This window comes from Cavia porcellus, unplaced genomic scaffold, assembly GCF_034190915.1.
Source record: "Cavia porcellus strain 051 isolate PalLab524CR breed Dunkin Hartley unplaced genomic scaffold, mCavPor4.1 scaffold_5, whole genome shotgun sequence".
In the NCBI taxonomy this organism is placed as follows: domain Eukaryota; kingdom Metazoa; phylum Chordata; class Mammalia; order Rodentia; family Caviidae; genus Cavia; species Cavia porcellus.
In genome coordinates, this window is record NW_026947488.1 from 29,579,119 (window position 1) to 29,649,101 (window position 69,983).

The 69,983-nt window shown below is 45.6% G+C and overlaps 3 protein-coding genes, 1 long non-coding RNA gene and 1 other non-coding gene across 6 annotated transcripts in view; 3 read left to right on the plus strand and 2 right to left on the minus strand.

Annotated features, from left to right (window-relative positions):
* The first annotated feature begins 12,429 nt into the window (after positions 1-12,429).
* On the plus strand, positions 12,430-24,570 carry LOC134476023 (uncharacterized). The gene is made up of 4 exons (XR_010047434.1): positions 12,430-12,538; positions 14,028-14,204; positions 18,493-18,626; positions 20,122-24,570. It is a non-coding gene; the product is annotated as an uncharacterized LOC134476023 (long non-coding RNA).
* Positions 22,232-33,357, minus strand: Rem1 (RRAD and GEM like GTPase 1). The gene is made up of 5 exons (XM_003476692.4): positions 33,236-33,357; positions 31,834-32,405; positions 30,699-30,778; positions 26,291-26,492; positions 22,232-25,167 (listed from the first exon to the last, which is right to left on the minus strand). Exons 2-5 carry the CDS (start codon positions 32,171-32,173, stop codon positions 24,896-24,898), a joined length of 894 nt encoding a protein of 297 aa, XP_003476740.1. The 5' UTR covers positions 32,174-32,405; positions 33,236-33,357; the 3' UTR covers positions 22,232-24,895.
* A 2,053-nt stretch (positions 33,358-35,410) lies between these two features.
* Positions 35,411-38,860, plus strand: Defb124 (defensin beta 124). The gene is made up of 2 exons (XM_023560238.2): positions 35,411-35,651; positions 38,657-38,860. The coding sequence occupies exons 1-2, from the start codon at positions 35,588-35,590 to the stop codon at positions 38,812-38,814; spliced, it is 222 nt and encodes a 73-aa protein (XP_023416006.1). The 5' UTR covers positions 35,411-35,587; the 3' UTR covers positions 38,815-38,860.
* A 20,794-nt stretch (positions 38,861-59,654) lies between these two features.
* LOC100734565 (sperm-associated antigen 4 protein-like) overlaps positions 59,655-69,983 on the plus strand; it is a 16,543-nt gene continuing 6,214 nt past the window's right edge. Inside the window, exons 1-12 of one of the 2 annotated variants that reach the window (XM_023560177.2) lie at positions 59,655-60,151; positions 60,588-60,695; positions 60,840-60,906; positions 61,077-61,135; positions 61,289-61,332; positions 61,598-61,623; positions 61,745-61,853; positions 61,955-62,030; positions 62,130-62,245; positions 62,585-62,752; positions 63,354-63,443; positions 63,551-69,983. The exon at positions 63,551-69,983 is cut by the window's right edge and continues 6,214 nt beyond it. In XM_023560177.2, coding sequence (XP_023415945.1) covers positions 59,842-60,151; positions 60,588-60,695; positions 60,840-60,906; positions 61,077-61,135; positions 61,289-61,332; positions 61,598-61,623; positions 61,745-61,853; positions 61,955-62,030; positions 62,130-62,245; positions 62,585-62,752; positions 63,354-63,443; positions 63,551-63,676 — 1,299 coding nt within the window. In that variant the 5' untranslated portion in view covers positions 59,655-59,841 and the 3' untranslated portion in view covers positions 63,677-69,983. Of the gene's footprint in view, positions 60,152-60,213; positions 60,696-60,839; positions 60,907-61,076; positions 61,333-61,597; positions 61,624-61,744; positions 61,854-61,954; positions 62,031-62,129; positions 62,246-62,584; positions 62,753-63,353; positions 63,444-63,550 lie in introns of those variants that run through there. The other variant, XR_010047435.1, reaches the window with a different exon arrangement.
* LOC111753455 (small nucleolar RNA SNORA2/SNORA34 family) lies at positions 65,940-66,076 on the minus strand. Its single transcript, XR_002788246.1, has one exon. It is a non-coding gene; the product is annotated as a small nucleolar RNA SNORA2/SNORA34 family (small nucleolar RNA).

The window sequence follows — 69,983 nt, forward strand, 5'->3', positions numbered from 1 at the left end:
GACCAGATGGTATAGTCTTGTATCCTTTCCTTTCCATTGCATTCTGGGAATTGAAACCTAAAGCCTCCCACATACTGAGCAAATGCTCTAACAACTGAGCTGTATCTGTTTTTCAATAATTTGGGTATGGCCCAAGGGGATGAGTGAAGGCAGTGTTTCATCCCAATAATTCAGTCCATAGAATCTGCCCAAGAGCCAGGCCTCATGGCTCAGAGTCTCCTCCTCCCAAAGTTCAGGACTGGAACCTGGAGATGCTCCTGTTTCCTGGGGGAATGAGACCTGAATCTGGCTTGGTGTAGGGCAGATCTGGCATCTCCCCTTACATTCTAGGGTAAGGAGACTGTGGAAGTAAACCAGGAATTGAGGGGTGGACCCAGATCGGAAGCTCCTGTCAAAGCTCCTATGAGGAGGGTTGGGTGTCTGTCCCGGAGCTGTGTCTTAACGTTAGAGACAGAATCAAGAGGCAGTTGGAGGAAGCATACCCTGGCGGGGGGGAGTCTTCTGTATGTAATTTCTTTCTTGGAGGAGATCAGAATGGGCCCTGTTTAGAGTCGGGGGTAATTAAATTACTCAACATTTGTTCCAAAGAAAGATGTAGCTCTCACCCCATTTTCTACTTACTCTATCACTGTGAATGGATTTCAGACCTTTTAATTTTTCTTGCATATGTTCACATACATGTACACACACATTTTCAGGCACTATTAAGTGTTTAAATAGTTCCTATGATATGAAACATGGGTCGTTAATAGATGCTAAAACCACTGGAAGGAAGCTTTTTGAGAAGCCAGATAAACAGCCTTAAGATATTGTGCTACAAGAATCAGTCAGGATGGGGTATGCCTATAATTCCAGCTTCTTGGGAGGCTGAGGCAGGAGGATCACAAGTTTGAGGCCAGTCTGAGTAACTTAGTGAGACCATGTCTTTTTTTTTTGTCTGTTTATTGGTACCGGGGATCGAACTCACGACTCTCTGCTTTCAAGGCAGGGAGACCATGTCTTTAAACAAACAAACAAAAATAAATAAATAAAAAGAGCTGTAAATAATAAATATAAATAAATAAATAAAAATTAAAAAACGTCTCCTTACAATGGAATGACTGGGTAATCACTCCCTTCACTTAAGGTTAGTATATGGATAATGGGACAAATGACATGCAGCCCTGTATTGTGGAGCAAATATCACCCACGCAGTGCCAAACACACCAAACACACTTAACCTGCATCCACTTGTGAGAAAAGATCAGGAAAACGCAGAAAAAACCCAGAGATTTTGGTATGTTATACAACAAAAGTAGCCAGAACTTTTCAAAAAACAGTACTGCCGGCCAGGCATGATGGCACACGCCAGTAGTCCCAGCACTCTGGACGCGGAGGCACGAGGATCGCTGAGAGTCTGAGGCCAGCTCGGGCCACATAGTGAGTTCAAGGCCAGCGTGAACTGCACAGCGAGACCTCATCTCAAAACGAAACAAAATTACTGTCATGAAAGATACACAAAACCCAAATCAAACAAAAAACCAGTCCCATACAAAGAAACCATGGGGATTATTCTGGATGAAAGGAGAAGGACTGAGGAGAAGTGAGAACTAAATGTAATGTAATTCTTGATTGGAGCCTGGATCAAAACAATTAAAAGTACTATAAAAAGGAGGATTAGAAGCCGGGCACGGGTGACACATGCCTGTCATTCCAGCACTTGGGAGGCTGAGGCAGGAGGATCACTACTAAGGGTTTGAGGCCAGCCTGAACCATAAAATGAAACCCTGCCTTTAAAAAGACCAAAAAAGAAATAAATACATTAAAAGAAGGATCAGACAGGCAGGGAAATGTGAGCAAGGATTTGGTACTGAATAACTTGCAGCAGTGCAGACTCTTGTGTAATAATCATATTGCAGCTCTGTAGGATCCTGTGGCTCACGGTGAAACCTCCGGCCAGCCGCACATGGGACCTGGACACACAAGCTTTCAGGCTCCCCGACACCTACTGTGTCTCCAGGTGGTGAACGTGCACCCTTGGTGTGTGAAATGCAGACGTGGGGCAGCTCCTCATTAGGAAGGCAGCGTGCTCCTGTCCGAGGGATGTTTCACATGGTTATCTCAGAAAGAGGCCTGTGGGGCCATCAAAAGTCTGACCATTAATGGCCCAGGTGACATCAAGGATATCCAATTTTATTTTATTTTATTTTGACTTTTTTTTTTTTTTTGTCTTTTTCCTTTTTATCGGTACCGGGGATTGAACTCACGACTGCTTGCTTGCAAGGCAGGCGCTTATGCCGCTGAGCTAAATCTCCAGCCTCTTATTTTGACTTCTCCACACAGGGTCTCGCTATGGAGTTCAGGCTGGCCTTGAGCTCACTGTGTAGCTCACGCTGGCCTTGAATTTCCAGGGCTCTTCCTGCTTCAGCCTTGTGAGGGCCAAGATTACAAGTGTGTGCCATCACACCCAGCAACATCATGTTCTATCTTTGAGAGAGAATGGCTGGAACGCAGTAAAGCGCTGTCTGTACACTCATTATTCTTACTTGCTAAGGCCACAGCCTTTAAACATATTCACTCCACAAATATTTGTATGCAAGCGGGTGAGCGTACTGCTTCTTCCACCAAACATTCTTTTCACCCCACAGCCTTGGTGTCTCCATTTCTAGCAGGCTGGAGCCTATATGTTATAGGAGTTTTAGAAAGGAGACAGAGATCAAACTTCCTCTGCCCCCGTAACACAAGGATTTAAGCGGCTTGGAGTCTCATCTTGTTGGAACCCAACTTGGCCATGCGGAGATATGCCTAGTGTGTTGTTTCCAGCCCCCAGTCATAAAGAAATTCTCACACAGCTCTATGGGCAGTGTGTCCAAGGTTTTCCTGTGGTGTCTGCCTGAGCGTGTGTGCCAGTGTGACAGCGGGAAGTCAGACTAACCCCAGCTGTGTGTCACTGGGGAATGATAAACAAAACGTGTTGGGTGTTCACTGGGGGTACCAGGCAGCAACAAGAAGCCGGGACTCAAACACATGCCAGGTAGGGTGACCCTTTGTCTTGGTTTGTCCTAGTCTGATTGTTAACAGAGCCCCCTTCACTCTCAAAAGTGTATCAGCTTTTTTTTCTTTCTTTTTATTTTGGCTTTCTGAGACATGGTCTCACTATGCAGTTCATGCTGGTCTCTACCTCTCAGCAATTCTCCTGCCTCAGCCTTCTGGGTGCTGAGATTACAGGCATGTGCTACCATGCCCAGCTTGAATTAGCGTATCACTTAGGGTACTGGGTCTGGTTGCTAGGTTAGGTTTTTAGAAGCACAGCCTAAGATGGAGATTGCTGAGTGAGTTTGGAGGAAGGGAATGTTCTTAGGAGGAAGAGAATGAGGGAAGGCAGGAGTTGGAAGGCGAGCAGGGATAGGTGTCAGCTGAGATGCACTTACCAAGGGAAGCTCTGGAGGCCAAAATGAGCCAGACTTATTTCCACCTGGGCTGAGGAATCCAGCCCCCCGGGCCCTGACCTGTCAGTTACTGGCCAGTCTTGGTTAGCTATCTCGGGCCGCTGGGTCAAGGGTAATTCTCCAGAGACGGGGGCAGCCGAGTGGTTTTCAGCCAATACCCACAACAGCCAGAGGAGGGCGCACTGTACCCTACTAACGGACAGCGGAGTGAGGCGATCCCTTCCCTCGACAATATGCATAGACATTGTAATATGTAAAGTCGAGTATCAAGAGAAGGAAAAGCACAGTATACAGAACTAATATATACAGTGCTATGTGAATAAGTGAATAGCAAGAAGAAGAAGATTGTTAAGGTCATTCTCGGTTCCTTGCAATTCTACCTGACTTTTAGAATTACTTTGTCATGTTGTAAAAAGAAATCAGCTAAGGTTCTGGTAGAAATCATGTTAAATCTGAAGGTGAATCTGAGCGGCCTGCCCCCTTCACAGCGTCGAGTCTTCCTCATCTGTGGCCGTGGGATGTCTTCCCATTTAGATCTTCGGTTTCTTTCAATAATGTTCTATAATTTTCAGTTTTGCACATACATTCTGCACATTCTTTTTATCAAGTGTATTCACGAGTATTAAAAATCCACGTCGAGTAGATGAGAACGATTGCCTCAGAGGGGTGGAAATGCTAGCGTGCACGGATGATCCAGGTGAAAAGCTGTGGGCAGCGGGGTCCAGGCGAGAGTCTGCCTCCGAGTACCGGGTGTCAGGACTCCATCCCGCTGCTCCTGACCTTCAGAAAAGAGGGTCAAGAATCTTGGATCTCCGTCATCTTCACTCTTCGGATTTGCTTTGCTCTGTGTTGGGGGCGGCAGAGGGACTGGGTTTACTAAACGCTGTGGGCTGCCAGGACCGACAGGGAATGTGGAGGCCCTGCAGGCACCGGAGGGAAGGTGCTGGCTCCCAAACAAACGCCAAGAAGGAGGCAAAGAAAAGCAAGAGGCAGCGGAGCGGGGCCTCGGTGCAGCGCAGGCGGGAGGGCCCATGGCCAGGATCGCCTCCCTGCGTCTGGCCTCTGCTCTTCCCGATGCACCACCTTATCTTTATTCTGTCTCATCACAGTCCTGTGTCCACGTGTGGGCGTGGCAGGACAAGTAAACAGGTGCTTTGCCTCAAGAATCCAGCAGCTCCTGTGGTCAGGAGCCACCCGGCTCAGGTTGGTCAGAGCAGCTTCCAGGGTGCAGTGTGAGGCCCCTGGGGTGAGCAGGCTTCCCTACAGATCTGTCCCGGGCTGAGAGGACCTCTATGGTCGCAGGCTGAGCCCTGAGGGGTTGGGATGACGGCAGCTTGTCATAGACAGTGAGCCTCATGTGTGCCTGGAGGTCATGGTTCTGTCCTGGCACTGATATTTTTCTAGGCCCGGGCTGTGCTTACCTATAGGGGAAGATGGATACCTTGACAATCCGCTTGGGGAGAATGTGAGGTTCTGTGTTTCCTGGCTGGCAGGGCTGAACTGGCAAATCTGCTGTCCATCAGAAGGGAGCAGGAGTTGGAGGAGGAGACGGCACAGAAGGGGAATATGTGGGAAGGCAGGAGCAGTTAGATGGCATGAGGCCGAGACTCCGTGTGAGAGGCGGGAATATGCCCAGCAGCAGGGAGCTGAGTCCCCAGTCTGCGAGGCTCTGACGTGAACACCGTGCAGTCCCCGTGCATCTTCAGGATAGTTTTCCATGTGCACAGAGCTGGGTGCACACGAGAGACTGCCCTCCTTTTCAACACTCAAAGAAAAAAAAGCTGTAAGCCAAGGAGAAAGGATTTTGGATTCAGGGGATGCTACGTCTAACTCTGGCAGCCAAGGGGGAAACAGACTGATGAGAAGGACAACAGTGAGTAAAGAGAAGAAAGAAGGATAGGTGGGGGCTTCAGCTTGGATGGGGAACAATGCAGGCAGAGGTGGAGACAGACATGATCAAGAAATGGTTCGGAATTTTCTGAGTTCGAATTCTATTTAGGAGATAGAATGAAAAAGACTCCTTAATCAGGCACGGGAGAGGAGGTATGAAGGCAGAGTCCCTTTGTTTTCCTCCCTCCCTCCCTCCTCCCTCCCTCCCTTCCTTCCTTCCTTCCTTCCTTCCTTCCTGAGATAGGATGTTGACCAAGGTGGCCTTGATTTGTGATCCTCCTGCTCAGTCTCCTAAGTGCTGGAATTACAGGTATGCACCACCATGTCCATCTCTGGAGCCCTGGATTTTGGAAAGGAGCTACAGGATGATGAGATGGAAAACACAGGTAGGAGCTGAGTGGTGATGTGTGTTTCCTAGTCTTTCTCTGTTCTTTTGGAGTTTTGGGTCTGGAGGCTGCAGTTCCCTGTGCGCTAGTGCCCTCGTCTGCCAGCAGAGGGCAGCCTCGGCTAGCTAACACATCCAGCCTGTGCCTGTGTCCAGGATGGGCAAAGTAACCCCAGTTATGGGAAAGCCATGACCTGGCCCGCTCTGAGACTCAAACCCAGCCTTTGACTCTGAGGCTGACTCTAGACGGAGAAATCTGGGCTTGTCCGTGTCGGAGGCCGCTGGCCAAGCTGAGCCACATCATCCTGCTCCAGCAGCTTCCTGAGTCTTCCTAGAGCTCCTTGCACATCACGAGTGTTTGCTGGAAACCTTTCAGTGACTGCCCTGCACCTGCAGGATGATTTCCTGCTCCTCACCTTGGCCTGCATGTGCTGCCCCTGCCTACTTACCTAGCAGTTTCAGAATAAAAGTTTGAATATTTGGATGTTCTTGAACATTTAGAAGATTGGGCACTCTCAGGCGCTGTTACTGAAAATGTACTAATGTCAGGCACTGTGCTAAGTTCTTTTTCACATAAAGCTGTACCTACTGGAACAAATGTTATGTTTCATGGTTAAGGCAACAGGTACAGAGAGGTTGCGTGACTTGCCTGAGGAAACACAGACAGCAAACAACAGAACTAGAATATGAACTCAGGTAGCATTGGCTCTAGAATGCAGGCTCCTAACTGCCGGGCATCACTGCCTGGTGGCCTCTGGAGACTCTGAACTTGCAAAGGCTTGGTGTAGGGATAGTGCTCATTGCTTCAGGGTAAGGACAGGGCAACAGAAGGGGGCTCTCAGAGGCTGCAGAGGGAAGGAAGGTTGGTGGTGTCAAGCCAGGGAACACGCCGCCCCAGGAGGTTGCCAGCTGTGGAGATGGACAGATGTGGGCTTGAGAAGGCTGGGCTGAGCCCAGGGATCCCAGCCTCCAGCAAGATGCTCAGATCCCTTGCTTGGCTTGGAAGCAGGAGATGCTGGACTTCAGGGGCTGTTGAGGGCTGGAACATTGTGACTAGAGGTCTCCATGGTCCAGCACAAGTGGGAGCCCCCAGCTTTCCTCCTTGACCCCCCTGGCACAGTGCAATGACCAGTAAGGATGGAGACTGAATTTCCTTCTACCTTGGAAGAATGGGGGTTGGAGAAGAATTCAATTTTATTTTTGAGAAAATAAAGAATTTCTTGTATACCCGAGTTTGGTGGTTTAGATTTACATGTATCACAATGATTTTGTAATTATTTTTACTTTTATGAAATTTTCTTCTTTGGTTTGTGTCTCTGACTAGACTGTGACCTCCTTGAGGGCAGGAATTATGTAAGTTGCGTTTGCATTGTGTGCCCACTGTCTAGAGGGTCACATGTACAGCCCACGCTCAGTGATCACTGCGGTAATTATAGTGCACAGTCATGGGGTATTGATTCCTTTCATGCATTGTGCTTCCCATTTACATGACTTACTCGAGTCTCACATAATCTTATGGGGCAGGAATCTTGATTGTTTTTGTTTTTATACATAGGATGAGGTCTAGGGAGGCTAAGTAATTCGCCCAAGGTCACATAGTTTGGCTTCGGTATCATAAACACTCACTGAATGAATGTATCAGTGAAGGACCTCCCGGAGGGCACCTAGGTCTTTTTGCCCCCAAGTGCCCTTCATCCTACAGAACTGTGTCCCACAGTGAGTCCTGAGGCCCACGGGGCAATGTCCTTACCCCTGGGACTAGTAAGTGATCTTTTTCAGCTGCCCTGGCTTCTCCGTCTGGGCTACTCTCCATCTTCTCACTGCTCCACACACTGACTATTCGTAGGTCCCCTAGGTTCTTTACGAGTGTCCTGTTCTTTCCCTAAGCCTTCCCTGAGTGTGGAGTACCTTTCCAGCTCTGACTTGCCACTCTTCTAGGAGATTCAGAAGGTTTAGTTCTTTAAGCCACGGCCACCTCTTGTTTGGAAATCCTAACGTACTTGATGGCCTCTGGTCTCAGCAGCCTTACGCTGGAATTGGGGAAGAACAAACTCTCAGGTTGTCTCTCCAGCGGAGGATATAGAATCCTGGAGGGGAGGAGGGAGGTGATAAAAGTCAAGAAGGGGACCCATCTCAGAGGGGTTGGGGTCCAGGTCGCTGGTGTCCCCAGTCCAGCGACCCCTCCCACCAGGGCAGCAGCTCTGCCTGGCAGGGCACTGTGTGCAGGGCCTGATCTCCCCCAACACCCCCTCAGTTCTAAGCGTGGTGCCTGAAGTTCCACCACTGCAGAATGCTTCCTGTGGAAGGCAAAGGGCTCTCTGGTCTTCAGGGAGCCCCAGCTAACGCTGAAACCCCTGTGATGAGTCCTCCGATAAGCGTAAGTCAGCGGTTCCCAGGAGGATGAGCTGTAGACAGGCCGCCAAGGGTGAGAGGCCGTGGGAAGGCGATCCCGACTGAGGCCTGGAGGAATGTGGGAAGCACCAAGCAGGCAGGAAAATGGGGGTGTCGGTGTGAAAAGGGCCGGCAGCGGGAGAGCCTTGGGCTGGGCAATCGGGGAGCTTGCAGTCACCACCGACTTGTTGGGAGAGCTGAGACAGTCTCTTTGCTCCTTGGAGCTCTGATCTATGTCTGTGCTGTGGAGTGGATTTGCTTCTGGGTTTATCTTGAGGTGCTTGCACGTCAGGAAGTCGATGCCTGGGTGGTGATTGCCACAGCAACTATCTCTGTGGAGATAGTGGCCAAAGAGACTGTTGTCATGACGATGATGGCAGGTACAAGAGATAGGTGATTGGCTATCAGTTCTGCCTTGAGACAGATTCCTTCCCTTTCTCACCGCTGTCATCCGCTAAAGTTCAGTGTTTGTGAGGCCAGATACACTGGTGCCCAGGGAACGTGTCAGGTGCCAGGGACCTGTGTCCCAATGCCTTTTCTTATACGGACAGGCTGTGTGGACGTGGGCAAGTCTCTGCTTCCCTTTGGGCCTCCGTTTCCTCACTGGAAAATGTAGAGATCACAGAAGGCTCTTTTTGTTCTAAATTTCTACCATTTGCTTTTAAACAGGAAATGAGTTTAAGCCAAAGTGTTGTTTCCAGAAGGAGGTGTAAGTGCCAGCAATGATTTTGATTGTCACCCACTGAGGATGATCCGGATGCTCACAGCCCCAAACCCGCCTGCTGTAACCTCTTCAGTGGCTGTGAGGGGTTGGGGGTGGGGTCCGAGGAAACTCTGAGTGTCCTTTATGCTTAGAGGGGAGGGCACTGGGGTGGGGCTTCCTAATGACCATCAGGACTGTATCTCAGTATTTGACAACTGGAATGGCGGGTGCATCTGAACAGCAGGCCTTGCTTGCACCTACGGTGGCGGACTTCAGGGCTCAGTGTGAAGCACGGGGTGATTTTTCAGGGCAGAGGGGCCACACCGATGTCATTGAGGTTGGGCTTCATCCGGGTGGCCCATGGCTCTCCAGTCCAGCCCTGAAGATCTCTGAGAGGAGGGTCAGTCCTTCTTCCTGGTCACTGCACCCTCCCTGAGTCAGCAGAGTTCATCCCCAGAGTGTGGGGCCTGCCAGCCTCTGGGCTCCACCAATGGCTGATGCCCAGACCAGTGGGCGGGGCACAACGGGAGCTGGCAGCGGGGGTGGGGGAACCCACAGAGGAAGCAGGGAGCTCAGACGCCTGCTCTGCTCCCGGGAGGCCCAGCCCTGGGCGCCAGCCACATGCTCTGCCTCCCGGTTCCGCCCCCTCCCCGGCCTCTCCCCGCAGGACTGTGCAAACAGTTTCTCCGGATGGACGGGCTGCGCCTCCTCCCCGCACACTTTCCATTCCCAGCCTGAGCTGCAGGCAGAGCTCCTCAGGAAAGTTGGCTGAAGGAGACATTTTCCATGCCCTTGACTCCTCTGCTGGGTGGCTGTCCTCACTCTTTGTCTCTAGCTCTTCCCCAGCTACACACCCAGACCCCTGAAGAGGGGGACTATTGAGGTAACTGGCTGCTGCTCACCCACCATCTAATTTTATGTATCATTTAATTTCCTTGGGCCTCAGTTTGCTAATCTGTGAAATGAGCCGGCTACTCCAGGAACAGGTTTAATTAGGAGTCAGGCACTTTTTTTTTGAGACAAGGTTTCGGTATGTAGTACAGGGTGGCCTCGAATTCACGGTGAACTTCTTGCTGCAGACTCCCGAGTGCTAGGATTACAAGCGTGCACCACCATGCCCGGCTCAGGCACTTCTGATTTTATCCTGAACTATGCTGGTTACTATGTGACTGTGGACAGGGTATGGAACGTTTCAGAGTCTCAGTTTTCCTCATATCTAAAATGGTCGCATCTCTTACTGCTGTGAACATTAATGAAACAACCTGAGAAAACATCTTGTCTGGGTGCTTTGCACCTAGGAATTCCTATTTAAAAAGTGGTAATTGTCAGTGCTCACTAGGCACTGAGAGCTGCTGGGGTGCTTCACACACCTAGCTCTCACAGTGCTCATGCAAGTGCTTGTCTTTGTAAAACGTCCTGAAGTTTCTGAGAGGCCAGGAAATCTGCCGTAGGTCACACAGCTGCCTGTGGCCGAGCAGGCAGGATTCAAACCCGGATCTGAATGATCTCAGATTTCCTATTGTGAACATGGTGCTGGTGACTGGAAATAAGAACATTTCTCTCTGAGGCTGAGGATAAGAGTGGAATAGTCCAGACTAAAAGTTTAACAGAAGTTGTAATTTCAAAGCTCCATTTAGGTTTTGGTTAGTTAAGAGGCACAGCCACTGAACGGAATTTGCTTGACTTTATGACAATTAAGGAATGCCAAGAAAGGATTGTTAACTTTCTCTCGTCCTGTCCCCACAGAATGTCAAAAATGAAAAGACTGATAATATCCAGTGTCAACTGTAGTGTTAACAATTGGGCATGAAGCATCTGAAAAAAAAATACCAGTATATCCCAGCCATTTGGAGCAATTTGGCACTATCTGTCAAAATGTAAGATGTACTTCCCCTTTGACTGGAAAATTTGAATCTGGTGATCCTTTCTACGTGTGTAAAAGTGCTCACTACCATGTTGTTAGTAAAGAAAAAAGAACTATACTATCTATAAGGTGTTCTAATGGGTGATATATGTATTGGTATATCCTCCCCGCACACTTTCCATTCCCAGCCTGAGCTGCAGGCAGAGCTCCTCAGGAAAGTTGGCTGAAAGAGACAATGATTTCATATTTTTTTCCAAAAAAAAAAAAAAGGAATATTTTACAGCCATGAAAAAAGAACAAGGTAAAGAAAAAATTAACAAAGTGAAAAAGAGAAATAGACATATTGTGTTGGTTACTTTTCTCTCGCTGCTGAGACAACATACTTGATGCCCAAAATGAAAGAAGGAAAGGTTTATTTAGCTTACAGTTTGTGGAGGTTTCAATCCATACTCAGCTGGCTCCAAGGCAGGGTGGCATGGCTAAAGGTGAACCATTCATGGCAGCAAGTGACAAGGGCAAAAGGGCAAAAGGGCAAAGCCAGCCTCCTCTCTCCCTTGTATCGCATGCCAGCTACCGCCCCTGGGTGGGTATAGCACTCACACTGCCAGTCCTGGCACTGAGCAACAAACCAATCACAAATGCTATGAGGCTTTGGGGGGACATTTTTGTTTGTCTTTTTGAGACAGGGTCTCTCTATGCAATTCAGGCTGGCCTTGAGCGCACTTTGTAGCTCAGGCTGGTCTTGAACTTGCAACAATCTTCCTGCCTCAGCTTCCCAAGTGCTGGGATTACAGTATGAGCCACTGTGCCCGGCTTGGGGGGGATATTTAAACACAAAGCATAACACATACTCATATTTATAGGTATAGATCTCAGCATTTCTTTCTTAGTACTGCTAAAACAAGTGGGTATATATCACATATGGGAGATATTTTTTAGATATGGAAAAGTTGAAAAGGGTTATTAACCAATTTGATCCAGATGACATTTTATAACACTTCACCCAATAGCAGCGGAATACTTACTACTTGCAAGTGTCCATGAAACATGCTCTAAGGTAGATCATACACTGAATTATAAAGTAAGTCTCAAATTTTCAGGGGAGCTAAATTGGAAATCAGTAATGAAAAACGATGTAGAGAGCTGGGTGTGGTGGTGTCTGCTTTTAATTTCCACACTCTGGGAGGCTGAGGCTGGAAGATCGCAAGTTCAAGTCCAGCCTGCGCAGCTCAGTAACTTGGAATCCTGTTTCAAAGTAGAAAATAAAAAGAGGGTGGGGAATGTAGCTTAGTGCAAAGGCTCTGGGTTCAATCTCCAGTACTGCAGAGGGTAAAAAACATGTACCTGTATGGAAAACCCTCAAAAAATGCCAGGGGTGGTGGCGTGCTCCTGTAACCCCAGCATTTGGGAGGCCGAGGCAGGAGAATCGTCTGCAAGTTTGAGACCAGCCTGGGCTACAAAATGAGCCCCAGGCCAGCCGGAACTGCATAGCAAGACCTTGTCTCAAAAAAAAAAAAAGAAAACCCTCAAATACTTGGAAATCAAACAACGCTCTTCTGAAAAACCTATGGGAAAATGAAGGAATCACAGGGGAAATCAGAGTATTTTGAGCCAAATGATAATGAGAAACACAATGTACCAAAATTCATGAGATACATTTAAAGCAGTGGTTAGAGAGCAATTTAGCTTTAAATGCTTGTCTTAGAAAAGAAGCAAAGTCTCAAATAAATGATCTATGTCCCTGTCTTTTCTTTCTTTGTCTCTTTGAGACAGGGTTACACTATGTAATTCAGGCTGAACTTGAACTCACTTTGTGACCCAGTCGGGCCTTGGATTGCCATATTTCTGCCTCAGCCTCCCGAGTGTTGGGATTACAGGTGTGTATCACATGCTTGGCCTTGTGTCTATCTTAAGTAGCTAGAAAAAAAAGAACAAAATACCTCTCAAAATAATATGGTGGAAAGGATATGGTGAATTTATGGGTTCTGATAAGAATAGGAAGCTAGGTTGCACTGACTAAAAAAAGCAAATGATAGCCAGTACACACAGGATTGAACACAGGTTGTGTGCTGCCCACCGATGTCTGTTTTGAGCCGGCACGTGGCTGTTTAGAAGAAAACACATTTCCTAGACTCAGAAAGCCAGTGGTGTAGACAGAGGTAATCTATGAGTTTCCAGAAAGGCTGACCCTTTGTTGCTCCTTCCGCTTCCTGCTGGCTGAACTGTGGATTTGATGGCTGCAGCCGGAGCAGCAGGTTGTATTAAAGGCTGTGGGACTCAGTGTAGAAGGAGCTGGGACCCAGCCCTGCAGAATGTCCTGCCCGCCCTGGACTGCCCGCCTCTGCATTTCTGCAGAAATATGCTTCTGTCTTGTTCCTATCATTGCTATTTTGGGTTTCATTCTTTGCAAATGAGTTAAATTCTAATGAATATGACTGTAACTACATTTTGGAGAAAAGAAGCAAACAACCAACAGACGAGCGACTTTTGACGTGAACACAGGAAACGACAAGATAACTTGCTTAAACACTGAAACAAATTATTTTACCTAACAAAAGCCCAGAGGCAGCTTGGCCTCCGGGTTGGTTAGGTCAGTGGCTTGACTCCCCTGTCCGGGGCTCAGCTACTGCTGTCCTGTACTTTGCCATCCTGTGATCAGATGCTGTCCGAACTGCAAGAAGGTGGCTGCAGTTCCAGGCACCACACCTGTACCTTCCGGTCACCGCTGAAGGAAGAGGACCGTGCCTTCCAGCTGCCGCCTTTTGTTTTTAATTGTCAACCATTTTTTAAGAGCAAAGAAGCTTGTCTTAGAATCCTCCAGCCAATCTTCCTTCACACTTCTTTGGCCAGAGCTGGCTTGTGGGTTCCTCGTTCAAATCAGTCTCTGGCTTAAAGCAGTCAGGGTTTATTCTTGATTCCCCAGACAAGAGAACAACAAAATTGTAGTTCTGATAATTTGGTAGAAATGAAAATAAAGAAAGAAAAAAGAAAAGAAAAACTCTGCTACAGCGTATAGGGAGGTGGGTTGAAAACATCCAGAAGGATAAACCCCGAAGTGCTTGGGGTGGGTGTGGCCGGGAGTGGAGCAGGATGGGGTGGGGGCCAGGGTGGGATGCGGCAGCGGTGAACACTGCGGGTGCCCATACGCTGACCCTCACCCTGGGCCCTGCTCATAGCAGCATCCAGCTTGGGGCACGGAAGGGCTGAATCATAACCGGCATAACCAAGGCGGGAGGGGCAGTACTCTGTGCTAACAGCTGCGTTTTCAGTGGCCCTTGTAGCTAGAAGGGAAATTTATTAGCAAATGATTTCCACCTTGACAAACACCGTCTGATGTTTCCCTTTTCTTCTTTGCTTGGGAGACAGTCTAAGAATGTGGCAGTCATTCCAGCCACGAAGAAAATGCCTGGAGAATGCTGGAGATGCAGACCCAAAGTCCTGACACGGGAGGGGTGATGAACCAACCCTAAATTGCCTACCTCTAGACATCTTGTTAGAGAATGTTCTTATAAGGACTCCTATCATGTGAAGCTTCACAGATAAGTACGTTATATATATTCTTTTACCGTGTATTTGCTCTTGTTTTGACTTATTTGTATAATGGGAATATATTACTACAAGTCCAAGTTCAATTTAAAAAATATGCTACCTGGCATTGGGCATCCTTGGAGTCCCAAATGTCTGGAAGAGGCACTCCTTTTAGAAAGAGGGCCAGAGAATAGCTGAAGAAAGGAACAAGCTGTTCTTTATAATTATGCGCTAACTATGTGGTGCGAGGGGCAGTCTTGAAGACCGGGGACTGACGAAGAATGCATTTCTCTATCACTCTTTGGATGTGGGCCAGAAGTTATAAAATGTCAACCTCTGGTCAGAATTTGGATATGTTTTGCGGGTGGCTGGTGGATATACCATCCCACAGTTTTAAAAATTGGAATTAGTGCCCAGGCAGGGTGGTGCATGCTTATAATTTCAGCACTTTTGGAGGCTGAGGCAGGCGATCACAAATTCAAGTCCTGTTTAGGCAACTTAGTGAGGTCCTGTCCCAAAATAAAACATGAAAATGGGCGAGAGATGTAGCTCAGTGTGAAGATATTAGGTTCCATCCCCAGTGCTGCTGTGGGCTATGAGAGGAATTAGCAAGAATTATTTAAGAACTGAGCCATATGTGGTGGTGCATGCTTGTAATCCCAGCGCGTGGGAGGCTGAGGCAGGAGGATTCCTACAAGGGCACCCTTGAGGTCAGCCTCACCCACATAATGAGTCCCAATTCAGGAAGACTTTATCCCAAAAGAAAAAAAATTCACAGAAAAATTTGGCTATCTTTTTTTTTCTTTTTTCTTTTTGTCTTTTTGAGACAAGAGTCTCACTATGCAGTTCAGGCTGGCCTTGAGCTCACCTTGTAGCCACGATCCTCCTGCCTCAGCCTCCCGAGTGCTTGGATTATAGGCCTGTACCGCCATGCTTGGCTCTGGCTATCATTTTTTAAAAAGGAAAACTGAGTGAACTATGTGGCAGTACTGCGTTCACACTTAACAGTGGTGACAGGCGGCTTAGTTTTCTTTTCCCTTTGGGAAAGGCAGCTACTTCAGTTCTCCATAAATCTTAATGCCTCCTAACACGTCCTTTACCCAGCCTCCAGGATACTTCACTGTTGCATATCACCTGTCTGATTCTATGAGCATTGAGCTAGTGATTTCTAGTTTTGGCTTCAGAATAAATTTGTGTGTGTGCGTGTGCACGTGTGTAAGGTTCAACAGTTGTTACATGAAAAGGCATTCATCATCATTCAGTGAGGGGGCAGGTCTTGAAGAGGATTGGACTTGGGGAGGTCACACTCACTCTGGACGGCAGGGAAGACTGAAGAGCTAAGAGCAGAGGGCCCCCTTCACTGTCCTGCTGGGGTGCCGGGGTGTTAACCACCCCAGGAACTGACGCTCCTGAAGTCACATTGCTGGGGAGGGCGCTAATTCTGACGCAAAGCCTGTATCTGTGAGCAGGGAGTAGGGTTTCCCGCAGGCAGAGATTTGTGCAGTAGAGGTTTGAAGAAGCTGGTGTACCTGGAGAACAGCACGGGCTAGAGGAAGGAGGCAAGATCAGACTCTGGGGACAGTGTCCCAGCACTCTGCCATCAGGCTGCAGGGAGACTCTTTAATTAGGCCCTTCTCTAGGTAGTCATTAGAGCGAGATGGGGGAGGGGCAAGGACGGAAACCCAGTCCCTAGCTTCCTGCATCCCCTTCTTTATCCAACTCCGGCAGGCAGGAAAACAGCTCCCTCAAAAGACCAGATCCTTGGACAGTTTTGACAGTCTTTCTCATGTAGCTCTCCTAGGAGTATTTTGTTTATTTCTTTCTTTGGTGCTGGTGATCAAACTCATAACCTAGCGCTTGGCAGGCAGGCACTTAGGCCACTGAGCTAAATCCCCAGCTCCTTCTTGGACAGTTTTGAGTGGGTTATGGAACTGTATGTTACGTTACATGGCAAAGGGCAGTTAGGTTACAGATGGAAAGAAGGTTGCTAGTCAGCTGACGCTGAAGCAGAAAGATGATTCTGGATTGTCTAGGTGGGCCCAGGGCAGTCACAGGGTAGAAGAGAGAAGCAGAAGAGGAGAACCCGGGAGATGGTGGACAGGGACGGACTAGGCCAGGTGTTACTCACTTTACAGGTAGAAGGAGGAGCCTTGACTCAAGGACAGCAGTTGACACCTGGAAACGGAAAAGGCCAGGGAGACAGGTTCTCTCCTGGAGCCTCTGGAAAGGAATGCAGACCTGCTCACACCCTGAAGTTAGTCTCAGCAGGTCTTGGACTGCCATCCCAGAGAACTATAAATTAACATATTTGTGTTCTTTTAAGTCACCAAAGGTTTTTAAGTTCTTTTAAGTCACCAAAGGTAATTTGTTATAGGAGCAAGGGGAACAAATAGTCTTAAGCCAACAGAGGGGCCACATACAGTTGAGATCTAGCTCACTGCCTGTATCTAGCTCATGACCGGTAAGGTGCTTTCAGAGGACTTCAGTCTCGACTACTCAGTCACCCCAGCCTGAGATTCTTAGCTGAGACCTTGGAGACAAGCTGGACTCACTCCGCTCCCAATTTCCTGACTTATATAAGTCTGTAAGAAATGATTGTTTTTATGCCACTGAGCTTTGGGGTTGTTTATTATACAGTATGGTAACTAGAACAGTGATCTAACGTACAGTCTCCTCCATATTTTGTTGTAGTTTTTTTTCTTGGATAGCTTTTGCTTACTAATGCACCATGTTGGATGATCAGGGATCAATTCTGATTAATCTAAGCCAATAACTGGCTTGAAGATAATCATGTGATCCAGTTCTGACCAGTGAGCAAAAAGCAAAGAAGCAAAAATTGATGGAGGATTCTGAGACAGATAGATAGAGAGGGAGAGAGAGAGAGAGAGAGAGAGAGAGAGAGAGAGAGAGAGAGAGACACCTTGGTGATGAAAGGGAGAAGCTCAGGAAGAAGGGGGTCTTCTTGCTTCCACTAGACCTTGTCATGATTGCATTTGATACATGGAGCTGGTCCATATTTGGACCCTAAAGATAGTTGGCCCAGGGCAAACTGAAATTCAGAAGATGACAGAGTGGATAGATGAAGAGAGAAACTTACACGTGTGCTCAAAGAGGCATATATAATGTTCACATCAGTACTGTATATAATAGCAAAAAAAAAAAAGCCTAACGGGAAAAAAAGATAACTAATTCTATATTTATACAATGGAATACTGTACAGTGATAAAAAATAAAATATGAATATGGATAGCAATAAAATAAACCTTATAATGTTGAATTTGAAAACTAAGGTTGAATAATACGTAGAATATACTTGAGTAAAGCTTAACCACAAGCAACATTATGCTTCAGAGAGTACATATGTAGGAAAAAGAATAAAGGAACGCATAGAATTGCATGGATAGGTATAATTTATGGAATACATGCCGTGTGCAAAGCATCATGCTAATAAATGACACTGTGGTTGAATTTTTACACTAGTATATAGAGAGGAAGAGTAGGGTTATTAATGTCCTCACTGTCCAGATGAGAAAATTGAGGCCTAGAAAAGTATGCTATTTAGGTGGCATATTCCTAAATATTATAGTACATTCCTAAAAATGTACCCGGTGTCCAGATATACACAGGGCATTCCCAAATATTCAAAGACTTTTTTTTTCTTTAATCAGTACCAGGGATTGATTGAACTCATGACTGCCTGCTTCCAAGGCAGGTGCTTATGCCGCTGAGCTAAATCCCCAGCCCCTATGCAAAGACTTTTAATCTTTGGGATAGGAACTGTCACTTCCAATATCAAGGAGAAAAAGAAACTGAATGGCGTTGTAGGTCTCACAGAAACCAAATGCCTGAGATGGGATCGAACGTGGGTGTTTTATAGTTCCAAAGCTCGTGCTTTTCCACTAACATCTTGTCACATTCATGAAGCTTGGGAACGTAAACACACACACACACACACACACACACCCTAGCCTTGAACCTGAACCAGATGGAACTGGGGGAAACTGCACCCACTGCTGAACTCAAAGCTCCCACCCTGTCATTAGTATTTTTAACTGAACCCTGAACTGAAGAAGGGAACAGTGCTTGAACTGAAACCGAACTTGTATATTTTCTCAAGCTGCTGAACTAAAATATTCAAATATTCTTGAGACAAAGACAATCACATGGCGAATTCTATCTTAGTCTCGCCGCTCTGTATATTTTGATTTGTCTAAGGCCACATGCCTATGACAGAACCGAGAGACTCTTAATCTCTCTAAAGCAGTGGTAGGAGAGTTTTCTTACCCCTCCTCTTCCCTTCCAGTCCCTTCCCCGCAGGGGCTTGGAAGTCCCCGTGTCTGCCAGCTGTGACCTCTGTGCTCTGCGCCTGGTTTCGCAGCACGCATCCCAGTTGCTGTTTGCAGAACAAAGGAAGGAGTGAGCCGGACCCTGTGAGAGGTATATTTCCTGCCACCCAACGACAAGGGTCTCCAGCTTGAAACTGATTCCTTGGGGGTCTCTAGGCAGAAGCTTCGAGCTCCTGGCTGAGCAATCAAACCTTTCCATTGAGGACAACGATCCTCAGTACTGTGAGCTGCCGGCTGGGGAAGCTCAGAAGCCAGGTGGCCTTCATCTCATCAGATAGGCCAGCAGTTTGTGACCCTCCCTCATTGCAGGAGGGGGGACTCCGTGGAGACTTGGGGGCCTCTGGGGAGATATTCATCTTTCCAGAGCTTTATCATTTTTTCCATAACACTCTCCTCCCTTTAAGGTGGAAAGTCCCAGCTGTGGCCAAGCACTCTTAACGTGCTGTCTGTGTGTGTGTGTGTGTGTGTGTATTAGGAATTGAACTCACAGCTTTTGCACTGAGCTACATTTCCAGGCCTTTTAAAAAAGTGTTTTATTTGAAGCAGTATCTTACTAAGTCACCAAGTTGCCCAGGCTGGTCTTGGATTTGTGATCCTTCTGCCTCAACCTCATGGAGTTCTGGGATTGCAGGTGTGCACCACGGTGGACCCAGCCTCTCTTAATGTACTTTTGTTCTGTGCTCTGTCCCCAGTCCTGCCAGGAGGGCACCGGGCAAAGACTCCTCTCCTTTCATGCTGCTCTGTCAGGGCCTGCTGCACCAATAAATGGTACAGTATAGGTGAACCTTTAACACCATAGGGCCAGACATCCTTGTGTGAATTCTGGCCCCATCGCTTGCTCCCTGTGCAACCTTGGCAGGAAACTAAACCTTTCTGTGTCACTGTTTCTCCATCTGAGAACTGGCCTGGGATCATATGCCAGTTTTGACGATTTAGCAAATTAATTCCTAATAGCACTTCACACATAGTAAAAGTTATATAACCGCCTGCTGTTATTATTACGTGACCTTGGGTTTGTACAGCGCATCTCCTTTTTATTCTTTAGCCTCTCCAGTCCTGCAGTTAAGACAGTAGTTTCTGCTTGCCTCATGACAACACATCTGATTTGAACAGACTAACCTTTCTTGCTGTGTGCAATTTCTCAGGTCCTCAATTCAGTGTGCTTGCTCACCTATTAAGTGATATTAAGTAGATGATTAGGACAGGAAGTGAAAAAACGCATACCTGGCCTGTAGTATGGAGCTCAATGCTGACACATAGAAAAGTTAAAACAGCTACTTTCATTTATTTGTTTTTATGGACGAGAAAAAACTTTTAAACTCTGATGGGCTGTGACCCTGGGAAAGGTAATGCAGTTTTCTCACAAGCTTTCCCAGCCATACCTTCTAACTCACTCAACAGGTAGTTACCGAGCACCTGTGCGTGCAGCTAGGGACAGTGCAGCACTTAGGAGCTTCCCGTCCTGTGGGGGAGACGGACGGTAAACATGTGTCTACATGAACATAGAATAGACGTTCAGATTCAACCCCTTTACTATGCAGCTGGGGAAACTGAGGCTCAGGAGGGATTTTCTTATGGTCCTCTAGTGTCATCGCTGAACAGAGGCTCTCAAGCAAGTCCTCACAGCCTTGGAATGAATGCCTCACCCTTAAGAAACGCCCGTCCCCCACAGTCTTAGGACCTGATGGCAGCAGCCGATCTCTCCTGAATCTTCTCGGACGCCAGAGCTGTGCTGAGCACTTTATACGGCTTAAGCCATTTCATCCTTACTTCAACTCTGGGGGAAGGAATTATCAGGAATCCTATTTTACATGTGGGGAAACTGAGGCACTGGGAGGGCAGCAAGGATTGAACACAGCTGCTGGGCCACGCCCCTGCCCTCCAGCTGGGCTCAGTTATTTCTTCCACATCCTGAGTGGCCTGGGGGTAAGGCCTCTTCCTCTCTGGCCTTAGTTTTCCCATCTGAGGGGGACTAGATTGGGTTATCTTCAGCGGCTTCGCTGACCATCCTGATTTTTAGCCCGTATCATTTGGAAATTACTTTATTCACTTATTTATTGTCTAGTCTGCTTTCCCCACCAGGCTGTGGCGAGCTCCGGGGAAGTTGTCCTCCGCTCTTCCCCACACTTCTCAGAGCCTGGCACTGTACCTGGCACTGAGTAGACCCTCAGTAAATACTTGAGGATGAAGAAAGGGGTGACTGTGACCGCCTTCGTTTCTAAAGCCGACTCTGGCCCTTCATCCGGCCTGCATTTTTCCGGGTTTGATATCATTTTTTCCACTCTCCGGTCTGCTGCCGGCTGCCTCTGCCAACTTTCCACAGCTAGAGCCCTCCCCCACTCCGGGACCGCAGCAGCCGGCGACAGCTTGGGGTGGGGGAAACCCTGCTCCCTTCTCTTTCTTGGGCTGGTGTTGAGGTGGGGGCGTAGGTGCTATCTACACCCGCTGGCAAGCCCTGAGGGAGCGGGTCGGAGGGAAGGGGTGTGGCTCGCTGGCTGGCTCTCCTTGGGGGCGGGGCAGCTGGGACTTTGGGGTGCCTGTTCGGGACTCAGGCCACTGCAGGCAGGAATCGGGTTGGGGGCAGGGGTGTCAGGCATCAGAAACACGATGGTTCAAACATCTGCATGTTGTTCTCTTCTCAAAGCAGTGACACCCGGCCCTCTCCCGGCTGGAAACTCCTGACCTACGCCCAGCCCTGTGCCAGCCAGGCTGGACACCTCACTATCTTTTCCCTCCTCACAGCCAGCAGGAGGTCCCAGGGTCACCCTCACTAGCTGAATGACTTTGGAGTGTATGCTCACTTCCCCCAATTGGGTTTCAGTTTTCACATTTGGAAAATGAGTGGATTGGACTAAATCGGGGTCTATGCTGGGGGATTAATGGATAGGGTTTCATGGAATTCATGGCTCATTAGCCCTTAAGTTAAATTGTATTTGAAAGTTTGTCCTCCTCAAATGCTATAGGGATTTACTACATTCTTTTTTTTTTTTTTAATTCTCCTTTTTTAAATTTTGGTTTGTTTTTTGTGTTTTACTTTTGACACAGGGTCTATGTAGTGTAGGCTGGCCTGGAACTCACAGTGATCCTCCTGTCTCAGTCTCTCTCCTGAGTGCTGGGATTAGAGGCCTGGCTGCCCTTTATTTTTTTCTTCCTTCCTTCTTTCCTCTTTTTCTTGTTCTTTTTTTAAATTTTTTTTCATAGTTGTGGATGGAGCTTGGGCTTCATACATGTTAGTTAAGTGCTCTATTGCTTAATGAATTAGAGGTAGGGTCTTGCTAAGTTGTACAGGCAAGCCTCAGACTCCCAAGTACCCTGTTAGCTTCCTGAAGACTACACTGTGGATAAGTTGGGCATAGATGCTAGTGGAAGAAGTCTGGCACACATTCTCCTCCCAGGTGAAGATTAATTCATCGTCATGACAGCTTGGGACAGAACTCCCACATATGCTAGCTATTATATTACCAGGATGAGAGCTAAGATTGCTTCTGAACAATATTTTTTGAATCTATATTCCAGAAAATGAATTAAAGAGAAAATAGTGGGTCACACTGAGCTGTGATTAGTAGTGATCCTGAATGTGTCTCAAAGACAGATATTACACCCAATGGATGGGAGAGGGCCTAAGGGCACAACTAGCCTGTGATTTTATTGATTTGCCTGGATACATGGCCAGGAAGGTAAACCAGTCCACAGCACTGTAATGGGAAGCCAGGAGGATGAAATGTCTGGAGAGCCCAACGAGGAATCTGGGCATTCAGACTGGACATCCTGCTGGATTAGTTTATTGTGGGGGTTTCTGAGAGTAGGTGAGTGTTGGGAGCCGTGGCACTGTCAAGTCATCAGACGCGGTGATTGCGAGGCCTGTGGGAAAGTACAAAAGCCTGGGCTAGATTACCCCTCTCATCGAGCCCGCCTGTGTGGCACCTGTTTCTTATCACCCCACTAAGTTCCCGCCTCACAGGGTAGTCTGCCTAGCTATTAATCCTATATATAGCCAGTGCCTCCACCCCCGAGAGAGAGAGAGAGAGAGAGAGAGAGACTGAAGCACAAAAGGAGCCGCGGGGAGCGGACCGGTAGAGGCTTCGAGAGAGACTGAAGCACGGAAGGAGCCGCGGGGAGCGGACCGGTAGAGGCTTCGGGGCAGACTGAAGCACGGAAGGAGCCGCGGAGAGCGGACCGGTAGAGGCTTCGGGGCAGGCTGTACGGAGAAGGAAAATAAAAGAAAAGCCTGACCACCGCCAGACCTTGTCGTGTGTCTTTCCTGCCGGCCGGGAGCGGACACCGACATTTGGAGGCCCGCCCGGGGATTGATCAACCCCGAGACGCGGTGGTGGACTGCATTCTCCTACACAGTGCTGCAGCTGCAGGACAGGTGAGTAGAGGATAAGCCTGGGCCCTGGGTGGCGCGCACCTACAGGGTTTGTAGACTCCTCTCAACCTCACGCGTAAGTGGCGGGTTTCTTGGGCCTCACGCGGTGAGTATGAAACATAACACCAGAACTTAAGGTAATAAAAGAGTGTAAAACATAAACATAGAAGTAAAAATAACAGAAGATATATTAAAAATGGGAAACATGCCAAGTAAAGATACACAGCCTTGGTGTTGGTCCTTCGGAGACTCCTAAAGTCCAAGGACCTCAAGGTGGGGCGTAAGACTTTAGAAAATTTCCTTGCAGAGATTGACAGCTTTGCTCCCTGGTTTCTGCCTACAGGGCATGTAAACCTGCCCTCCTGGGAAAAGTTGGGCAGAGACCTTTCCCTAGCAGAGCGGGAGGGTAGAGCTTCAGTCTCTGCTCGTCCATTGTGGGAAATGATACACACGTGCCTAAAGAGTGAGGGTAGTTACGGGGGGAGCTCTCAAGAACTTGTAGAAGTACGCGAGGTGTTTGAACAGGCACAGTCAGGAAGCTCCCGAGAAGGGTCCGTCAAGGAGGGCAGAGATACAAAAGAGGAAGCCGAGGCGCGGTTTGTGTCTTTCCGCAGGAATCGGGACGAGAACCAGTGTGGGTCCCAGAGAGGTTGACGCGACAAGTCCCTCGACTGAAGATCAGGCCTGTTCCACCAGAGGCCAACCGCAGACCCAACAACAAGATGAGCCCTAAAAGAACTGCAGGACAATCCCTTTTTGGGGGCCTGGAACGGCTTGCTCCCCTATGTGCTACCCTTGTATACGCATGGCTCGCTCGCATGGCCTACGACCGCGTTTAAAAGTGACAGGCTTCCCACATTCTCCTCCCTAGACAACAACATGTAGCAGGGTGGGTGAGTCAATGACGGGTAAGAGCGTGCCTCCCCAGCACGACTCAACCTAAGCCAGGCCCTACCCCGTTCCGCTCGAAAGCCGCTGGATTGTTAGATAAATTTCTCTCCGAGGGGATTCGTGGAGAGAAATGAGTGCATGCCTATGTGCAACCAGGTTCCGTCCGGTTCATTCCTGGCCCTAGAAAAAAGGACGAGGGCCTCAGGGCCTTGGTGGACCCTGGGACGGCCGACCAGGGTCTACGCTAAGGGCCTACGGTGGGCCTCAGTTCGGGGCATAGGCCTCTGCACTCTATCCAGGACGGGCTGCGATGCGCGTAGCCATCATTTAAAATAAAATAGGGGGAGATGTTGGGAGCCGTGGCACTGTCAAGTCATCAGACGCGGTGATTGCGAGGCCTGTGGGAAAGTACAAAAGCCTGGGCTAGATTACCCCTCTCATCGAGCCCGCCTGTGTGGCACCTGTTTCTTATCACCCCACTAAGTTCCCGCCTCACAGGGTAGTCTGCCTAGCTATTAATCCTATATATAGCCAGTGCCTCCACCCCCGAGAGAGAGAGAGAGAGAGAGAGAGAGACTGAAGCACAAAAGGAGCCGCGGGGAGCGGACCGGTAGAGGCTTCGAGAGAGACTGAAGCACGGAAGGAGCCGCGGGGAGCGGACCGGTAGAGGCTTCGGGGCAGACTGAAGCACGGAAGGAGCCGCGGAGAGCGGACCGGTAGAGGCTTCGGGGCAGACTGTATAAGGAGAGAATAAAGAAAAGCCTGACCACCGCCAGACCTTGTCGTGTGTCTTTCCTGCCGGCCGGGAGCGGACATCGACAGGTGAGATCTTGGAGACAAGATAGATTCTTATAAAAAGGCACCCACCACATTATAAACACCCTACTTGCATCCGTCTTGAGGCTTTGGCCCATGGTCTGTCCACTACTTCCCAGGCCGAGTGGTCCTCGAAGCTCTGGCTAATGCTCAGATCATCAAGACAGCCGGCAGGTAAAGCCCAAGGCGTGGATTACAGGCCACGCGGCTCTTGCTCCTCGGTAGCTTCGGCAAAGCTCGGACAGCATCCTAATGTCCCACTACCTCCAGAAAGGCAGGCGGCTTTAGAGCACGGCCAGGTTGTGGCACGATTTGGAGCGGGCTTTGAGTGCCCGGCGGCGGGCGCTGCGGGCCGTCAGGCGAGCCAGGAAGCGACGAGCGCGCTGGCCGAGGCTGGCCCGCCGTCGCGGGGCTGAGGGCTCCTCAGCCGCCCTGTCCCGGCGGCGCAGGCGTAGCTGGCGCACCACGCCCTCGAAGAGCTCCGCCACGTTGTGTTGCAGGGTGGCGGACGTCTCGATGAATTTGCAGTCGAACACCACGGCGCAGGCGCGGCCCTCTGGGAGGCGTGGCCAGTGGGCGGGGCGGGGCCATAACCAGAAAGCCAGGGAAGATAGAAAGAGGCAAGTTTGGTCTCTATTGCAAATAATTTCCCTGATCCCTTAGCGGTGCAGGTGTCAGTGAAATCAGAGATAAATCACAGTGGGCATGGGGAGTTAGTTTCACACGCTAGTGACTAGTGCCATTGACTGGGATGTCTGGAAAATCGGACAAAGGACTAACCAGTTTGAAAGCCAGAGTCCTGGAATTCCCTGGAGGGGTTTGCTAAAATACAAATTCTTGGGCCTACCTTCAGGAATTCAGATTCCTTAGATTTGGGATGAGGTCTTGGAACCTGTGTTTTAACAAAATCTAAGGATTCTGTGGCAGCTTTTCCGGATGTGTGTCCTCAGGGCATCTGGCTTTCTCATCCCCAGGATGCCAGCGGGCAGGGCCCGAGACCTTGAGAACCTGGCTTTTCCTGTCGGGTCTCAGCTTCCATATTTTGTAGATTTACTTCACAAGTAGGGCCATTTTAAGGTCTTTATTGGCCCCACAAGAAACATGAAATATTAAAATATTCCCCATCCCAATGTAAATATTCATATATAGCTTAAAAAGTTTTGGTTCACAATTGCTAGCTGCCACAGTATTTTTTTTTTTTTTTTGACAAAGGTTTATGAAATTTGAATTTCTCATTTTATGTTGGAGCCACTAACGGTCTTTTAAAATTCTTAAGTGCAAGTACTTGAAAAGCTGGTAGGCACTGGGGCTATCATGTCTGGTAGATAAAGTGTCTCTGGCTAAGGGCATGTGGAGCCATGGGGGTATTTTTAAGCAGAGAAAAGACAAGGTCAGCTCTGGCTCAGGAAAACTGCAGCTGGTGAGGAGGGCAGATTGAGTGAGGCCAGAGAAGCACAGGGGCCGACCCAGGACAAAATGGAGATCCCAGGACGGGGCAAAAGCTGTTGATCAGGAGGCAGGAGGTGTGGGCCTAAGGGAGGTGGGCTTGCTTGGACGCGACTGCTGTGGGGGACGTGCGGTTCTTAGCTGGCAGGCTCAGCCAATGGGCTGTGGGATGGCAATGGGTGGCTGTGTCTGGAGATAGAGCAGTGGGGCTTGCGGTGGGGTTGAGAGCTCACCTTCTACCGAGACTTCACGGCAGCGGGCCAGGTCTGCCTTGTTGCCGACGAGGATGATGGGCACGTGGTCTGCGCGGTGCGCGCGCCGCAGCTGGATGCGGAGCTCCGAGGCGCTCTCGAAGCTGCCGCGGTCTGCGATGGAGTACACGATGACGTAGGCGCTGCCCATCTGCAGGCAGGCCTCCCGGCTCCAGCTCTCGTCCTGCGGGGGAGAGAGCCCGGCCATCTCCTTAGCCGGTGCCTAGGCCCTGGCTGGGAAGGAGGCTGGCCTGGTTTAACGGGTGGAACAGGTTTGAGGGTATACCTCGGACAGGTTTGGGGGAACAAATACTGTCATAGTTTTCTGAGTCACTTTGAAAAATCACCCATCCTCTCGGAGCCTCAGTTTCTCTGCTTGAAAAACTGAGCGGACATTCCCTTACTTCATGGTTTCATTCCCTGATTATTTCTGTAGGCTGGCACTGGTGGCAAAGATTTCTGTGGTTCCCCTACTTGGTAAGGAGGGTTTTGGCTTTGTCTGTTCAGCTCTTTTGCCTGGTTTTTAAGGACAATTTGGCTTTGCTGTACAGTTTATTAGGAACGTCTGCAACGTCTGAAAAGGAGGAGAGAGAAGCGTCGACAGAAAGACTGTCTTTAGGTAGGGGCTTTGTCAGGACAGTTTTGAAGAGAGAGGTGAAGGAACAGTTGTGGAGTGTATAAGAGGGGATCAAAATATACAGCGAATGTTAAATAAAAAATTACCATAGTAAAAGTGTCATAGTGTCATTAATCTCCCTCTTAATCCACCATTCTTGTCACTTTCTGAAGCAGTTCTGGAGGACTTCTTTTGTGAGTATCTTTATGAGATGTGATTAAAAATATGGGGAATACTGCTGCCAAATGTCATCCAACAGGAAAGAAGGCTTGTGGAAACATAAGATGTCTGAGGAGCTCATCCACCTTATCCATTGGACCTGGCATTGTACGACTTCTGGCTTCTCACCAGAGTCAAAATGACCATGAAGAATGAAAGTCTGGAGTGGAGTCAGGGTCCTGGGCAGCTGTGACAGGGCAAATAATGATACTCCTTTAAGGAGACTATCAGAGCTGCCTCAGAAAGTGGTAAGACTGTGGGCTAAGTGTGTTCAGAGTATTTTGAGAGGCCTACTGGCAATGTACTGCAATATGTAAAAATGTAACTTAACGTTTCTCTGATCACATCTTGTAAGTTCAAAAGGGATGGGAGTAGCAAGGGACAGGTTGTGCGGTGGAGATTGAGAAGTGGTGTTTGACCAGGGAAAGGAAAGAATTGGCTTGATCTTGATACTTCCTTTTGGTTGGTGGTCATTTGTCAAGGATGGCAAGAAGCTCTCGGTCTGAAAAAGAGGCTGTGGGAATGCAGGGTAATAACCCACTGCAGTCAGCACCATGAGAAGAGGCATCTATCGGTAAACGAAAGGGCCATGGGGTCGGGGGAGGTGGGGCAGTCAGAAAACTCAACGTGGCAGCGTGTGGAAGGGCCTCCCAGGGGTCTGGTGAGGACTGTTTGAGAGGCTGAGCAGGCCAAGCAGGAGAGGAAATTCCAGATAAAGGGAGAGAATCAGGGCGAAGGCCTAGAATAGGAGAAGCTGAATGTAGTAGGAGCACTGACAGGAAGGGAGGAGGAAGCTAAAAATATTCCCTGATAACCAAATAGGATAGACAAATAGGAAAGTGTCAGAATATCATCAATATCATTGTGAAAGGAGTAAGTTCTCAGCGACTGTGTTGATTATTCTACAGGCTAAATAACCTTTGAGTACAGCCAGACAGATATGGGTTCTCTTGACATGGATGGGTTCCTTCCTCCTTTTGGGTCTCAATTTCCCCGTCTGTAGTATGAGAGAGGGTGGGTCTTGATCGTTCATTCACTAATTGTACAAATATGTATGGATAATTTGCTGGGTCCAGATCACAAAAACCAGTTGATGCATGGATTGGTAGATAAGAACCCATTAGTAGAATGACTAAAAATAAAAATTCTAGAGCCCCACTTTTAGATGATCTTATTCATTAAGTCTGGGATGATGCTTAAGAATTAGATTATTTTGTGGTACTGAGATTGCACCCAGAGCTTTCACACTGAACTACCTTCCCAGGTCTTTCTAATTTTAGAGACAAGATCTTGCTGAGTTGCCCAGGTTGAGCCTCAAACTTGTGATCCTTTTGGATCAGTCTTGAGTGCTGGGATTACAGGCATGCACCATGACAGGCTAAGAATTTGATATTTAATACTCTACAAGTGGCCCTGATGGCTGGTCAAGTTAGGGCACTACTGGATGAGCCCAAAGCCTGCATAGTTCAGTCAAATTCTGCATCTTGGACATAAGAGTACCATCACATGCATGGACAGGACAGATGCTTAGTCCAGTAAGGATGCTACTGTTGAGCCCTCTCCAGGAACGCCTTTCCACCAGGGAAACTGGTTCAGTTTCCTCACTTTACTGGTAGGAAAAGCAAAGGCCACAGGAGAGGAGAAAACATTCTTAGGACCACACAGTGGAGGTGCGCATAACTCCTAGTTCCTGCAGGTTGGTCCGGTACCTTTCCTCACTGGTCTACAGAGTGGAACTCCACTGGTCACTCTTCTTAACCACACTGAACTCTAGCCCACAGAATTCTCAACTGCATCCAAAAAGTGGGCCTTTCCTTGCCAGCCTTGGAACTCCATGAAGCTGGGGGCCATGTCTGTTGGGTTCCTTGCTGTGTCTCCACATCCTGGCCCATGGTGGATACCAAGCAAGTGTTTTTGAATGCATGTTTGAATGGCTGAATGGTGGGTGGATGGACAAGTGAAGAAGTGAAGCCTGAACCAAAGGTTCAGAATGTGATGCTCCTGAGGGGAAAGGTTCTGGGATTTTGTAGTTCTGGGTTTGAATCCTACTTTCTCTTTCAGAGTATGAGGCACATTATTTAACCTATTTGAGCTTCAATTTCTCACCAGTAGAATGGAAGTCAGAAGACTCACATTATAGTTGTTTTGACTAAATGTCATAATACATATTCAATGCTTATATATCTGGTGGAAGAGGGTCTCCTATCCATGTCAGCTGCTGTTATAAGAATCATCATCAGGCTGGGTATAGTGGTACACTCTTGTAACCCAAGCACATGGGAGGCTGAGGCAGGAGGATCACTGCAAGTTCGAGACCAGCCTGGGCTACAAAGTGAGCTCAAGGCCAGTCTGAACTGCATAGTGAGACCCTGTCTCAAAAATGACCCCCTCCAAAAGAATCATCATCAGGACCTGGATTTCTTTTGATATTTGTTAAAAGGAATTGGCTCCTTCCTCCTTCATTTTTTCTTTGATCCCATCTGTGGAGCTGCCCCCTATTCTTGTCAGGCATCCCATTGCTGTTTTATGACCTACCCCATGGGATGGACTCCCTGAGTGTTAGGGGAGGGGTCTACCCACAAAGAGATGGGATCCCAGGTGACTTTTGTAGCCTTCTCTTTGCTTAGGTATACTTCTTCAAAGTTCTGCAATAACCATTATTACTTGTGTAGCATTAGAAAAGAAAACCCAAATAATAAAAAATTATTTAAGAGACATGTCTTTTTGTGCTGTTCATTTCTTGCTCTGGATGCACTTTGGTTTCCTTTTTTACCAGTTACCAAGTTATAACTTAAGAATTGTCACATACTATTCTCTACTCCTGTGTCGCATTTTTTTCCATGCTTTGAACTGGGTTCACTTCTGTAGGATTGCATAAGAAATAAAAACAAACAAACAAACAAACAGCTGATGATAGGCTTAGTGGTAGAGTATATGCTTAGCATGCCAGAGGCCCTAGGTTTGCTGCTCTGCACTGAAAACAGACAACCACTATCATCATCATCATCATCATCATCATCAACAAAATTAGCTAATGAGGAAGGCAGGAACGACAGACTCATTTATCAGATGAGAAAATGGAAAGTCAGAGTGCATCAGTCAGTTGCACAAGCTCTGTGACTAGTGACAAGAAGAAAGGGGAATTTCTTTTTTTTTTTTTTTTGTCTTTTTCCTTTTTATTGGTACCAGGGATCGAACTCATGACTGCCTGCTTGCAAGGCAGGTGCTTATGCTGCTGAGCTAAATCCCCAGCCCCAGAAAGGGGAATTTCAACCATAGTCATTTCTGTGCTAAATCCTGGGTTCTTTCTTCGGTACTGTGGGTGGTGGGGTGAGGGGTGGGAGGTCTGTTGGTGGGGGTACACATCCTGGGATGGCTACTGGGAGGGGATCAGTGGGGTATGAAGTTCTTCTGTGTTAGGAAAGCTGTGGGCTATGGAGAGGGGCTGCTGAGGAGGGCCCCAGCCCTGATCCCTGCTGTGTGGCCCAGGAGGGGACAGGAGTCTGATATTTGGCTCAGCATCCCTCCCCACCAATCCTGTTTTCAAAGCCATACCAGTTTCTCAGCCTCCCAGGTGTCCATGACCACCAGTGTGGTGTCTTCTCCATCTACTGTGAGTGTCCTCTCATACACATCTGCAACACAATGCAAGAGGTGGCTGTCAGGGAGAAGGGCAGGCCCACAGAGTGCGTGGTCTCCTTAGCCTCCCTTTCTGGTGAGTTATCCCCACCCCAAACCTCGAGGTGCTCACTACATTCTTTGGTACCTGTCTCTCTGATAGGTTAATAAGTTCCATGAGGGGAACCCTGCTCCCTGCAGCATAGCACTTGGCACATGTTAGGTGCTGAGAAGATTGGTTTGGTTGATTAAATGAGTTGGGTAGTGGGGTTAAAGTCAGGCCGGGAAATCTCCCACTCCAACTGTGTTCTCTGGGATGTCTTCTCCTAACCTATGAGCTCGGTGTGTGATTCAGCAGGTCATGCTAGCCTCTCTGGGCCCCAGTATCCCCATCTGGAATGCCTGTAAGTATATATATCCACATTTTTCATAATAGCTCTCACCTATAGGTAGATCAAGGCTGGAGGAACTTGGCCTCATCGTCCCCAGTCTCTCTTTGCTTTTAACCATCCTCCTCCCCACTCACCCTGTGTCCTCTCAGCCAGTCCTTCAGGGGCAGGTCTGCATTTATTCTGTCCCTGTATCTCATCATCCTGGGTGCCTGGCCCTGTTAGCTCACTGCATTTCTTGGAACCAAAGCAATAAAGGGTCCCAAACTGGAGATATGGCAGCCTCCACTGTGGGGAGATGCTACAGGTCACGGTGGCTCTGATTGGCTATCTGTGGGACTGGGAGGGTCTGAGAGTCTGGGGAACCAGGCACTGGAGGTTTCTGAGTTTCAAAGAGTCCACCATTTCTTAATATTGGTAGTTTTTAGAGCTGCTCCCCTTATGATATGGAAATGAATCATGTGCTTTTCATTCATGAGAAATTGTCATATTTCTCACCCTAAGACATTTCCCTTCCCTGGACATGGTGCTACACAACTTTAAGTTAGTATAATCATCTAATGGTCTGTGTGATAAAGCCCTTTAGAGTTGCACAGTGCACGCATGACTTGTACAACTCAGGCCCTCGTGACAGGCCTTTTACTCCTTTGACCATATCCCAGCCCACCTCACCGGTACCCTACCTCCCAGCTGTTCATGGAGGTCCCGCTCCTGCTTCCCTGCAAAGAGGCTGGCCAGGCTGGTCTTCCCCACGCCAGGGTCTCCAAGCAGCACCACGCGGTAGAGGGCCTCCCAGGAGCCTTCAGAGTCGCTGGATTCGGAGGACCAGCTATCTGGGGCTGGTGAGGGTTTCCGGACAGGAGGGTTGAGGGAGGCTGATTGGCCCAGTGGGGGATGCTGGGATTGCATGGGAGGTGCAGTGCACAGGCGGGCGGGCTGGTGGCTTCGGGATGACAGGGGTAGCGGAGTGCTGGCTCTGCGGCGCAGTGGGGTTTTTGCTTCTTGCTGGGTATTTAGTGTCATCCTTTATGGGAAGGGGCTTCGGACTGATCCTCTCCTCTCCTTCCTTCCTTCCTTCCTTCCTTCCTTCCTTCCTCCCGGAAGATGGATTGGTAATGAGGCAATTGCTTTGAGCCCCTTCTTGTATAAACTAGGGAGCTGTTGAGAGCACTTCCTCTCTTGTTCAGTGGGAGGCACCACAGCTCCGTGGGGTGGGGATTTTCTGGCTTCAGGCCCAGGGTAAACCTGGGTCCAGCTGGAAGGGGTGAGCATAAGCTGTGAATTCATCCGGACATGCACGCCCATTTCTCACGCCTAAGGGTGACCCACCCTCAATGACACACAGACAGCCAGGGGGCAGCTCCAAGGGGGAGAGGTCCATGCGTGCACACACCCGGGTAGACACAGCCCTGCCCCTCGCATCCAGAGCGGGAGACTATCTGCCCCGCAGCGCAAATGCCCTCTTTCCCACCTCCTCTCTGGTCTCTTTCACTCGCTTTTTGGGTTGGGGGTGCAGGGGAGGGTTCAGGACTCCCAGTGGGGCGGTTACTTCCGCTGTCCAGTCCCACCGGGTCTCAGAAGGTGGCAGGACAGGTTAGCTTGGTGCCCCATTGATTGGGGGCTTGGGGTATCCCTCAGGCTGTAATTTGAGTGTCCTGGTGCCATGGGAACGGCGTGTCCAGCCCGCCCCCTGCGTGAAAAATTCAGGAGCGGCTGGCGATACGGCCTCCAGCTGTTGTTGGGGGGCGGGAGCTGCAGGCCAGCCGGGGCCCAGGTTTGGTGACAAGGAGGGACCTGGCCAGGGACCGGGAGGGGAGCCCACAGGGCCCGGGAACGCATATTCCATCCCTGGAGTCTGGGCCCGAACCTTCCCAGCCTGGGGTTCTAGGTGTAAATCTCTCGGGATCGGGAGAAAAGGGGCTTTCTCGCCCGAGGCCAGCTGGCCCTCGGCGCCCCAGGTCTGGGGACCCTCGTCCCCGAAGCGCCTCGTGACTGCCGGCCCCCGCGCGCCGCACCAGCCCGGTGCAGCGCCGGCGAACTCCGCTCTAACTTGAGCAAGTTGGCGGCGGGGTGCGCGCACTTTACCTTAGCGTGGGCAGGGTCCGGTCCCCGCCGCCTCAGCTGCTCTGGGCTCCGGGCAGTACCACCCGCTCCGGCGCGCAGCCCCTCAGCCCGGTCCCGCCCCACCGCGGGCCGGGGGAGGAGCGCGACCCGCCCCGTCCCGTCCCGCCCCGCCCCGTGGGGGCAGCCCCGGGGTCCCGCCCCGGCCCTGGGCAGTGCCGAGACTGTTCCGAGCTTAGAGCTCAGTGGACCCTGGACACGTCGCTCCAGCTCTCTTGACGTGAGAGTGTTGGGGTAGAGGACCAGAGCCCGGAGGATAGGGACTTTGGGCTCCTGGGTCTGGATTCCCCTCCGCGCCAGCGGGGGTCCACTCCAACAAGCGGGAAGGTCAAATTCAGCCCCGTGGAGAGGGGTCCAGGAATTCCTGCATTTCAGTGAAACAAGGGTCCCAAGAGGTCCTGAGGCATATAGCTCGCAGACCCCACTTTGTGAACCTGTTGTGGCTGGAGGATTAATTTTGGGAAGTGCTTTGGGAGAAGAGAGCAGGGGAAGCCTGCACCAAAGGGTTCTGCGTGTACAGCCTGTGGTTTTGGTGTCAGTCTTCCCTCATTCAGCTGAAGACTGGCTGAGCCTGACACTCCAGTCGCTCTGCCTTTCAGCCTCCAGACCAGAAGAGGAGGAGGAAAGGCCCGGATATTGGAAGAAAGGAGGCTGGCTAGAGGGCCTGGCTGTGTGGCTTTAGGTGGAGTCAAGATCCAGCTTTAAGTAGGATGCTACTCTTTAGCTTTTGAGGAACTGGGATGCATAAATCAGTGCAGGCCATGGAGATCAAGCTGTACCTGTGGGTGGGGCTCATGGTCATGGCTGAGGGGGTCCATAGCTTGGATCAACTCCCACGGCTCAGCCTCCGGAAGTCTTGGGGAAGATGCTGACCCCCAGGCACCTGGCTTCCTTCCGCACCTTGGCCTTCTGAGCCTCCCCTTCCCACTTGCACAAGGGACTGGTGTGTGTTGCACACTTAAGTATGTGGTGGTGAGGTGACTGCTTCCAGGCCTGCTCTGCTGGTCAGCAGCTCTATGAGCTTAGGCATGTCAACTCTTCTCCTTAGGTTTCAGTTTATTTAAAACAGTAATCTGAACAGGTTTGCTAAACAGGATCCTGCTGAAAAAACATTTGGTTGCCTATAAGATAAAAACTTGAACTTCGTTCTCAAGTCCCATGGTGCTCTGGCTCCCATCCCCTTCACCCTAGACATGCTTGCTCTGCCCCTGCCCTATTCTTTAGACACTGTTTCTTCTGCTTGCGATAACTTGCCCCACTTGTCTCACGTGCAACTCAGGTACCTGTGTGCCTGACTCTATTCTTTTTTAAAATTTTTTTTTCATTTGGTTTTTTGAGATAGGGTTTGCTATGTCATTCAGGCTGGCTTTGAACTCACTTTACAGCTCAGGGTGGCTTTGAATTCCCAGTGATCCTTCTGCCTCAGGCTCCTGAATGCTGGGGTTACAGATGTGCACCACCAGTCGGGGCACCAGACTGTTCAGAGCTCTGATCCTATAGTATCTTTGTGGTTCGCAAGCTTCAGTGGTACATCAAAACCACCTGGACAGCTTGTTGAGGGTTCTATTCTCTACAATTTTTGATTCATAAGTTTAGGGTAGGACTGGAGAAATTGTCATTTTGGCAGGTGCTTACTGGTCTGGGGACTCCACTGTGAGAACCATTGCATTATTTCATTTAATTTTCTGTGTGAGATAGGTAGCTATTACTCTCTTTGAGGTTTATACTCTTGCCAGCTTTAGAATAGGTCCAAACACTGCTTACTTGGCCCCATCTCTTTGGCATCAGGAAGCAAAATATCCATTTACTAGCCTTACAAAGGCATTACTTTGTACCACAGCCTGCGTCTCAGCGACAGCTTGTTGAGGGGTCCTGTTTAGCAAACCTGTTCACAACAGTTTTAAATAAACTGAAACCTAAGGAGAAGAGTTGACTTGCCTAAGCTCAGCTTGTTGAAGGGTCCAAGTTAAGTGACTCGCCCAGGGTCTCATAGCGGTTAGGAGTTGCTGGGATTGAACAAGGCCTTCCTGCAGTCAAGGTGCTTCTCACTCTCTCCTGGGACAAAGTCTTGAGTTTCTGCCCCAGGCATTGCTTGAGAAAATTCAATCTCCAGCTTCAGAGCTGAGCAGCCTTTAGAAGTGCAACTGCTGACTGAAACGTTGAGCAGTCTTGGGTCCACACTGGCTCATCCTCCCACTCAATTCTGCTGCTGGCCCTGCCTTCATCTGTGGCCTCATAAAGTCCAGGCGGCAGGAGCCCAGCTCAGCTCCTAGGTCTCTCGCCTCTGGAGTTCTCTGTAGTCTCCCCAAGAACCCAATGGCCAGAACACAGCTACTTCTGCTCATTGTGGCCCTTCTGGTCCTGGGTCATGCCCCACCAGGTAACATCTCTCTGTCTGTCTATCTCTCTGTCTCTCTGTGTAGGTGTGTGTGTGTGTGTGTGTGTGTTTGTGTGTAAACTGAGAAATACACTCTCAGGTCCTGGAGGACAGAAGGGCCCACATCAGCATTTACATTCTGGTCCCACTGCTGCCTTGATGGACAGCTTAGAGCAAGTTGCTGAATCAGCCTGCACCTGTTTCCTGGTCTGTAAAATGGGACTCTCTTAATAATCATTCAAAAAACCTTTGTTGTGTGTCAGGCACTGTTAGAATTGCTGGGATTTGACGATGAGAGAAAATAAGGTCCTTGCTTTCAAGGAGCTGACATTTTGCTGGGCAGAAATAGAAAAGAGACAGCTAAGTAGAGAATGTGTCAGGTGTAACAAGTGTCAAGAGGAACAAAGGCGAGGTAAGGGCTCAGAGCGGGGTGTGTGCTGGGGTTGGAAGGCTGGTGGGGAGGGTCAAGGGAGGCCTCTTGATGGCCTCTTTTTTAAAACTTTATTTTGGAAAATATTTTAAGTAGATCTGAAAATAGAATAATATAATGAACAAGGCCTTTGTTTTGTTTGTTTTTGCAATACTGGGAATTTAACCCAGAAGTGCTCTGCTACTGAGCTACCCTTTATATTTTATTCCATCTCTTTATATTTTATTTTAGGCAGGATCTCACTAAGTTGCCCAGACCACCCTCCCCCGACCCTCAGACTTTCAGTCCTCTGCCACAGCTTCCCAAGTAGCTGAGATTACAGGTGTTCCTCACCGTGTCTGGCCATGTGTGTATGTGTGTGTGTGCGCGTGTGTGTTTTGGGATCAAACCTTGGGCTTTTCACATGCTAAAGTACATTCTCTCCCACTGAGCTATACGCCCAGTCCCAAAAGGCAAGTTAAAAATGTTTTTATTATGGAAAAATTGAAATTTATGCAAAAATAAGGAATACTGTGATGATGTGAGTTTTGAAAATAAACTTTCTAATTTTGGAAATTTCAAGTATAAATGAAAAATGGTATAAAGACTCCCCATGTACTTATCACCCAGCCGGAACACTTAGGGACTTGAGCCAGTCCAGCTTTGTTATTTCCTCCCTCCCCTCATCAGTGAGTTATTTGCGCATATATCCCAGTGATCTGATCACTTTGTTTCCAGTGAGTCTGAGCAGAGTTCTGAATCACTCAAGGACACAAAGACTAGTCAGAGCAGCAAGGGCAAAGGGCCTGAGGCAGGAAGCTGAGAGCTATTGTCTGAGGAGCCATGGAGGCCAGTGTGGCTGGAGGAAGGAACCGAAAGAAAGTATGAGAAGCCAAGTCCAAGATATCAAGAGGGAAGAGCAGCTTTGTGTCTTGGGCTGCCTGAAATTGCAGTTGTGATGATGTGCTGAGGTAGCTAGTGTAGGAACTGCCTGATCAAAGGCTTGGATTGTTTCCAGACCCATCATTTTAACAGCAAATGGTCTTCAGTAAGTTCTCTCCCTTCTTATGTGGAAAGTGAGTTTACCCAGATTGGGCCTTGGTTGCTCCAGCTACTAAGATGCCATTCTGATTACCTCATTTTCTATTTATTGTTTACTACATGAGTTGTGCTAAAATGATCATGTCTTTTTTTGGTACTGGGTATCTGACTCACAACCTTGCCGGGCAGGTACTTGTGCCACTGAGCTATATGCCCAGCTTTCTAAAATAATCTTGAATTATCTTCTGAAAGAGAGTTGTACAGATGGAGACTCTAAGGCCAACGTCAGACAGCACTCAACTGGGAAATGAAAGATTTGGGATTTGAACTCAGCAGGGCCGAGCTGGGTTCACACGACACTGTTAACTATCAGCCCACAAATTCTTTAAGTGTGAATTTTTCATGTGGTGGACTTTGAGATCAATGTTGTGTCATTCTGAGATTTTTTCCTTGGTAAGATGGAAGGACTGGTCAGCAGGGCTGGTAAAATCCATAAGTAGGCTCAAGACATCATCTGAGCATTATGTGGAGTCTCTTTGGTTCAGGGAGATGCAGGAAGGCCTTTCCCTCCACCTCCTGCTCAGCCCTGGCTCCTCTGCATTGCTGGCTCTCTGCTTGTTCAAGGCCGTGTAGAACAGGTGAGCCTAAGTGATCCTGGTCCTTCCTCACTGTCCAACTTCGACTTGAATTGGCCATTCCAGAACTCTGATCATTTAATTTATGCCAGTTATTACAAACTCTATGTGCTGTACTTACTTGCTTGTTTTTAAAAACTATGTTCCCTTCCTTCCTCAAGGATGGCAAGTGCTGTAGTCAAATTGTTTATTTTGATATCCTTCGTGCTCCATCTTTGCTGAATGAATAAATGAAGGAGGGGGGCTCTATCCCATGCTGTAACCAAAGGCCACGGAAGGAGGCACAGAACCCACTCTTTTTTTTTTTTTTAATTTGTACCGGGGATTGAACTCATGACCACCTGCTTGCAAGGCAGGTGCTTATGCCGCTGAGCTAAATCCCCAGCCCCTTAGAACCTACTCTCTTAAAGCCTTATCTTTTCTATGGCCCATAGTTGGAAATCCTTGACTATGACCTAATATTAAACAAGTCTCTACATGGCAGGATCAGCTTGTGTTTGGCTGAGAATGTAGACTCTGGAGCCAGATTGCTTGGTTTGAATCCTCGTTCTGCTTCTTAGTGGGTATGTGACCTGGCGTAAAGTTGTTATCCTCTCTGAGGCCTTGTTTGCTCACCTATGGAGGAGGGATTATAGTAAGACCAACTGTACTGATGTTGTATTGCTATGAAAGGTGCTGAGGATGTACCCGGTGTGTTGTGTTACCTGAAAGTTGTCTCTGACTTATAATGAGTGGTTTAACCTGTGATCTGTGGGATAACTGGGACCAAAATCTGTAGCCTAAATTGTACCCGGAACTCTCATCTATGGTCAGTGGTCTAACAAACATCTAGAAAGAATCTATGACCAGTGTGGATTAACCAGTGGTCTAATTTGTGATCAGTGGTGTGACTGCTCTGTGATCTGTGGTCTTCCTGTACACAGGGAGAACTGAATTCAAACGGTGTTGGAAGGGCCAAGGGTCCTGCCGGACGTACTGCATGAGACAAGAATCCTTCATGCACCTGTGCCCGGATGCCTCCCTGTGCTGTCTTGCCTACTCGTTCCAGCCCACGCGTCCTCCGAAGCCAGACGATGAGTAGCTACTTCTGGACCAGGCACTCTTGTGATCCAATAAAACACAGGCTGCCAACTTGCTCTTTGTTCTGTTTCCTTCCCCACAGGATGGGTCAAAGTCCAGGGTGTGGGAAGGATGGTTGGTGGAGGGAAGGAAGGTGCTCCGGGGAGAGTGGGCATTATTACCACTGCAGATGGTTCCGGTCCTGGCCTGATCCAACTTTGGAACAATTACTTAGCCTCTGTAAACCTCCTCAATCTCCTCATCCATAAAATGAGGGTAGTTATAATAGCAGAAGATTAGGCCTTTATGGAAGGAAAGCGAAAAGCAAGGTAGAGGTCATAATGAGAGTCAATATTAACAAGAGTTGGTAGCAACAATGAGTTGGTGGTAGCAAGAGTTAACAATAACAGAGTCAATAATAAGCATCTGGCATCAGAGTGAGACAGCATTTTGGTTTGAATGGTGGCCCTCTGGATTGTGGAAGGATTTTTCTATGCTCTTTTACTTCCTGTTTTAGCAGTTTAAAAGGCTGCTCAATGAGATGGACCATGAGAATTTTATGGAAGCAATTTTCACACAAGCATAAAGTAGCAGGAGAGACTGGCCTCTTCCAGGTCTTTGGATTTGTGGGGCAGGAATATAGGGAGAAAATGTGAATGGAGTCAGGAGGTAGACAGACAAATACGTAGTTTAATTCCTCCGTGTCCCTTCGGATTGCATTTCTAAAGAAACAAGAAACAATTAGCCTCTGCTTGTTTTTCTCACATAAAAAGAAATTTAGAGGTAGGTGGTCAGCGTGTCAGGGCAAGCAGTTCTTCAGTCCTCTTGGATCACAATACAACCACCAAGACTCCAGATCTCATGTCCTTGTTTTGAGGGGTAAAGGTTGTTGGAGCTACCACACCTTGTTTGATGAAAGCCAGCACTTTCTCTGAACCCCTGTGTCCTATGGCCACTCTTGCTATAAGAGACATTGGGAAGAAGGGGTTTTGCTTTTCCAGCCTCTGTCCATCTTTGTTCCTGAGATGGAACAAGAACAAGGCAGAGTGTTGGGTAAGGTGAGAGACCTCAAGACCTTTGTCCTCTATCCTTTGAGGCTTGCAGGAAAAGTGCTGTTTTGGGTACAAGTGGATGAGTGGACCCTGCCTCTGTGTGTCCAGGCTAAGAAAGGGCGGGGACATGTAAGACACTTCCCAGCAGAAGTGCTGATGGAGTGGCAGGAGCGGTTTTGGAGTCATCGTTGTGCCAGGTGCTAAGTTTGGGGTCTGAGAAGAACTTACAGACATGCTGGAGGCTGCTGGAGAGAAGCCGAGAGCTTCTGAGGGGCTTAGGAACAGCTATTTACCAACCGTGATGGGGGCACTGATCAACCCCAAACAGAAAGCCAACCACCTGGATAGCAGTAATGCTTTCTTTCCTCCCTTGGTTCCTAGATGGCCCAGATGCCAAACTGAGGGCCAGGGAACTCTTTTAGGGCCCATCATATCAGGTCATGGTGGGAGTGAAGGCATGGTGTTTAGAAAGAGGCTAAGAACTCCAAGAAGTCTACAGGGCCATGTGAACGCTCTGAGAGTACAGGAACCTGGTGTCACTGTTAGGCTTTGAGGAGCCAGAGACACTGAAGCAGCTCACTAGCAGCTGCCTGTAGTGGAAAGCCAGTGCTGTTCTTAGTGCCAGCCTTGGGCCACCCAGACCCCAGCAGATGCCAACCAGCACCAGGCCAGGCAGATGCCTCACCCTTTGCCCAGCTGCTGCATTTGAGACGGTTGAGAGACAGGAGGCAGAATCTGAAAATTCTAGGAATTGTAGCAAAGAGAACAAACCTCTCTGAATCCAGGAAATCCCAAGTGGGTGTTTAGATTAGTGGATTGCACTAAGTCTCAAATTGAATGGAACTAAATTTAGTTCTGTATTCTGGTATCTCCTGCTTGGTTGTTTTAGAAAGAATAAAGCAGCCAGGTTTCTGTGCATAGTCTCACCTGAAAGGTAATGTGCGAAGTTCTGTGACTTTGCTGCAGTGAAGGTTTAATTTCACTTCAGTTCTCTGACATATAGGCCACGGGCCATGGGCCAAGGGGCTGGGAAGAATCACTTTCTGAGTGTGATGTTAGATTCCTTCTCTGCAAAATGGCACCATGACACCCTGCAATGGAGCAGCTGTGAGGCTGAGAAGATCATCTGGCACCTTATAAATGCTCAGTAAATAAAAGTGGCTGCAATTGCTGGTGAGCAAAGGGGTAGCCACTGGGCACCTTTCCTGCAGAAATGTCACAGGAGTAGGACAGGAAATTCCTGTAGATCTTTAACCAGTTTTCCCACTGTTACCTTCTGTGTCTTTACCTCCCTTTACAGATATACAGATATGCTAAAAGCATGATGTACATCTTTTCTGAACCATTTTGAAAGTAAATTGCAGATGTGACATCCCTTTATACCTAAATATTTTAGTAGGTTTTCCTAAAAACAAAGACATTTTCCATGTATATATATTTATTTATTAACTATATTTAAATTTATTTATAAAATTTTTTAAAGACAGAGTGTCATTATATAGTTCAGGCTGGCCTTGAAATCATTATGTAGCCAAGGCTGCCCCTGAATGTGCAGCAAGCTTCTGGGGTCAGCCTCCTGAGTTCTGGGATAACAGGTGTGTGTTACCATACCTGGCTTCATAAGCATTTTCTTATATAACCATACAAAATATATTATTTCTTATATAACCATACACAACAAAACCAGGATGCCAGCACTAAGAATTTATATAAATTTTACCTTATTCCAGTGAAATCTCTTATAGTAAAAGAAAATTCTGGAACCCTATTGTATTTAGTTGCTGTGTTTTTTGGTCTCCTTTAATCTGGACCATTTCCTTGATCTTTCACGGCACTGATATTTTTGGAGAGTCCATGCCAGTTATGTGGAACGTCCCTTGTTTGAGCCTGCCTGACTTTTCCTCATGGTTGGATTCAGCTCATGCGTTTTTGGCAGGTACATTACAAAACAATTCTGTGTGTCTTGCAGTGTGTCATGTCAGAGACAGCCATTGGGTTTCTGAGGGCAGAGTCAAGACAAATACTCAAGGCAAGCCACGTGGGGCCCACGAAGAGAAAAGTCAGACAGTGCCTGCTGCGTGCTTACCAGCACATGGGCTGAAAATCACCAATTCTCTCCCCATCAACTCCTTCCCCACTCCCAAGCAACCAGCTGGTTTGGAGGCTGAGTTGATAACACCTGAGGTACAAAAAGCAGCTGAATGTTTGTATTATTTGGTTGACTTTTCAGGTGTGGGGCTGGTGATCTGAGCACCTATAGGGAGGATAGCAGTATGTAATATAGCAAATATAAGGATTTTCTTTTATCTTGTTTTTGAAATCCAATATTGTTTGCATTGTTTTGTTTTATTCCCATTAATTGTTTTGCTTTATTCAATATTCTGTTTTGATTTGTTTTGATTTTGCTATACCTGATGGAATGGACAAATATTGTGACTAACAAGATGTACTATGGTAGTCGTTGTTGTTTTCCTATTATCCTACTTTAAGGTTTTGTACCCATATCACTGTTTTGTTTTGTTCGGTTTTATTATCTTTAAAATAAAATGATTTTTTAAAAAAGAAGAGATCATTTTTTTTCTTTCTTTCTTTTTTTTTTTTTTTGTCTTTTTCCTTTTTATGGGTACCAGGGATCGAACTCATGACTGCCTGCTTGCAAGGCAGGCGCTTATGCCGCTGAGCTAAATCCCCAGCCCCCTAAGAGATCATTTTCTAAAACTTAAACTTTCACATGTGTTTGGCCATTTCCTATCCCTGACCTAAGGACCCTCTGCTAAGCCCAGCCCAAACTCCTAAGTCATGAGGACGCATTCGCAAGCCAAAGAGACATACAATTCTAGGGCAGAAGGACACTAAAATTCCTCACAGGTGAAGTTCACCAGCCCAGAGACACAATGTGATTTGTCCTAGACCATGCGCCTTCTGGAGGACAGAATCAGGACCTGGACTAAAATCTCTCGGTTTTGAGCTAAGGCTGTTTCCAAGGTAGAATGATAGCCATGCACTGGCAGGACAGAGGAGTGTGAAGGGGCACCCCTGGTCACTGGAGGTGTACCAGGGAAAGCACAGGAGTGCGGGAGATTAGAGAAGGGATTCTTATTCGGGATCACACTCAGAAGTTATTATTCCAGCCCCAAGGAGTCACTGAATGGCCAAGATGAGGATAAGATCACTTATCCTTAGCTAGTGCTAATCACTGTCCCCATGAGCACACCCAGCTCCCCCCATCACACAACCATCCTTGCCTCCTCTGTAAGGCAACTGAGGCTCTCAGTGAGGCTTCTTAGGCCAGATGCCTGGCAAGAGCTGAGACTCTTCCCCCATCCCTCAGGCACCCGACCTTGTCTTTGAGTCATTTTTGTTTGTCCTTTAAAAATAACATTTTTTCCTTAATCATGAAGTAGTACATAATCACACAGAAGCACAAAAGGGAAACTTTAATTACCAACACTTTTCGCTGTAGAGTACTTAAAAAAATATGTAAATAGAGATTTACAAATAACATGAAACCAATCTATAAATACTTTGCATTCTGGCTTTTTCACTTATCAATATATCATAAAAGTTTCCAGATATGCTTATTTTCCCAAGAAAACTTTTTGTTTTGATGTTGGGAATCAAACTCAAAGACTTGTGCTGAGTGTGGCTGGGAAAAGCCTGTAATCCTAGCACTTGGGAAATTGAGGCAAGAGGATTGTCACAAGTTTGAGATCAACCTGGGCTACAAAGTGAACTCAATGCCAGCATAACCGCATAGCAAGACCACGTTTCAAAAAGACAAACAAACAAACAAACAAACAAAACTCAAAGATTTACAAGTTTGATTGGGCAAGTGCTGGGCCACTGAGCTACATCTCCAGTCTCTCAAATGAGATTTTAAGATGCCTCCTGAAATTTCTTTTAAAAAGTTCAATTTTTATAACCTGACTAGTATGTTTAAAAGATATGGAGGGAAGATATAGGTAAAACTCAAAATAATATTTTATAATCCCCACGAGCATATACGTAGGCATTTCATGTACGTCAGGGATGCTTCCACTGGATGAGTTTCTCATTCTGCTGATCGGGTGGACACCTTCATGCTCACAAGGCAAGAGAATAAGGAATCGCAACAGGGCTGTCACAGGGATGCAGGGCAGGACTGCTTGCCAGATTTCGGCCCCCTCCCCCTTCGCATTTCCATGACAGCGTTCTGTGGAACTGCAGATTATGCTACAGCTACGTGCAAGTCTGAGAGTCCGGCAGCAATCACACAAGGCTCAGTTTACCCGTGGAAAGTGCTCAGCATGTACCTTCCCGGAGACTGACATATATAGCACGTTTCCCTTTCCCAGTGGAACAGATCACCTTCTTCTAGTGATGCACTGAAGGAAACAGTGGGTCATGTTTAGGGGCTGTTTTTATGAAAAACAAGTTGTCTTTCCACACTGGAACAACAGAATGCAATATGATGCCTGTACTGCCACTTGCTTTCCTGGCACAGGAAATCGTATAATTCCCATCTCCCACTCACTTGGGCTCTGGCTTAAGGAGAGATTCCTCTAGTTTATTTGGCCTGTTATATTTCATATTTACAAAACATAGATGTGATGAAGGACATAAATATTTGCATTGTTTGCCTTATAGAAAAGGTAGAGATACTGACTGAGAATTAAGTGAGACAAGGTAGGTAAGGTGCTTAATACCTACTAGAGTATAACTGATATCATAATCATTTCATTTGTAACACATGTTGCAGATATAATATTTTTAACATACAAAGAATGCCTACAAATGAATATGGAAAAGACAATTCAATAATAGAGTGCACATATTTAAACAGATATTTTACAAAAAAAGGTATACAGGTGGCCAGGAAGTCTATAAAAAATGTTCAGTATCATCTGTCATCATGCAAATGCAAATTACAGTCACAGTGAGCTACCACAGACATTCACGAGTGTGATTAAAGTACAGAGGGTGACCGTAGCAAGTGCAGTGAGGATGTGGAGCAACTAGAATGCTAATACATTGTGGATGCGAGCGTGACATGGATGATCACTTTGAAAAAACAGTTTCAAAGTTATTTATCAAATTAAATAGATGTATGTCTACAAAAAGATTTCTCTGTTAATGTTTATGTCAGTTTGTTCATAATTGCCTGTACGTGGAAATGACACAAACGTCCAAGAGGTGATGGTTTGGGTTATAGCCATGTGCTACATTATAATACTACTCAATAAGCAGCAATAATTTACTGATACACACAGCATGAATTTAGAAACTATGTTAAGTGAAAGAAGTTAGACACAAAGGAGTACATACTGAGTGATCCTGTTGCATATTTCAGAAAGGCAAAACTAAGCTGATTTTTAAAAAAGTTGAACCCCATCCCTTGTTATTTTTTTATACATGTCTTTCTTTTGGTCACTTGCTGTTGAATTTCAGTAAGTTATCTGTGTTTACGATGCAGGTCCATTTCTCTCACAAAGAATAGACAACCCAGGGAGAGAGAAGAATCATTTTTTTTCCTTCGACTGTGTTAATGGCTCTATCTATGAGTTTCAAAGGCAGATACTCCCCTCTAGGGGTGATTTTAGGAATTTGCTAGGAGTCTCTCTCTCTCTCTCTCCTCTCTCTCTCTCTCTCTCTCTCCTCTCTCTCATTTGTTTTCCTGACTTCCTTCCATTCTTTTTTTTTAATTCCTTTAATCTTTCATTTTTGAGAAGGCCTCTAAATTGCTACTGAATTTTTTCATTAAATCTAGGAGTGTTTTGGTGGAATTTTGGGAGTCTTCTATGTAGAGTATCATGACATCTGCAAATGATAATTTAACTTCTTCCTTTCCTATTCTTATTCCTTTTATCTCTTTCTCCTGTCTAATTGCTCTGGCTAGTGCTTATAGAACTGCACTGAGTAGAAATAGTGATAGTGGATATCCTTGTCTTATTTTAGAGTGAAAACATCAGTTAGTATGATGGTGGCTGTTGGTTTGACAAAGATGACTTTTATCAGATGTAGATGAAGACCATCTATTCTAATTTTCCTTAGTTTTTTGTTTTTTTCTTTTCTTTTCTTTTCTTTTTTGTCTTTTTCATTTTTATCGGTACCAGGGATCGAACTCACGACCACCTGCTTGCCAGGCAGGTGCTTATGCCGCTGAGCTAAACCCCCAGCCTCCCTTAGTTTTTTTCTTCAAAAATCATGAATGAGTGTTACACGTCGTCAAATGCTTTTCCTGCATCTATTGAGATGATCATATGGTTTTTGTCTTTGGCTGTGTTAATGTGTGTATTACATTTATTGATTTGCATATGTTGAACCGCTCCTGCATCGCTGGGATGAATTCTACTTGGTCATGGTGTATAATATTGATGATTTGCTGTATTCTGTTTGCCAGTATCTTACTGAGGATTTTTGTATCTATATTTATTAGACACAAAATAGCCTGTAGTTCTTTCTTTGGTATCGGGGATCAAACTCATGACCTTGCACTTGCCAGGCAGGTGCTTATGCCACTGAGCTAAATCTCCAGCCCTATAGTTCTTTTTTAGATCCTTCTCTGACTTTCATGTCAATGTAATGCTTGCTTCCAGGAGTGAATTTAGGAGTGTTGCTTCCTTTTCCATTTCATTAGAGTTTGAGGAGTATATTAGGTGTTCACTAAATTTCTTGTGGAATTCAGCAGTAAATCCATCAGGATGTGAGCTCTTCTTTGTTGGGGGTTTTATAATTAAATTTATAATTCCCTTGACTGATACTGGGTTATTTAGAATTTTTATATCTTTATAGTTTAGCTTTGGTAATTCATATATATCTATCTATCTAGGAATCATGTTTTCCTTATTAGGGTACAGACTCTCAGATAGCTGCTGCTGATCTTCTGGATTTCTGCAGGACCTGTTGTGATTTCATACTTTTCATTCCTAACTACATGGGTTTAAGTATTTTCTTTACTTTTTTTGGATATGTTTGGCTAAGGGTTTGTTAATTTTGTTTAATCTTTCAAAGAACCAATTCTTTGGTCATTTGTTCCTTGTAGTGTTTTCTTAGTCTCCATTGCATTAGTTTCTGCTCTAATATTTATAATTTCATGCCTTGCACAAGCTTTAGGCTTGACTTGTCTTCTTTTTCTAGAGCTTGAGGCTCAACATTAAGTTATTTATTTGAGCTTGCTTTGTTTTCCTGATGTGGAATTTACCACTATAAATTTTCCTCTTAGGACTGCTTTCATTGCATCCAGTAAGTTACGGTACATTGTACTGGCATTATTGTTTAATTGTAGAAACTCTTTGAGGTTGGTTGTTGCAAAGGGTGTTAATTTCCATGTATTTCTGAAGTTTTTGCAGTTTCATTTGTCATTGATATCCAATGCCATTACACTATAGTTTGATGATATGCATGGAATAATTTCAGTTCTTTGCATCTACTTAAGCACATTATATGGGCTAGCTTGTGATCTATTTTGGAGAACATCCTGTGTCCGGCTGAGAACAATACATATTCTCATGTTGTGGACTGGAACACTCTGTTGACATCTACTAAGCTCATTTTAAAAAAATTTGGTTCAGTTCTGATATTTCTTTGTTGACTTTTTGTCTAGTTGATCTGTCTATTTGTGAAAGTAGGATAATGATACCCCCAATACATTTGTATTAGTGCTTATTGACTTTTCATATCCATTAATGTTTGTTTTATATAGTTGAGTGCCCTCATATTTAGTATAGTTATAATTATGATTGTTATCTCTTCCTCTTGAAATGTTCCCTTTACAAAGATGTAGTAACCTTTTTTGTCTCTTCTGATCAGTCTTGCTTCAAATCTATGTTGTCTGCAAATAGAATAGCTACCCTTGCTTTTTTCTGTTCCTGTTCCATAGAGTATTGTTTCCTATCCTTTGACTTGCAGTCTATGAATTTTTTTGTGTTAAATATGTTTCTTCTATGCAGGTATTGTTGGAACTTGTTTCTTGGTCCATTCTGCCAGTCTGTTTCTTTTGATTGGTAAGTTGATACCATTTACATTGATGGTTATAACTGATATGTTGTGACTTATCCTTGTCATTACTTTCCTGTTACTGGTTCCCTTCCTTTTTTCTATATTTGATTGCCTTCCTTACCTAGTGAAGTCATTCAGTTGGGGTTTATAGAATTGCTGTCTTCATGATCTTTTTCTAGAATATCCTTTAGAATGTTTTGGAACGCTGGTTTGGTGGTCATGGATTTCTTCAGGTGTTCTTTGTCATGGAAGTACCTTATTTCTCCATAAATTTTGAAAGATAATTTTGCAAGGCACATTAGTCTGGGTAGAGGTTGCTTTCCTTTAGGGCTTGGAGTACTTTAAGCTCTCTTTGACTTAAGGTTTTGTGTTAAGTCTTCTGTGCTTCTGATAGGCTTTCCTTTTTAGGTGATTCTTATCTTTTCTCTAATAACTTTTAATACTCTATTCTTGAATTTCTGGAATCATGACTAGTACAGGCCTTGGTGTAGTTTTCCTGTCATAATTAATTGGAGTTCTGTATCACTTGTATGCATGTCAAATTCTTTTTCCATGCTTGGAAAATTTCTGCCATTATTTATGTGAAAAGGCTTTTTATGTCTTTTGTGTTATCTTCTTTCATTGATTTCAATCAACTGTAAATTATTCTTCTTTGTGGCATCTAGTAGTTTTTGGATTGATTTTTTTTGTGACCTCTTGCTATTTTTAAGAAGTCTTTCATTTGATAGATCACTAACTGAAAACTTATCCTCTAGACCTGACTTTCTGTCTTGACATTGGTTGATGTATATTTTCAATAAACTTTTTAATCTCTTGGATATCTGTTTTAATCTGTTTCATGGAATTCAGTTCTTTCCTATGTTGGGCATTCATAGTTTCTATCACTTTCTTAAGCTCCCCTATTTTTTAAAATCTGTGTCTACTCTAGATTTATTAACCATGTCCTTCATTATGGTAATTATCTCTTTAGTTATCTGTAAAATTATTCCTGATTTTTTTCTAGAGATTCATTCATCTGTTCTGTTACTTCTGCTGCTATCATTTCCAAAAGTTCAGCTGGGTGGCTTTTAATTTCCTCCATCTCAATGTCCCCTGGATTTACTTTGGGCAAGCTGGCGGTCTGAATTTGCATCCCGCATCCATGTCTATTCACTTTCTATTTTTTAATTCATTTTCTGCATTGATGCTTATAAACTGCTTATGGTAGTAGCTTTATTACTAGTATCAAGACTTCCTTAGAGAGGACTACTTTTCAGAGATGTCTTCGAGGTGTACCTGGATTTTGACTTTTTTTTAAATTTTTTTTTTTTTTTGTCTTTTTCCTTTTTATCAGTACCGGGGATCGAACTCACGACCACCTGCTTGCAAGGCAGGTGCTTATGCCGCTGAGCTAAACCTCCAGCCCCTGGATTTTGACTTTTAAGTTTGTTCCCAAATCTTGCCTTTCTAATTTTCTGGAGATAAGAATTTGTTGTTATTTGGTGTAGCACCCAGTTCTTTGGTTCTGGATTATGGTATTATTTATGATTCCCAGACAATCTCAGTATTGGCAAACAAGTAAGAATAATGGTTAAAACTGTGTCACCTTGGCTAAGTAGCACCATCAATAATAACACTGGCATTAAACAGCCTGAAAAAATGACGAATTTGATAACAAATAATTTGCCACCTTTAATCATAGATACAAAGATTTATAGTTAAAAAACAAAATCTAAAACAAATTAGAAAGTTATACATAGTAAATATCCTTTCAAGAAAGTAACTTTACCCTTAAAGGAGAGAATTTAAAGGGGATAAAAGGAAAAAATAGAGAAATGAAATAAGAGAAAGAAATTAGAGGCAAGGTTGAAGGCCAAGGGAAGATTACCCAAATTTTGGGAAACAAATGAAGAAGACAGGAGGGGAAGAAAGAAGAAAAAAATTAAAACAAGAATTAAATAAAACAAACCTAAAATCAATGTTTAGACTTACAAAAAAAAAAAAAACCAAAAATAATCAAGAAAAAAAAAAAAAAAAGAAATGTATCTGTGATTTCAAGTCTGTGGTTATCTCCTGGTAGTTTGTGGTAGTGTCCAATTCAGGGTGCATCTCTTCTGCTGTCACTGGTAGATGAAGCAGGCAGACAGAGCCCAGACTGGTGCTGGAATAGGTTGGGGTGGCGATTCTGGTGCTTTTAGAAGTTCAGCCAGAACTTGGCCTCCGGTTGTGCATTTGGGTCCTGAGTTGTTCAGCCTACAACACCCTAGGTGTCTCTTGCTGATCTGACCTCAGCTGCCTGACCCTGGATGTTTCCTGAAATCACTGGGAGCCAGAGATGAAGCCAATTTATGGCCGCTCCCAGTTAGCTGACCCCGCCCATAACTGGCTTCCAGCCAAGCACCCTCTCCAGGAGACGCTTGGACAGGAGTCACTTACCAGCTGTGGCAGCTCGTAGCATCCACTGCTGTTCCATGGTGCATTTCTTGCCCGAGGGCTGTGGAGTACTCACCCGCACTGTGTCTGTAGATTTCAACCTCCTCTCTTACTCTACAAGCCAGGAGTCAGGGAGTAAGCGCAGCTTGCCACCTCCTTTTTGTGCACGAGGTTTGTCTCTACACTTCTCTGTGGGCTTCAACTGTGGGCTCCAATTCTCCCTTCAGACTCTTCTTGGATCCTGGGGCTTCATCTTCCTCCTTTTCTTCCCCAAGTTGTTATACTCCAGTATCTGAATCTCCGAGAGGCTGATTTGTTGTTTATCTCCCTGCTGTCTTCCCAGATGTCTTGCAAGTGTTTTTTTAAACTGGATTTTCCTAGAGTGAATCTATTATATAAATCATGAGGCGATTATACTCTGTTCAGGTTAGAATTTACGCAAGGTTTTCATAATTTAGAAAACCAGGATGTGCATAGCAACACCAGGGGTAGGTTTGAGTTTCCCTTATATGTGCCCGTTTGATCCTGCATTTATAGTGGCTGTACTCCTGTTATGTCTAGCTACAAGGTATATTTCTTTTTCCAGATATTGGGACTCAAACTCAGGACCTCGTGCTTGCCAAGCAAGTGCTGTGCCATGGAGCCATATCCCTGGTCCAAGATATATTTCATTTTTGTCTCTACTGTCTTTACATTTTGAAATAAATGTTACAGAATGTTTCTTTCTCCTTGTTTTTAGTATATAGTATATAGTTAGGGATAAATTTGAGTTTTCTTTACCAGAAGGACAGGTTTCAAATATCATTACCTACCTGTGTGTTGAGTTCTTTCCCCATATTTTGGAAAGTTTTCAGTAAACTGTTTTTTATAATTTCATGTTTTCTGTCCTCTAATTTCTTCTTAACTCCAATTAGCTGTAGATTCATCTTCTTAGCATCATCTAGTAGCTGTTAGATAAATTTTTTTGCTCTTTTACTGTGTTTAAGATCATGTGATTTCATTTTGTCCTTAGTTTCTGAAACCTTGTATTCATATTGGTTACTTCTGTTGTTTATGAATTCAGTAGAATTCTTTATTTCTGGGATTTCTGTTTAGCACCTTATTATGGAGTGTATTTTTTCTTTTTTTGGTAAATTTGCCATTTTAAAAGCCATTTTGGTTAGTTCTTCCAAATTTTATTTGTTTCTCCCATATCTACGTTGGTCAGTTTGTTTGATGATTCCACCAAATCAATCAATTGGATTACATCATCTTTTTAAAAAAACTTTAACCAGCTATTTATGATTCTAGAATTGAGGAACACTTTTTCCATAAAACAGTGTTTTTTGTTTTTGTTTTTTTTTCAGATGGGGTCTCACTATGCAGTTCAGGTTGGCCTTGAGGTCATTTTATAGCTCAGGCTGGTCTTGAACTTGCAATGATCCTCCTTCCTCAGCCTCCTGAGTTCTGAGATTACAGGCGTGTACACCACGCCTGTCTCAAAATAGTGTTTTTGAGATGTTTTTCAGAGTATGTTGGCTTTGTAGACAGAAAAAGGCAGAGAACAGAAACAGAACAAAATGTGGACTGGTAATTTTACTTATTTTTCTTGTGAAGGTTAAAATGGAGGACTAAATGCTAACACTGGCCCATTTGGGGATTTGGGTGTTGTCTGCAGATTTATCAGATCAGTACATTGTTTTTTTTTTAAAATTAAAAAAATATATATTTAATTTTAAAGAGGCTAAAGCAGGAATGAACCAATTAAAAAAATCAGTGTAAATGATACAGGACTTTAGAACACAAAATCAACAATAGTTACCACTATGCCTTTTGTTGTCTTTGAAATAGCTGCATATAGCAGTAAAAGTCAAACAGAACAGAATATAATAGAAACAATAAAAAAAAAAACAATGAATGCAATAAAGGATTTCAAAACAAGCCAATAGAAAATCCAAAATTGCTACCATAATATATCTTGCTATCTTTGAAATAGCTGCTCTTACCATCAGATTTAACATAAACAAAACAAAGGAGAATAAAATCCAACCCAACAAAACAATGGAAATGATATATGGCCTCAAAACAAGAACATAGGGAATCAACAATGGCTGCAACCCTCCTAGATGTCACACTGTGTATCACTATCCTCTGAACCCACGGTCAGACCGCTGGCCCTAGACCTGCCATGTTAGTGAAACTCCAGAGCACACAGGCATCCTATTGCATTTCATCTCGATATCTATCATCATAGCCTGTGATCCTCCAGATCAGCCAGTCACTTACAGGGGTAGGGGGACTTGTACTTCTTGTTTGCTAGCCCATATGCTGGAAGGGACTGGGGTCTATCTGTTCCCAGTCCAGTGGCCCTGCGGATAAGGGAAAGATGCTGTGAAATTCCTGGGTTAGTTCTTTCTCTCATGCAAATAAGACACTGGGATATTCTTCTGATTGTTGCAGAAAAATCCTGGTATCCTGAATTTCCATATACTCCTAAGAGGTTTAGACATATTGTCACTTTTAATATGGGTCACTTTTAATTTAGGCATAGGCAGCTAAAGGTAAGCAACCCAAAACATTATATCTATGTAACAGAGCAAAATCAGATTTTTGGGGGGATTCTCAGTCGTTTGGAGTTGAGACCCAGAGAGTGATAGCAAACACTGAGATTAACAGGAGTTAAGGAACCAAGAACCAGGTGGAATAACAGTGCATTGAAACTGTAATTTGGAAAAACAGATCAAGGTACTGGAATAATAATTACACCAATGAAGAAGAGAGTAAAGACACTTTTGTGGGACTTTTCAGTCCTCTGGGGATATAGCCCAGAGTCCTGGGTCTAGTACTAGGATAAACAAAAGATAGGAAACTGATGTCAAAACCGGGTAACGAAACATGAGTCAATTAGGACAGTGCGATGTCCGTCTAATCTTCACTGTGTGTTGTTCTGCCAGTTTCCTGAGTGGCAGGAGCAAAGCTTTGAGTACACTGTCTCTTCAAGTGCACCCTCTTTAGAGGACTGGATTCATCAGGGCAGGCTTTCCAAAAATCATCAGGATGAGCATGCTTGATCCTGGAGTGGTGAACCCATGGCTGGATCTCTGTCATTTTTTGGGAGCCCTGTTTGCCCCTCTTGAGCTGCCCAAGCCAGCAGTCAGACCATCAGCCCCTAAGGATGGCCCAGCTGACTGTGCACACCTGTAAAGGGCTCTTTTTCAGGCATCACAAGCAATCACACTGTCTGCAACTCTGCCCATTGGTTTAACCTGCCTGTTTAAGTTTTAAATTAGAGTACTTCCATACTGGGCTGGACGGCAACTGTTGTTCATTGCAGAATTGGGTCACATCTAGACTCATCCGTATATCTAGCATCAGCCAGAGAGCCTTGGTTCCCTCCTGCATAAGGACCAGAGGTCAAGTCCTGTAGTTCATCCTCCTGGTTGGGTTCTTGGGCCATGTACATCATAGGTCCCCAAATCATTGCCAGTTTGGTTGCCAACAGGCTAAGAGGCCACTGTTGGAGTTATGTCCCCCAAAGCATGAGAGTGGAGACCTGTGTCACTCCATTCTTGAGTTGGGCTGTTCACATTCATATCAGCCCTCTGTCTGTCCCATGATTCCTCACAGGCATGCAGAGAGCATACTTGGTTGCTGTTTCTAAATCAGGGCATACTGACTTCTTGAAGTGCTCTTCCTAGACCCTGCATGGCTTTTCATGAGGACATTATTTTTGTAACACATTTAAACATCTATCTTAGTATATTCAGTAGAGTAACACACAGCATATACGTTACATAAAAATTTTAAAGGTTATTATTTGACTGATAATCTCATGTTGATTTGATCGTTTCCCTCATGGAGGTTTTTAGAGGGTACAACTTGAGTTCCAACAAATTAACAAGTGATCATGCATATATTTTTCTTTTAAACTACTTCCACAAGCTTTTCTTGATATATGTAAACTTTTTAGTTTTGTCATTTTCTCTTTTTTAGCTCTTTAGTAGGATAAGATTTTCATCATGCAGACTTCCATCCTCTCATATCAAAAGTATCTCTCTTACATTTATAGCCTTCTTAATACTTCTCCTATTTACTATAACCTTTTATAACAAGCTTAACTGCAGTTGCTTGAATTTTAAAATCTCCCTTTTCTTCCCCTCAGACAGTAAACTTGACTGACTGCCAACGGACCTCTGAGTAAACTTGAATCAGTGTTTTTATTTTAAAACAAGAGAAAAGAGTAAGTTAACCTTGTAAATTCAAAAGTTTATAATATATAAGAAATGCTTTAGCGGCCAGGGATTTAGCTCAGCAGCATAAGCACCTGCCTGGCAAGCGCAAAGACCTGAGTTTAATCCCTGATATATAAAAAAAATGCTTTATATATATCAACTCAAACCAGAGGTATATTAACCAATTAGTTAAAATATGTCATTTGATTTCTCCTTTAAAATTTCCTTAGGCTCAACAGGACTTTGGACATTCACCTCTGGCTGGAATGCCCAGCTTTCAGATGCCTGCAGGGTGTGTCAGGCCAGTGAACCTCAAGCAAGGACTGGTCTTGGGGCTCCCAAAGGCTGGAGGAAAGCTTGAGCTCTGTTTTGTTCCATTGTTTGCTTTGAAAGGAAAAGACAGTCCTGTTTCGTCCCTTTTATCTCAGCATGCACAGTTGGACCTAAGTCTGTTGGCTTTATGTCTCCATTATAGCTTAGCTGTCAGACCAGCTGGCTTTTCAAGTGTTCTGTCTCTCTTCTATTGACCTATTTGCATCACCCTATTTGTATAGCCTGGTGTATTAAACCTAAGCAGCTTTTTCATATCTTTACCTGTTATAGTGCAAGTCACTTTAAAAATTACTTTTGTTTTTAGACTGATTAGGCCACTTTTTCCTAGTTCCCAGCTGAGTCCAGGTGACCTTGGATTCACACATTTATGTTGTCCACAAATATACACTCATTCACATGCAGGCACACAGAGGTTAATATATTTGAGCCCCCAGCCCCAGGGGTGAGGCCTGACTGAAACTGAATCTGAGTGACCTAACACAGACCAAGAGTGATGAGTTCCTTCTTCATCTGTACACAGGGGACAGCAACTGACAGACTAACAGACTAACTGAGGGACATCCCAGGGTAGTCCTATCTGTCTGAGGGCTTGAAACAATCACATTCTGCCTTCTCCTATTTGTCCAGTGAGGTATCTGCTGTAGTGCAGGGGCTCCCTCCTCTCAACTGCCCAGGAGACTCCAAGAAAAAGTCCAGAGGACATGCCTTCTCTTTTTTTAATTTTTATTTTTTATTTTAAAGAGATTAACACAAAAGAGGACATAACAGAGCAGATCAGAACAGAACAATGTAAGCAACTGTATTTCACCACAAGATAACCCATAATTAACAGTAACTACCATAATTTCTCTTTCTTTGGAATAGTTGAGCATAACTTCATATACAATAGTATCAGACAATAGTATAACAAAATAGTACAAAACCATTCAAGAGAATGAAAGCATTACAGGGCATTCAGAGCCAAATAACAAAGAATGAACAATGGCTACTATATTATCTCATTTTCCGTAGAAAATTTGTTTATACTATCACACATAATAAAATCCAATAAGATAGATACAACATGATAGAACCAATGAAAATAGAAGAACAAAAGCATCGTAGGACTTCAGAGTAAGATGTTATTAAATCAGCACTGGCTATTATAATGTCTTGTTTCAAAAGAGCTGTTCATACCATCACAGACAATAAAATCAAACAAACCAGAATCAAATCATTCCAACTAATGAATGCAAACATTATAAGGCTTCAAAACAATGTAATGGGGAATCATGATTACCATAAACTCTTATGTACTCATCATTTCTTACACTAGCGAGACTATATGATGGTATTTACACATGTGAGTTTGATTTATTTTGCTTATGAGTATGGTCTCAAGTTGTATCCATTTATTAGTAAATATCTCAATGTGATCATTCTTTATAGCTGAGTAGTATTCCATTGTATAAAAATACCAAATCTTTTTTATCCATTCCTCAGTTGATGGATATTTAGGTTGTTTCCAAGATCCAGCTATTACAAATTGTGCTGCTATAAACATGGGTGTGCAACATACCTTCTCATCCATGGGTCAGGGGATGGACCCCATGGAAGGCAGAAGGCCTCCACTGGTGACCCAAAGGGATCAGCACAGTGTTTTCCTGGCCTATTTCAATCCAAATATTGAATATTATAATCCAAATATTGTATATTATAATCCAAATGTTATAATCCCTTTTCCAGGCCTCCTCACAGTCTGGAAAATTATTTTTGTAATCCCACTGAAACATTATTGGGATCTCAGCAAGTTAATTCCACTTAATGCCACTTCCAATGCAACCCATGGAGCGAGTAAAGACACTAGGACATATTCAAGGTTATAAGCAGTCAAGGGATCCTAAGTCCAGTTCAAGTGAGGACGTATAGACAAAAGGCCTTATCTAAGGCTTCTCCCAGAATTTACTGTGCTGTGAAGAAGGGAGTCGTTCAAGGATGAGTGACAGTGAGGCAGGTGGGAATTATATGAGCAAAGTGAGCTGAGCTAGTCTGGTGGAGGGCAAGCACCTCTACAATATGCAGGGAGAAAGATATTCAGAAAGACCAGTCTGCATAACTTGATTGGGATAGCAAATGAATGAATTTAGGAGGCTGTTGTTTTAGTTTCTGAAAGGTAAATTTTTGTACCCTGAGAAGTCATAGCCTCTTATTTTGAGGCTCATACCCAGCTGACATTCCTGGAGATTTCTGGCTCTGCCATCACACTATGTTCAACTGTTTAACAGGAACACAATGTTAGGAAACAGGAAATTGTCAGTTGGCCTTAAAGATTACATATCAGTACCTTAACTAACCTTATTTGCAATGCTTAGAGACAACTGAAGGCATAAGGAAATAACCTGGCCAGCTCTGTACATATCAGTTCATGGAGACAGGGCCCAGTTTAAACAATGTGTGAGTAATGGTTCTACATTCAGGAAGAGCCATTCACTTGGTCTTCTACACTGCACCAAGAATGTCGTGGAAAAATCCTGGACTAGGGGCTGGGGATTTAGCTCAGCGGCATAAGCACCTGCCTTGCAAGCAGGCGGTTGTGAGTTCGATCCCTGGTACCGATAAAAAGTTAACTTTTTTTTTTAACTTTTTTTTTAACTTATGTGACAGGTAGCATATGAAAGAGTTCTGGCCCAGACAGGCCTCTGTAGCTTGGTGAAGCCTTAGAGGCAAAGCCAAGGAGCTCCATCTTCCCCACCCCTAGGAATTTACCTGTGACTCTATCTTCCCTATCCCTAGGAATTTACTTCTGGCACCAAAAGAATACCAATGGGCTACCTGTGCATCCCTAATGCCCCCTCAGGCTCTACTGCAAACCTAAGCTACATGTATGCCTCCACTCCACGTGTCCCATGGAGAGATCGCGCGGCGGGGGGGGGATGCTGGACCCCAGGGTATGGGGGGGTCTCTCCCCGCATTCTCAAAATAAAGGTCATTTATATTTCATACTTCTTATCTTTTCAGCCACCCCACATTTCTATCAGCATAAGCATTGTCACAGGCCACTAATTGATTTTTTTTTTTTGTTTTTTTCGTTTTTATCGGTACCAGGGATAAAACTTACGACTGCCTGCTTGTAAGGCAGGTGCTTATGCTGCTGAGCTAAATCCCCAGCCCCCACTAACTGATTTTTAACTGCTACTATAAAATGTCTACAAGTTTGCTATTTCATAACTTTGTCTCTACACCATCAAACATTTGACATTACCCCATGTGCAAACTGTCCTATGGAAAAGCTCACTTGGCTTCCTATCATATGCAGCTGAAGGACTTGGAACAGTGTCCTTTGGTTGTGCTCACATGCCAATGAAGGACTGAAGAGTGCCTTTTGATTGGCCCTATATATTTAGTGCATATAGCACTAAATTCAAATGAAGGTTGGAAAATAGGACCTTTCTGATTCGTTTTGTGAACACTGACTATGGTGTCACTGTATGGGGGTTGTACCACTCTTGAACAATGTCTTTCCCCCAGTAGTGTCCCTCATGCTTTTGGCCTGTCTTTCTGGTATGAACATCTGTGACTCCTCATTTGCTTCTCCATGGCTCAGGTGTGTGGTCTGATTGTAGGTATGGTGATTGGTATATACTGAGTTCTCATCCCAGGGCCTTGGGGAACATAGGTCTGGAGGTAAAATCCACAGATCCTTAGGTCAGAGTTCTCTGGCTTTTGACTGGGATGACAGAAGAGGGCTGAAGGGATTGCAGAGCAGAGGAGATGAAATGTTTATTAGGAAGTGTCCTGGGTAATATTCTGCTCCTTTTTAGCATTCATTCTGTCATGATTTATGTCTGTGTCCCCCAGGCCTCATGAGTTTGCATTGTGCATATGTGCATTTGCATTGTCTAGTGTTTGGATTGATGGTGTTAGCGCTACATCCACTTAGGGGTGGAGCCAGGATGTGATGTAATGGCAGGAAGAAGGTGTGTTTTGCTCTTTGCTGGTTTGGGTTTGCTGTTTGCAGCTGCCATGAACTGGGGCCCAGCCAAGCCCGCCTGCCTTGGAGCCAACTGAGTGAGGACTGAAACCTCCAAAAACTGTAAGAAATAAACCTTTCCTTTCCCAACTTTGGGCTTCAGGTATTTTGTCTCAGCAACGAGTAAAAAGTAACTAAGACACATTCTTTGCAAATATTTGAGCACTTACTATAGACTAGGCCTTTCAAGGTGCTAGATACAGAACTGAATAAAACTAATGAAAATTGCCATCCTCAGAGTATGTTCTGGTGCTCATGACAAGCAAAAATAAGTAAGTTAAATATGTAGCATGTCAGTGTTGAGAGCAGCAAGAAGCTAGGGGTGGTGGATTGCACCTGTAATGTTAGCTACTGGGGAGGCTAAGGAGGGAGGATTACAAATTCCAGGCTGGTCAGGGCATTTAGAGAGATCCTGTCTCAAAAGAAACTTTTAGGGCCAAGGGTTTAGCTCAGCAGCACAAGCATCTGCCTGGCAAGCACAAAGTCATGAGTTTGATGTCCGGTACACAACAACAGTAACAACAAACTTTTAGCTGTCTATAATCCCAGAACTCAGGAGAGTGACACAGAAAGATTGCCATGAGTTCAAGGCCAGCCTGAATTACATGGTGAGACACTGTTTCAAAATAGAAACAAAATTTTTTTAAAGGATTGGGTTTGTAGCTCAGTGGTAGAATGTTCATGGATTAAAACTCGATAACTACACATATAGCAGAAGAGAAAACAGCAGGGAAGGTGGAGGGGCAGAAATTGTCTAACACTAAACATAGTTTCAGAGTGGGCCTTCTGGGAAGTGCTGTGGCGTCACTGCTCCCATTAAAGAACCAGACAGCCTAGGCTCCCACAGCTCACAGTGACATCACGACTATCTCTGTGACGTCAGGTTCCTTTGTGATGGTGGCCACCGGGTGCAGATGGGGAGGGAAGGCTGAGTGTGGGCCACGCGGCTCGCGGATCACGCTGTGTCTGTGAGGCACGGCTGGGAGGCTTGAGGGCCGAGGGCCTAGGTGGCTGCGTGGCGATTGGGGCGTCCTCGAGCTGTGTCGTAGGTCAGGATGCGGCGGAGTGCCCGCCGCGGCTCGGATACGACCCCGCAGGAGCACAGGCTCAGCCTGTACAGCGAGAACAGCGACAGCTCAGACAGCGTCCCCTCGCGGGACAGCAGCGGGCACTGGTTTCCTGGGCAGGGGCCCGGGGAGCCTGAGGGCAGAAGGGACCGGGTCTCGAGCTGCAGAGAGCTCGCCTTGCGCCCCAGATTGCCCAGAGGAAGCCCAAGGGCTGGAAGCTCCCGGCAGGAGGCTGCGCCTGGGAACCACAACCTGGAGACCGCGTGTGGCGCGGCAACCGTGAGGGGCGGGGCCTCGGGTGCGGGCGGGGTCGAACCTGTGGCGCTGAGGGAGGGGGCGGGGCCGGCCTTGAGGAGCGGGGCCCGGGTGGAACTGGTTGAGATTTGGTCCCGGTGCGTCCCGCGAGGCAGGCGCTAAGATCCCCCTAGGAGGCGGTGCCTCAGTGTGATGGACGGCTCTGGGAAGGGGCGGGGAAGCGCTGTGATTGGGCGCTACAGAGGAGCTCCTCCCAGTGAACGTGATTGGCTATTTGGAAAGAGGGCTGCATCTGCTGGGGGAGCAGCATCACTTGGAGAAGAGGGCTAACTCCTGATTAGGCTCCATCCCAGGCAACCCGGGAAGCCTAGGGTGGGCGTGGGGCTGATTCAAAGCCCGTCTGAGGGTCTTCCCGGGCTAGGAAACCTGCAGCCGGGCCTGGGGGAAAAGTAGGTCTGCGGTGCGCAAGGCCTCAGTAGAGCCCATGGCTGCGTCTCCCGCAGTCTCTGAGGAGCAGCGGAGCCTTCTCGCGATCCTGGATCTGAGGCGGGAGACGCCTGCTCTGCGAACGACCAAGAGCTTCCTGAGTACGCGCCAACAGCCCGAGCCCCTCTCTGAGACTCCTGTCGGGTGTCCAGCCTCTCCTGGGTCCCAGTCTCCTTGCCGAGTGAGTCCCCGCGGAATCCCGAACGTCCTCGGGCTCCCTCTCTGATCCGGTTCTCCTCCTCCAGGCCTCCTCTTCCAGGTGCCGAGAGTGCTGTTGTTGCTGGTCCGGGACGCGCTGCTCGGTGTGTGCAGGTCAGGGGGAGCGCCGCGGGCGCTGCTTGGGCAGGTGGAGGCGAGGCCGGGCTCGCGAGGCTCGAGTCGATGCCGATGGGGTGTCGGGTTAGCGGGAGAGGGTGTAGGGCCCTGGGGTCCCCGATGCGTGGACCAGGGCACTGGGGCCTCAGCTCCCTCCGTTCCCTCAGGGAGGTCTGCTCAGTCCGCTTCCTGTTCGCTGCGTCGCTGCTGAGCGTCTTTCTAGCCGGTGAGGCCCGGATACCCCGGGGTCCAGCTCTGGACACACATTTCCCCTTGTCCGTCAGCCCACTCAGCCTTCAGAGCCCCCAGCCTCCCCCTGCGCCCCACCACTCTGCTCTTACTGACCCTCATGCCAGGAAACCCCTTCCCCTTTCTCCAGCACTCTCTTGGTGTCTCCTGCACCTGCTCCCTCCTTTGGAGAATGTGAGTCTGGGCCACTGTAGCCTGGGTGGGTAGAGGCTGTGGTGGTGGTGTGTGTGGCTGCTGGGAGGAAGCAGGACCAGAGGCCATTAGGAAGCTCCGGGCGCAGATTTCTGAGGGGCTGAGATCCTGAAAGTCAGGCAAGGTTTAGGGGCGGGGGCACAGTTCTCAGAAAGGAGCTTTGTGAGTCTGGCTGCCTCCAGGCTGACACGGGAGAAAGTGGGGCGGCAGGAACTGATGCGTCGCTGTATTTGCCTCCACCCCATAGGAACCTAAGGCGATGCTGTCTCCCAGGTGAAACAGGGCATCTGGGGTGGGAATTGGGCCCCAGATTGGGCCCAAAGGTGCTGCAGGGGTGCCTTGCGGGAGGGAGACACAAGGAGCCAACCGCAGGGCATCTGCCTCCCTGCTCCAGCGAGTACCAGGAGCGGGTGCGCTCCCATGGGCAGCAGCTGCAGCAGCTTCAGGCCGAGTTAAATAAACTCCGCCAGGAGGTGGCCCGAGTTCGCGCGGCCCACAGTGAGGTGAGCGGTGCCCCGAGACTCTGTAAGGGTCTGGTGTGTGTTGGGGAGCCTGGCCCTGTGGCTCTGCCCACTCGCGGTCCATGCCCCCTCCCCCCCTTTAGAGAGTGGCCAAGCTTGTGTTCCAGCGGCTGAATGAGGACTTTGTGCAGAAACCAGACTATGCCCTGAGCTCCATAGGTAAGACCCAGGGACACCAATGATGGTGCCAATTATAGAACTTTCCCCAGCTGTTGGTAAAGCTTGCCAGCCTCTGAGGGTTATTTCTCCCCGCTCCAGGTGCCTCCATTGACCTAGAGAAGACATCCCAGGACTACGAAGACACAAACACATCTTATTTCTGGAATCATTTCAGCTTTTGGAGCTATGCACGGCCACCTACAGTCATCCTGGAGGTGGGCCTGGAACCAGGATCCTGGGATGGGACCAAGTGGTGGATGCTGGAGAAACGTTCAGCTCCTTGGAGGCAGGACCTGGCTGAGTTGAGGGGCTGTTGGGGAAACTGGGTCTGGTGCTGCCCAAAGAAGCACAAGTAAAGCTGAGGAGCTAAAGAGAATTGGCAGGGATTTCAAGGGACTGAGCCCTGGGCAGGATCTAGGCTGTGGGCAGGATCAGGGAAGGGATCAGGCCTGGAAGTGGAGCTGTGGGTTAGGCCTTGTGGGCCCAGTCATGAGGAGGGGTAATAATCACTGTCCTTAGATTCTGATGGTTCTTCCTTCTCTCACACCTTGCAGCCAGACGTATTCCCTGGAAATTGCTGGGCTTTTGAGGGAGACCAGGGCCAGGTCGTGATCCGGTTGGCGGGTCATGTGCAGCTGAGCGACATCACTCTGCAGCATCCCCCACCTAGAGTGGCACACACTGGGGATGCCAGCAGTGCTCCCCGAGATTTTGCAGTCTTTGTGAGTGGGGCTGAGGCTGTGAGTTGGGGATTTTGCTTAGCATGCACCAGGCAGTCATGAGACTGGTGCCTTTGCTTATTCACATGTAAACTGGACATACTAAGATTTGCCTGTCAGGACTACTGCTGCTCCAAGTTATAATTATAACAGCATTTCCAAATATTATTAGCTATTATTTTGTGCCAAGCACTTTACATGCATTATTTCATTGCATCCAAATAACACTGATGAAGTACAATAATATCCTCCTTTTTAAAAATTTTTTTAAAGTAAATCAAATCAAACTTGGGAATCAAACTTGGGACTTTGCGCTGGCCAGCCAGGTGCTTTGCTGTTGAGCTAAACCCTTGGCTAATCTTTAGATATGAAGAAAGTAATGCTCTGAGATATTATTACTTGCTCAGAGTCACATAGCTAACAGTTGGCCAGACTAAAAACCTGGTTTCTTCAAGCTCACATTCCACATTACACATCCTATGATCAGAACATACATGAGAGCACATGCAGCACTACTGAACACACAGAAGAGCCTCAACAAAGTTGTTTTCCCGTCCTGTCAGCGTGTGCCTCACTGTGCCTCCATTCACTCTTCACTCACCAGGGTCTCCAGGTTGATGATAAGACTGAAGTTTTCTTGGGGAGGTTCACCTTTGACGTGAAGAAATCTGCGATTCAGACTTTCCACCTACAGGTGTGTTTGTCTGGGGGCGAAGATGGTAAGGCAATGGGGCAGTGGGAGATGAGCGTGCAGGACAATGCTTGAGCGCATTTCTTGGCATGCCCTATTTATCTCCCCAGAATGACTCTCCATCTGCCTTTCCCAAGGTGAAGATCCAGATTCTAAGCAACTGGGGCCACCCACGTTTCACGTGCTTGTATCGAGTCCGTGCCCATGGTTTACGAATCTCTGGGGGCCCTCATTAAACAAGCTGATGGTTGGAGTAGTATAGTACTGAGCTCTGTGCTGAAGGAAGCTGGATCAGTGCTGGGAAAGCTGCGTTGGGGAGAGCTCTGGCTGCCCATGGCGTGTAAGTGTGGTAGGGTCTACCACTCAGTGCACCTTCCTTTCTTGGAGAAATTCAGATCAACACTGTAGTAGCAGTTGATGATAATGGAATAGTTAATATGTACAAGAGACAGTGCTGTGGATATTCTGCAATAGACATTACCTAACTTAATCCTCACAACCAGAGAAGGAAGTACTTAGTTCAGAAAACTTGCTCAAGGTCACACAGTTAATGAAAGGCAGTGCCAGATGGGATGCAGAGCTGCCTTCCTCCGATGGTCATTATCTTCAACTGCAGAGCTGCCAGGTAACTGAAGCCACAGTAGCGCTTCTCAGTTCCCACCCCTAATTTTTTGCAAAGTCTCCAACTTTTGATAGGTGTGAGTAGAGGAGAAATGAGAACCTCTAAAAGCTTCCAAGTCACATGAGTTGATGGGAGCCTTTACTTGGGGTTTCTTTACTAAGATCTGAGTCCAACTCTGCTAAACACAGTGTAGTTTATCTGGTATTCATCATCCCCTGCTTTCAAGGATCCAGACAAGGGAAAGATGCTGCTTCAAGAAACAAGAGAATTCATTTCATGATCCAAGAACCTTCACTCTAAAATCAAAAGTGGAACCGAAAGAAGAAAGATAGTGGAGACAGGCAAAAGATTGCGTTCTGGGAAAGAGTGTTCTGCAAATTTCCTGAAGAGACAAAAGAAATGTTTGCTCTGAATTGGGAAGGTGTCAACAGACCAAAGAATGACTCAGACAAATCCAGCGTGGTGAATAAATGAGTTTATTACAGGTTATTGAGTGGCAGATGGCTACAGGCAGATGCTCTACCAAACTGCACCCAAATGCTTACAAAACTGATTATATAGTGTATGGCTCTAAGTCATACACAAAATGCAGAAGCAAAAACTAGAATTCCTAGGGAGAATCATAAACTATGAAAGTGCAACAGATATGGCTTGGTGGTAGAGTGCCTGCCTAGCATGTGTAGGGCTTTGGATCTGGTTGCCCAGAACCACAATAAACAAACAAACAAACAAATAATAGATAAATAAGAAAGATTCTAAAGGATAGAGCAGGGAAAACATACAAGAGTTAAAAGATGGGTCAAAGAGCAGGGGATTTAGCTCAGTGGCACAAGTGCCTGCCTGGAAAGCACAAGGTCATGAGCTCAATCACCAGTACAAAAAAAAAAAAAAAAAAAGTTTCAGCAAACACTTAGAAACTGGAAATGATAGAAATAAGAGATCCATTCAAAGTGCAAGACAGACCAATGGATTTTAATGTAACAGAGTAGAAAAAGTTTATCACTAGACATTTGCAAAATGCTATTTTTCTCACTAATTTTTTTAAATTGGTACTGGGGATCGAACTCACCACCACATGCTTGCAAGGCAGGTGCTTATGCCGCTTAGCTAAATCCCCAGCTAATTTTTTGTTTTGAGGAGCATTAATTTTCTTTTTTTTTTCTTTTTATTTTAAAGGGGGTAAAATTAAACGCACCAAAACAGAATTAAAATAGGACATATGAAAGCAATGTAAGATAGGAAATTTCAAAGCTAGATGACCTGAGATCTTCACTATCATATTGTCTCTTGTTTTCTTCCAAATAGCTGTCCATGTCTTCGCATACAGAGAATTCACGCAAAACAACGTAGTATAAAACTGATCTGCACAGAATGAGGAAGGCATTTTAGGTCTTCAAAATAGCTGTCCATACTTTTCATATGTATTAAAGTTCAGCAAAACAAAACAGGCTAAAATAACACCATTAATTAGAACAAGGCAAAATGGGGTAAAAGTATTTGCCTTCAAAGAGATGGCAGAAGGATATCCCCCCTATTTACTGTATTGCCTATGGTCAGCCTCCCAAGGGATGTCCAGATCGCTGGCTTCCACTTGCTAATGGGTGGGGGTGGGGAGAAGATGTGATGTTTGATTCTCAGCCCGCGTGAGCACCTGCAGGCTCAACAGCCCATCACCAGGGAGGGGAGGAGTTGCTTGGTTTGTCCACATTCCAGGTCCCAGCATGGCGCGGGTCCCAGTAAACGCTGGTGGCTCCTGTCCTGGGTCACTGCAGCTTGCCATGCTCACAGCTGCTCATGGAGTGGGGTGGGAGTGTTTGCTTGGTTTTCTGGTACTCCCGGTCCCAGCATGGCATGGGTCCCAGTTGCTTCAAGCTTCAAGCTGTTTATTTCTAATGAATTGACCATTTTACTACCCAAGTTCTGAAGTGGCCAACAGACCATAGAAAGACATCTCTTTAGGCTCCTGCTTGAAACCAACAGCATCAGGAAGCTGCCGGCCTTGATTCAGGGCCAGGAAGCATTTTCATGAAAATATTTCATCTATGTTACATGTAGTAGATTTACATTTGTTATTTTAACTGAATTTGTAATTTTTTATTTCTCAAGTTTCAAATTTCCTTTTTATTTCATATGATAAATATTAGTAGATGCAGTCTACATAAGCATTTATTTACAGAAGAAAAGGAAAACAGAAAAGGTAGAAATAATACAGAATTTCAGAGAAAAACAGTAAGAAATCACAGTTGATAAATTATATATTGTTACCTTAGAAGTAGTTGCTCAAGTCACAAAATCAAAGCATAAAAAGTGGACAATCAAATAATGGCATTACAAACCATTCTGTTTGATGAACTAACAAAAACTTAGGAGTATGTCTGTCTGTCTTGCACACTTAAACAGTTATATCCTTTAGAGCACTTTCTTTTTTATATAATGGATCTCGATATCTATTATACATTTGGAATCTTATTCCTCTTTCAGTTTTTTAAAAAAATTTTTATACTAGAGACAATACAATATTTACAAATTTGAGTCTGATTTATTTCACTTATGAGGATAGTCCCAAGTTGCCTCCATTTACCTATAAAAGCCTCATCATCATCCTTTTTTATAGCTGAGTAACATACCATTGTAGATAAATCTTTTTTATCCATTCTGTGGTTGATGGGCATTTTGGTTGCTTCCAAGATTTAGCTATTACAAATTGTGCTGCTGTTAACATGGGTGCACATATAACTGAGACACGACCTTTTCAGTTTTTCTGGGAAAATACCCAGGAGAGGAATAGCTGGGTTGAATGGAACGTCCAATCTTTTTTTTTTTTTTTTTTTTTTTTTTTTCTTTTTCCTTTTTATTGGTACCGGGGATGGAACTCACAACTGCCTGCTTGCAAGGCAGGCGCTTTTGCCGCTGAGCTAAATCCCCAGCCCCCGATCTTTGTTTTTTGAAGAATCTCCACACTGATTTCCATAGTGGTTGCACCACTCTATACTTCCACCAACAGTGGAGAAGTGTTCCTTTTTCTCCACAGGCTCACCAACATTTGTTATTGGTGGCAACATTTGTTGATGGCAGCCATTCTTTCCAGAGTGAGATGAAATCTCAATGCTATTTTAATTTGCATTGCTTGAATGACCAGTGATGGTGAACATTTCTTCATGTATTTATCTGTTATTTGTATATCTTGATCTGAGAACTGTGTGTTCATCTCAGATCCCCGTTTTTGGAGAGAGTCTTTGAATTTGAGAGGCTTCATGTTTTTCAATTCTTTGTATGTTCTGGATATAAGTCCTTTGTCTGAGGAATGCTGGCTAAAATTCTTTCCCATTCTGTAGGTTTTCATTTCACTCTGTTGGTGATTTCTTTTGAAGTGCAAAAGCTTTTTAATGAGATCCCAGTTGTTGATTTTTTGAAGTACTTCCCGTGCAATTTATGTTTTGTTCTTGAATTCTTACCCTTATGTCTCTAAGATTTCTATCTACCTTCTCTTCCAGTAGATTTAGTGTTTCTGTTTTAATATTTAGGCCTTTGATCCATTTTGACTTAATTTAGTACATGGTGATAGACATAGGTCTAGTTTCAATCTTTGGCATATGGAAAGCTGATTTTTCCAACACCATTTATTAAAGAGGCTATCCTTTTTCCAGTGAACATGTTTAGTCCCTTTGTCAAATATAAGGTGGCTGAGTGTCTTTGTAGTTGTGTTTGCATCTTCTAATCTGTTCCACTGATGCTCAGATCTATTTCTTTGCCAGTACCATGCTGATTTTATCACTGTAGCTTTGTAGTATAATTTCAAGTCAGGAATTGAGATGCCTCCTGCCTTGCCTTTGTTGCCCAGAATTGCCTTTGCTATTCTAGGTTTCTTCTGTTTCCAAATGAATTTTAGGAATGTTTTCTCTAGATCTGAAAGATAGGTTAATGGTATTTGGGTTGGGATTGCATTAAGTCTGTATAATAGTTTTGGGAGTATAATCATTTTCACAGTGTTGGTTCTTCTTCACCAAGAGCAAGGAATATCCATTTTCTAATATTCTCTTCCATATCCTTTTTTTCTTTTTTTTCCATTTTCCTTTTTATCGGTACTGGGGATCAAACTCACGACTGCCCACTTGCAAGGCAGGCCCTTATGCCACTGAGCTAAATCCCCAGCCCCAAGAGTAGTATAATTTTTAACATACAGATCTTTTCCATTCTTGGTTAGGTTGATTCCTAAGTATTTCAGTTTTTTAGATGCTATTGTGAAAGGCAATATTTTTATAATTTCTCAGTGAGTTTTTTGTTTGTGTACAGGAATGCTATTGATTTTTGAGTGTTGGCTTTATATCCAGCTACACAGCTGTTTCTTTCTTTCTTTCTTTCTTTTTTTTTTTTTTTTTGGTCTTTTTCCTTTTTATTGGTACCGGGGATCGAACTCACGACCGCCTGCTTACACATTAGGCACTTATGCCGCTGAGCTAAATCCCCAGCCCCTGAATTTGTTTTTTAAATCTAGTAGTCTTTTAATGGAATTTTTTGGGTCTTCTATGTAGAGTATCATGTCATCTGCAAATAGTGATAATCTAACTTCTTCATTTCCTATCTTTATTCCTCTTATTTCTCTCTCTTGTCTGATTGCTCTGGCTAATATTTTCAGAACTATATTGAATAGGAGTGGTGATCCTTGTCTTGTTCCTGATTTTACAGTGAAAGCTTTCAGTTTTTGTTCATTTAGTTGGCTGTTGGTTTGTTATATATGACCTTTATCAGACTGAGGTAGTTACTATCTATTCTGAGTTTCTGTAAGTTTTTTTTTTTTAAATCATGAACAAGTGTTGGACTTTATCAAAAACTTTTTCTGTGTCTATCAAGATGATTGTGTGATTTTTGTTTTTGACTCTGTTGATATGGTCTATTACATTTTTTGATTTGCATATGTTAAACCATCCCTGCATTCCTGGGATAAATCCCACTTGATCGGGAGGTATAATGTTCTTGGTGATTTGCTGCATTCTATTTGCCAGTGTTGAGAATTTTTGCATCAGTGTTCATTATTGAGATTGGTCTATAGTTCTCCTTTTTGTCTGGGTCTTTCTCTGGTTTTGGTGTCAGAGTAATACTTGCCTCCAGGAATGAGTTGGGGAGGATTACTTCTCTTTCAGTTTCATTGAAGAATTTGAGGAGTATTGGCATTAAATCTTCTCTAAATTTCTTGTAGAATTTAGCCGTGACTTGGGCTTTTGTTTGTTGGTAAGTTTTTAACCATGTTTTCAATTTCAATAGCGTATTTTAGGGTATTAAAAATTATATCTTTTAAAAAAAATTTTATTTAAGGAGAAAAAAGAAAAAACCCCCCAAAGGGTACAAGTTATACAGAATTTCAGAAAAAATAAACAGTGAGCTTTGTTCATATGCTTCCAGAAATCTGTCCATTTCCTCTGTATTTTCCACCCTATGTGAGTAAAGATTTTTAAAGTAGGTATTCATGATCTTTTGAATTTCCATGGGATCTGTAGTAATTTCTTCATTCCTTACTGCATGGATTTGAGTTTTTTCCTCCTCTTTTTGATAAGGTTGGCTAGAAGCTTATCAATTTTATTCTTTCAAAAAACCAGCTCTTTGACTCATTAATTCTTTGTATTTTTTTTTAGTCTCAATTGCATTAATTTCTGTTCTGATCTTTATAATTTCCTGTCTTCTATAAGCTTTGGGTTTTACTTGCTCTTCTTTTTCTAGAAGCTTGAGATGTAGCATTAGGTTGTTTAATTGTGCTCATTCTGTTTTCTTGATATGACAATTTATTGCTATGACAATATTTCCCTCTTAGGACCACGTTCATTGCACCCCACAGGTTTCGGTATGTTGTATCTGCATTTTCATTGAATTGTAGGCATTGCTTAATTTCTTCTTTTAATTTCACCTGTAACCCATTGATTGTTCAG

Coding starts and splice junctions, on each gene's coding strand:
- Rem1 (XM_003476692.4), bottom strand. CDS start 32,173: ATGACACTAAATACCCAGCAAGAAGCAAAAACCCCACTGCGCCGCAGA. Junction 30,779..31,833: donor CCTCCATGAACAGCTGGGAG/GTAGGGTACCGG, acceptor ATTGTGTTGCAG/ATGTGTATGAGAGGACACTC. Junction 26,493..30,698: donor CCTGGGAGGCTGAGAAACTG/GTATGGCTTTGA, acceptor TCTCCCCCGCAG/GACGAGAGCTGGAGCCGGGA.
- Defb124 (XM_023560238.2), top strand. CDS start 35,588: ATGGCCAGAACACAGCTACTTCTGCTCATTGTGGCCCTTCTGGTCCTG. Junction 35,652..38,656: donor CCTGGGTCATGCCCCACCAG/GTAACATCTCTC, acceptor TCCTGTACACAG/GGAGAACTGAATTCAAACGG.